At 37.9% G+C, this 72089-nt stretch overlaps 5 protein-coding genes across 7 annotated transcripts; 3 read left to right on the top strand and 2 right to left on the bottom strand.

Annotated features, from left to right (window-relative positions):
* The first annotated feature begins 15151 nt into the window (after nt 1-15151).
* On the top strand, nt 15152-23581 carry LOC128736874 (DNA repair protein XRCC3). 2 transcript variants are annotated; one of them, XM_053831489.1, is made up of 6 exons: nt 15152-15341; nt 15426-15557; nt 15620-15766; nt 21831-22105; nt 22190-22530; nt 22599-23581. In XM_053831489.1, exons 4-6 carry the CDS (start codon nt 22060-22062, stop codon nt 23025-23027), a joined length of 816 nt encoding a protein of 271 aa, XP_053687464.1. In that variant the 5' UTR covers nt 15152-15341; nt 15426-15557; nt 15620-15766; nt 21831-22059; the 3' UTR covers nt 23028-23581. The 2 variants fall into 2 exon arrangements, with proteins under 2 accessions (XP_053687464.1, XP_053687387.1); XM_053831412.1 differs by having other exon boundaries at nt 15426-15766.
* LOC128736713 (regulator of G-protein signaling 7-like) lies at nt 23085-28548 on the bottom strand. Of its 2 annotated transcripts, none has more exons than XM_053831303.1 (6): nt 28451-28548; nt 26916-27912; nt 26744-26857; nt 26554-26679; nt 26201-26492; nt 23085-24501 (listed from the first exon to the last, which is right to left on the bottom strand). In XM_053831303.1, exons 2-6 carry the CDS (start codon nt 27818-27820, stop codon nt 24442-24444), a joined length of 1497 nt encoding a protein of 498 aa, XP_053687278.1. In that variant the 5' UTR covers nt 27821-27912; nt 28451-28548; the 3' UTR covers nt 23085-24441. The 2 variants fall into 2 exon arrangements, with proteins under 2 accessions (XP_053687278.1, XP_053687207.1); XM_053831232.1 differs by lacking the exon at nt 28451-28548 and adding an exon at nt 27983-28153.
* A 515-nt stretch (nt 28549-29063) lies between these two features.
* On the bottom strand, nt 29064-30559 carry LOC128742364 (ferrochelatase, mitochondrial). The gene is made up of 3 exons (XM_053838705.1): nt 30394-30559; nt 30159-30327; nt 29064-30095 (listed from the first exon to the last, which is right to left on the bottom strand). Exons 1-3 carry the CDS (start codon nt 30419-30421, stop codon nt 29135-29137), a joined length of 1158 nt encoding a protein of 385 aa, XP_053694680.1. The 5' UTR covers nt 30422-30559; the 3' UTR covers nt 29064-29134.
* Nucleotides 30560-45009: 14450 nt separating this feature from the next.
* On the top strand, nt 45010-55210 carry LOC128736301 (annexin B10-like). The gene is made up of 3 exons (XM_053830781.1): nt 45010-45193; nt 53910-54800; nt 54863-55210. Exons 1-3 carry the CDS (start codon nt 45176-45178, stop codon nt 54917-54919), a joined length of 966 nt encoding a protein of 321 aa, XP_053686756.1. The 5' UTR covers nt 45010-45175; the 3' UTR covers nt 54920-55210.
* An 11992-nt stretch (nt 55211-67202) lies between these two features.
* LOC128742870 (hydroxylysine kinase) lies at nt 67203-69375 on the top strand. The gene is made up of 3 exons (XM_053839363.1): nt 67203-67697; nt 68092-68416; nt 68468-69375. Exons 1-3 carry the CDS (start codon nt 67441-67443, stop codon nt 69083-69085), a joined length of 1200 nt encoding a protein of 399 aa, XP_053695338.1. The 5' UTR covers nt 67203-67440; the 3' UTR covers nt 69086-69375.
* Nucleotides 69376-72089: the final 2714 nt, after the last annotated feature.

The following is a 72089-nucleotide window of genomic DNA, read 5'->3' on the forward strand; positions in this document are numbered from 1 at the left end:
ATGGCGTGAAATATAACTTTTTCGTTCAGATATGATTTCGTATATCTCAGTTGCAATCGAGATATACAAACCAAATGGTTTACTGGGTAGTATTATAGATGAAATTCCGCTTCACCCCGTGGGATTTCAATCATCGAAATATGTCGCCGGGTCGCTCACCTCTTGCAAACAACTTTACTACGACGTTGCGGTACTCCTTCATCGCGCGCGGTAAACAAACAACAAATGACATCAAGTCGACACCTTGCGCGTCGGTTAGCCTATCCAGCTTTTTACGAACCATACACTCAAAGAAAATTAAACGTCGAAGCTATCCAGCTTTCCACGAGCGATAATGGCGGTGAATGAGCACAAGTGGGCACAATCTTTTGACATTCATTGGAGGAGCGTCGAGTTCACCCTGACGGAGTTACTATGTAAACATCCATGATTGTTTGTTGTTCGACTGTAAAAATGTAAACATCGTTAATTTGCAGATCAGCGGAAGAGGAACATAATTGAACGGAAGCAAACTTTTGTGGTTTGTGGCCATAATTTCCTGAAAGTACCGGCTCAAAAAATCCCCTTTAGTATTGTGCGAATTGAATACTCGCGTGCACTCAGACAAACATTAACTTTATATTGGTCGAGCCGTAGCCAAGTTGGTCAGCGTCTCGGTCTGATAAGAAACTTTCCATTGCGCATTTGGACGTTATTCCCGAAGTATGCGCAAACTACGAAACCACAATCCATAAATCTTCTTAGCTGTTCAATTAGTCATCGTACACGAAAAGGTGGAAAATTAGCAATATGTTTCGCTTCATGTGCGAAAACTAAACAATGTTTATATTTTTACACTTGAACAACAAACAATCATGGATGTTCCCATAGTAACTCCTTCAGGGCGAATCCGATGCTCCTCCAATGAATGTCGAAAGATTGTGCCCACTTGTGCTCAATATGCGCCATTATCGTTCGTGGAAAGCTGGCTAAGGAAACAACTACAGTGGACCCCCGTTCATTTGAACGATTCCTCATGCAAACTAACGGGGTTAGCTTTTAATTTGAACAACTGGTAACCCTAAATATGCTGGAGCTTGTGTGAACTGGCTGCCCTGTTCTTTGTTATTGTTTTGGTGGTTTGATTCAGTTGGCAGTTGCAAGCAGCGAATATTTCATTCTCCGGTCAGATTTCTACCATAATCGTTGGGAAAACGCATTGTGAAACAGATTAAACACGCTAGATCAGTACAAACAAATCGTGTTTATTTGTCATTGTCTGCATAAGTAAATGATGTTATATTGAGAATGACATTTGAACCATTTTTAATTTGCACATCGTGCAAACCAACGGGGTTCAAGTGTTCAGATTAAAAACGGTCAAACGAACGGGGGTCCACGGTATAGCATAGTGCAATAGAAAATGATCCTTATAATCTATTGAACACTATGAATGCGAAATATTATTCATCACCCATTTATTCTATGCGATATGATCTCTTAACATTCATGTGTACCGCACATAACTGGAATGTGTCGTTAGCTTCATTTCTATGTTTCATCAACGTATTTTATATTGCGAAAGGATTTACTTTCTATTAAGAAAACGAATTTTATGTAACGTATTACTGAAAATGAGGTGGATAGTTTTTTGAATGAAATATACGTTATAGTACATTAAATTCAATGTTTGTATAAAGTGGAAAATATGTTTGGAATGTATGAGTTATATGGTTTCATAATTTCTGTTATATATCACTGCTTTATAATAAAAGTGCCATAAATATAATTTAGAATTTATTATATTTATTAAAATATAATAAAGGTTTATTGATAAACTTAGCCTTAATGCAGTTAGTATACCTATTGACTGGCGAGAGTGGCACCCAGATGATGTGGCAACATAACGCACCAGCGATTAGCGATCCAACGGGCAGCGTATGCTGCCGGTTAACTTTTGTGAAATTCTTTCCGGGAAAAAATCACCACCTCGAGGTCCCCAAGCGCCATAGGTGTCCACCTCAGCCCAGATAACACAAAATCGTAATAGAAAGTTCACATTAAATCGTTTTCATGTCAATTTCACATTGGAATTGTATAATGATTAGAGTATGTCAAATCGAAGTGAACAATAAGTTGTTTTGCAGTCGTGCGTGTCTTCAGATACAATTCATGACTGTGAATTATAAAGCAGTATAGACGATTGCAATATTTGATTATATCTTAATCATATATTCAGAAGCATTTAGTTGCGTGTTATAAAAACTACGCAAAATAGAATTACAAAAATTGTCGAAATTTTTGCACGTATATCGCCTCCACTTTGGTACATATATGTTCTTATATGGCGTGAAATATAACTTTTTCGTTCAGATATGATTTCGTATATCTCAGTTGCATTCGAGATATATAAACCAAATGGTTTACTGGGAGGTTGTCAGCAATGACCTTCGACCAGTTAGGTCAGCGTCATCCTGTGGTCCACCAATGCTGGACCCGAACCGATTGATGTATAAGATACGGTCGTGTTCGAATCCAGATACTTTGTTCACGATGTTGCTGCGTAGATCCTCGAGGGTGACCTTCCCAGATAACAGAAAATCGTAATAGAAAGTTCATAATAAATCGTTTTCATGTCAATTTCCCATTGGAATTGCATAATAATTAGAGTATGTCAAATCGAAGTGAACAATAACTTGTTTTGCAGTCGTGCGTGCCTTCATATACAATTCATGACTGTGAATTATAAAGCAGTATAGACGATTGCAATATTTGATTATATCTTAATCATATATTCAGGAGTACAGTGGACCCCCGTTCGTTTGAACGATTCCTCATGCAAACTAACGGGGTTACTTTTTAATTCGAACAACTGGTAACCCGAAATATGCTGAAACCTGTGTGAACTGGCCGCCCTGCTCTTTGTTATTGTTTTGGTGGTTTGTGTTAGTTGGCAGTTGCAAGTGCGAATATTGCAATTTCCGATCGGATTTCTATCTTAATCATTAGGAAAACGAAATGTGAAACCGATTAAACACTCTAGGTCAGTACAAACAAATCGTGTTTATGTGTATTGTCTGCATAAATAAATGATGTCATGTTGAGAATGACATTTGAACCATTTTTAATTTGCACGTCGTGCAAACCAACGGGGTTCAAATTAAAAAGTGTTCAGATTAAAAATGGTCAAACGAACGGGGGTCCACGGTATTTAGTTGCGTGTTATAAAAACTACGCAAAAAAGAATTACAAATAATTGTCAAGGCTTTCGCACGTATATCGCCTCCACTTTGGTACATATATGTTCTTATATGGCGTGAAATATAACTTTTTCGTTCAGATATGATTTCGTATATCTCAGTTGCAATCGAGATATACAAACCAAATGGTTTACTGCCCAGTAAACCATTTGGTTTGTATATCTCGATTGTAACTGAGGTATACGAAATCATATCTGAACGAAAAAGTTATATTTCACGCCATATAAGAACATATATGTACCAAAGTGGAGGCGATATACGTGCGAAAATTTTGACAACTATTTGTAATTTTATTTTGCGCAGTTTTTATAACACGCAACTAAATATTCCTGAATATATGATATAGATATAATCAAATATTGCAATTGTCTATCCTGCTTTATAATTCACAGTCATGAATTGTATATGAAAACACGCACGACTGCAAAACAACTTATTGTTCACTTCGATTTGACATACTCTAATCATTATACAATTCCAATGTGAAATTGACATGAAAACGATTTAATGTGAACTTTCTATTACGATTTTGTGTTATCTGGGTGGGTTGTTCGCTGTGCTGCAATGACATGATGCATTCGCTGTGAGATGCACCCACTTGATTCAAACACGTACTCCGAGGTGACCTGGGTCTTCGAATCCGGTTGGGCCCATCAGAAGTCTCCGCCACGGTCCACTTCGGAAAGTTTTTTATTCATCCGGTGTGTTAGCACCACGGTTACCGGCAAGCATTCCTGAGAATTCCTGATCTGATCACACATCTTGTCCGGATGTTTTTCTCCCACGGATTTGGCTAGTCTATACTAAGCAAAACGGAAAATCCCAAAGCACTATATGAATATGAATATATGGTACTACCACCTGCCTTAGCAGAACATCCGTTCATAGCAATGAGCCTATCATGTCAAAAAGAGTTGAACATATTCAACGATTGGTCATGCTTCCCAACTCTTGTATGAAGGGCCAAAAGGGAATTGGTCGATAAGCAACATCACTTTCACGTACCAGGGACCTAGAGAATCTCCTTCCAAGGGCTAAGTCACCTGAGTCAATCGTTGAATAAACCGTCTTAATGCAGCAGGTGGGGAGAAGAGTCCGCTCATTATCCACGATGTGTTGTTAATCGGGCCAAGATTAACCCTAGAAAGTTGACTGTTTCACTCTCCCTAGGCCCACCGCTTCAAACAAGTGCTCTGATGGTCCCTCCCTCTTCCCGATTCTAGTTTATTTATGAAATGTGGTATATATGGGTAAAAATAGAACAATCTCACCAGCAGTCCTTCGAATGGAATAGAGTTGCGTCCTTTTAGTTTCCATAAATGCTTCTAATAATTAATTTAATTTTTCTTCTGGTTCCAATATCCATGTGCAGTATTAACACTCGCATTGGCCACAGTTTTCACTATAAAGCAGTAAATGCTTCATAAGCTAAAACGAAAAAAATAATTAAAATAACTTATATTATGCTTACCAGATCGTGTGGCTCCACCGTCTGCCCAAAACCTCGATTATGAGATCAGGCAGCCGGGAACCACATAGTATCGCACCTCCTAGCTTGGCTACTCAATAGAGCATTACCGGGTATGGCCACGTGGAGGCGCTAGGTAGGGGCTTGGGATAGCTAGAGCTATATTGGACGCTCCTCATTTGCCTTCCCCATTTTATACCCCGGAAAATCCCAAAGCACTATGAACCTAAAATGAATTTTAAAGAAAATTACTCCAAAAAAATTATTAAAATCAAATTACCAACAGATTAAAAGAACAGAAATGTTTTGTTACGGACTGTTAACAATCCGATTCGACGAGGGCGAGAAGCGTTTTACTTTGCAGCAACATTTTCGGTAACCCCATGAAAATATGTGGCGATAAATTTCAATGGAAGTGGTACTAAATGAATTGGAATAGTGATGATAACACATTCCATAGATGCCACACATAAGATCAATGAGTTTTAAACTATTGCACAGATTTGTAATGATTTGCTAATAACAGTTATAAGTTTCGTCAATTAAACTCTGTGATTTCATGTAAAATGCTGTTTATTACCACCCAGTAAACCATTTGGTTTGTATATCTCGATTGCAACTGAGATATACGAAATCATATCTGAACGAAAAACCCAGTAAACCATTTGGTTTGTATATCTCGATTGTAACTGAGGTATACGAAATCATATCTGAACGAAAAAGTTATATTTCACGCCATATACCCAGTAAACCATTTGGTTTGTATATCTCGATTGTAACTGAGGTATACGAAATCATATCTGAACGAAAAAGTTATATTTCACGCCATATAAGAACATATATGTACCAAAGTGGAGGCGATATACGTGCGAAAATTTTGACAACTATTTGTAATTTTATTTTGCGCAGTTTTTATAACACGCAACTAAATATTCCTGAATATATGATATAGATATAATCAAATATTGCAATTGTCTATCCTGCTTTATAATTCACAATCATGAATTGTATATGAAAACACGCACGACTGCAAAACAACTTATTGTTCACTTCGATTTGACATACTCTAATCATTATACAATTCCAATGTGAAATTGACATGAAAACGATTTAATGTGAACTTTCTATTACGATTTTGTGTTATCTGGGCATAGGCAATTAAAATATATGTTTTATGGCAAATGATTATTATTTGAATAAAAGAAATAACGGTGATTTGTTTACCAAATGCATTCTATCCAGCTTTTTACGAGCCATAATGGCGGACGTGTTCGTAATATTTGAACAGCATTTTTGGCATTTCTCTAATACATCGCACGTTTTCTTTCCGTACATTCCTATAGTTTTACCGTGAACGCGCGGAAAGAAAACGTGCGATGTATTAGGGAAATGTCAAAAATGCTGTTCAAATTTTACGAACACGTCCGCCATTATAGCTCGTAAAAAGCTGGATAAAATGAACCATTAACATGTGTTCTATCCAGCTTTTTACGAGCCATAATGGCGGACGTGTTCGTAATATTTGAACAGCATTTTTGACATTTCCCTAATACATCGCACGTTTTCTTTCCGTGCGTTCACGGTAAAACTAAAGGAATGTGCGGAAAGAAAACGTGCGATGTATTAGGGAAATGTCAAAAATGCTGTTCAAATATTACGAACACGTGCGCCATTATGGCTCGTAAAAAGCTGGATAATGAAAATAAATGGAAGTTATAGCGATGTACATATAAGAAGCATGTTTGTTTTATTTACGTTTAATATTCATTATTACATAAAATGTTAAAACCTATGTAAATAAGTCGTTATGGTTTTGCGGTATGCTTTGAATGTTCCGTGCATTATTGGTTTCAAGAAAAATAATAATAATTGATTTGTTATGGAAGTCATAATTCAAAAGTATAAGCCCAGTAAACCATTTGGTTTGTATATCTCGATTGCAACTGAGATATACAAAATTATATCTGAACGAAAAAGTTATGTTTCACGCCATATAAGAACATATCCAGCTTTTTGCGAGCCATAATGGCGCACGCGTTCGTAATATTTGAACAGCATTTTTGACATTTCTCTAATACATCGCACGTTTTCTTTCCGTACATTTCTTTAGTTTTACCGTGAAAGAAAACGTTAGTTCTACGCGGAAAGAAAACGTACGATGTATTAGAGAAATGTCAAAAATGCTGTTCAAATATAACGAACACGTCCGCCATAAGGTTTTGCACAAGGGTATGTAATCGCCGGCAATTAGTATTTCCCTTGAATAAAGCGTTAGCCGTCATTCGGACCGAAACGTCAGAAAAAACGGTTACACTGCATTGCAGTGACTGCAATCATAATACATCGCACGTTTTCTTTCCGCGCGTTCACGGTAAAATTAAAGGAATGTACGGAAAGAAAATGTGCGATGTATATTAGGAATTGTCAAAAATGCTGTTCAAATATTACGAACATGTACGCCATTATGGCTCGTAAAAAGCTGGATACTGTTGTTTGTGCGTTAATATTTATAACCGTGTAGCAATATGGATGCCAAATAAGGATCCAAAGTAAATTGATATATACCAGGTATATGACAATGCGAGCTGTCATATACACTTTGCACTAACACATCTACACTAGTTCTGAGATTTCGAGCATTTTGTATGGAAAATTAGTTAATTTTTTAAAAAAATCGTTGGATACGCAAGATTTGTCTTTTTTTTCTTACAGCTTTTATGTTTATGCTTAGAACATTATTTCTAGTATGTATTTTCATGAATACAATGAAGTACAACATTCCAAATTGCAAGCGGAAATTTTTTCGTCAAAGCGGTATCAAGATATCTCAAAGAAATGTCCTTATATCGCTTTCCTACAAGTAGTAAAACAAAAAAGAAATTCTTTAAAATGCTCGGACATGATTGTTCAATAAGCAACATGAGCAACATTGTAATCCGCCCGCGATATTTTTCGTCTGATTTCTGGTAAGCTTTTAAAGTGTTAATTATCATCTAAGACTGTTTTGTAGCAATCTAAGATTACTTTTTATGGTTTTCTACGTAGTGTTGAGACAAGAGCATATATATCAAACAACGTGAGCGTGCAAATTTATGATAAAAAGGTATCATCTTGGAATAGTGACTTCAACTTAAGGATTTTCAAGCAGTAGCACAAGCATCTATTCGAATAAAACTATTTTTTTTAAAGAAGACATCAGAGGCAGATATTCAAGAGCATCATGCAAGCAAAATGTTGGACGGAACGTGTTTTAATTTAAGCAACCGTATACCGTATTGATCGTGAAGTATTAGAAACATTAATTCATTTTTCAATTGTACATCGAAATAGTTAGTCACCCATGTTCTCAAATTTTTTACGCATAATTCTGGCTTTAGTTTTCAGAAGGTCGCATAATCAACCCTTTTACATGCATTATGCGACCTTTTGAAAACTAAAGCCAGAATTAAAGAAGGCTACAAGTGCAAATGACTTAAAAATATATTCCTTACATTTCATTGTAAATGTTCAAATATTTCTCTGGAATAATATAGCTGCATTCATTAATTACAATTAATTTAGTTTTAATTTTCATGCAAGTTCCACCATATTTCAGAACTATTTCTTCTTCTTTCTACACACACTAATGCAACCCTCGATGGTCACATACCTGGTATATATCAATTTACTTTGATAAGGATCATCACATCATAACAAAGGGCTTGTAGATGGGGATTTTGGTCGATACCAAAATTGGTTCAAAATTCAGTAACTGATGAGGAAAGTCGTTCACGTTGGAGTATTCCGCAGATTTGCCGGTCTTTAACAATGGGACTAATGGAACCATGGAATCAAACTCAGAATCAGGAGCATCAGCCGACATACTGACCGGTGAGTTTTGTTTATCAAAGTATATATAACCTAGCAGCGTCCGAGAAAGCGGTACATATTGATCTGAGAATGTTGAACTTTCAGCTAAGCAATCGTTGGTAATCGATGAACAACGCTGGCAACGGATTCGTTTCGGAGTGAGCTGTCTCGATCGTCTGACTGGCGGTGGATTAAGCTCACGTGGTATTGTTGAAATAGCAGGCGAAGCCGGATCCGGTAAAACACAGCTTGCACTACATCTATCGTTAGCGGCTCAACTGTTTTCGTTACCTCCAAAGGGTGTTGTATATATTAGTACAGAGCACACATTTCCATCTAGGCGAATAGTTCAGATGGAGCAGGCAATGAGACAGAACTCGGATAAAACCAACTGCAAGGAATCCAATTTGACAGATAATATTTTCGTTGAACACTTGCACAATCCGGTAAGTGCATCTTTTTGGTTCGTAGGTGCATCCTTCATGAAATTATTATAACAATTATTTCGTAACAGGTTTCTCTCGAACTGTGCATTAGTGAAATATAACTTTTTCGTTCAGATATGATTTCGTATATCTCAGTTGCATTCGAGATATATAAACCAAATGGTTTACTGGGAGGTTGTCAGCAATGACCTTCGACCAGTTAGGTCAGCGTCATCCTGTGGTCCACCAATGCTGGACCCGAACCGATTGATGTATAAGATACGGTCGTGTTCGAATCCAGATACTTTGTTCACGATGTTGCTGCGTAGATCCTCGAGGGTGACCTTCCCAGATAACAGAAAATCGTAATAGAAAGTTCATAATAAATCGTTTTCATGTCAATTTCCCATTGGAATTGCATAATAATTAGAGTATGTCAAATCGAAGTGAACAATAACTTGTTTTGCAGTCGTGCGTGCCTTCATATACAATTCATGACTGTGAATTATAAAGCAGTATAGACGATTGCAATATTTGATTATATCTTAATCATATATTCAGGAGTACAGTGGACCCCCGTTCGTTTGAACGATTCCTCATGCAAACTAACGGGGTTACTTTTTAATTCGAACAACTGGTAACCCGAAATATGCTGAAACCTGTGTGAACTGGCCGCCCTGCTCTTTGTTATTGTTTTGGTGGTTTGTGTTAGTTGGCAGTTGCAAGTGCGAATATTGCAATTTCCGATCGGATTTCTATCTTAATCATTAGGAAAACGAAATGTGAAACCGATTAAACACTCTAGGTCAGTACAAACAAATCGTGTTTATGTGTATTGTCTGCATAAATAAATGATGTCATGTTGAGAATGACATTTGAACCATTTTTAATTTGCACGTCGTGCAAACCAACGGGGTTCAAATTAAAAAGTGTTCAGATTAAAAATGGTCAAACGAACGGGGGTCCACGGTATTTAGTTGCGTGTTATAAAAACTACGCAAAAAAGAATTACAAATAATTGTCAAGGCTTTCGCACGTATATCGCCTCCACTTTGGTACATATATGTTCTTATATGGCGTGAAATATAACTTTTTCGTTCAGATATGATTTCGTATATCTCAGTTGCAATCGAGATATACAAACCAAATGGTTTACTGCCCAGTAAACCATTTGGTTTGTATATCTCGATTGTAACTGAGGTATACGAAATCATATCTGAACGAAAAAGTTATATTTCACGCCATATAAGAACATATATGTACCAAAGTGGAGGCGATATACGTGCGAAAATTTTGACAACTATTTGTAATTTTATTTTGCGCAGTTTTTATAACACGCAACTAAATATTCCTGAATATATGATATAGATATAATCAAATATTGCAATTGTCTATCCTGCTTTATAATTCACAGTCATGAATTGTATATGAAAACACGCACGACTGCAAAACAACTTATTGTTCACTTCGATTTGACATACTCTAATCATTATACAATTCCAATGTGAAATTGACATGAAAACGATTTAATGTGAACTTTCTATTACGATTTTGTGTTATCTGGGTGGGTTGTTCGCTGTGCTGCAATGACATGATGCATTCGCTGTGAGATGCACCCACTTGATTCAAACACGTACTCCGAGGTGACCTGGGTCTTCGAATCCGGTTGGGCCCATCAGAAGTCTCCGCCACGGTCCACTTCGGAAAGTTTTTTATTCATCCGGTGTGTTAGCACCACGGTTACCGGCAAGCATTCCTGAGAATTCCTGATCTGATCACACATCTTGTCCGGATGTTTTTCTCCCACGGATTTGGCTAGTCTATACTAAGCAAAACGGAAAATCCCAAAGCACTATATGAATATGAATATATGGTACTACCACCTGCCTTAGCAGAACATCCGTTCATAGCAATGAGCCTATCATGTCAAAAAGAGTTGAACATATTCAACGATTGGTCATGCTTCCCAACTCTTGTATGAAGGGCCAAAAGGGAATTGGTCGATAAGCAACATCACTTTCACGTACCAGGGACCTAGAGAATCTCCTTCCAAGGGCTAAGTCACCTGAGTCAATCGTTGAATAAACCGTCTTAATGCAGCAGGTGGGGAGAAGAGTCCGCTCATTATCCACGATGTGTTGTTAATCGGGCCAAGATTAACCCTAGAAAGTTGACTGTTTCACTCTCCCTAGGCCCACCGCTTCAAACAAGTGCTCTGATGGTCCCTCCCTCTTCCCGATTCTAGTTTATTTATGAAATGTGGTATATATGGGTAAAAATAGAACAATCTCACCAGCAGTCCTTCGAATGGAATAGAGTTGCGTCCTTTTAGTTTCCATAAATGCTTCTAATAATTAATTTAATTTTTCTTCTGGTTCCAATATCCATGTGCAGTATTAACACTCGCATTGGCCACAGTTTTCACTATAAAGCAGTAAATGCTTCATAAGCTAAAACGAAAAAAATAATTAAAATAACTTATATTATGCTTACCAGATCGTGTGGCTCCACCGTCTGCCCAAAACCTCGATTATGAGATCAGGCAGCCGGGAACCACATAGTATCGCACCTCCTAGCTTGGCTACTCAATAGAGCATTACCGGGTATGGCCACGTGGAGGCGCTAGGTAGGGGCTTGGGATAGCTAGAGCTATATTGGACGCTCCTCATTTGCCTTCCCCATTTTATACCCCGGAAAATCCCAAAGCACTATGAACCTAAAATGAATTTTAAAGAAAATTACTCCAAAAAAATTATTAAAATCAAATTACCAACAGATTAAAAGAACAGAAATGTTTTGTTACGGACTGTTAACAATCCGATTCGACGAGGGCGAGAAGCGTTTTACTTTGCAGCAACATTTTCGGTAACCCCATGAAAATATGTGGCGATAAATTTCAATGGAAGTGGTACTAAATGAATTGGAATAGTGATGATAACACATTCCATAGATGCCACACATAAGATCAATGAGTTTTAAACTATTGCACAGATTTGTAATGATTTGCTAATAACAGTTATAAGTTTCGTCAATTAAACTCTGTGATTTCATGTAAAATGCTGTTTATTACCACCCAGTAAACCATTTGGTTTGTATATCTCGATTGCAACTGAGATATACGAAATCATATCTGAACGAAAAACCCAGTAAACCATTTGGTTTGTATATCTCGATTGTAACTGAGGTATACGAAATCATATCTGAACGAAAAAGTTATATTTCACGCCATATACCCAGTAAACCATTTGGTTTGTATATCTCGATTGTAACTGAGGTATACGAAATCATATCTGAACGAAAAAGTTATATTTCACGCCATATAAGAACATATATGTACCAAAGTGGAGGCGATATACGTGCGAAAATTTTGACAACTATTTGTAATTTTATTTTGCGCAGTTTTTATAACACGCAACTAAATATTCCTGAATATATGATATAGATATAATCAAATATTGCAATTGTCTATCCTGCTTTATAATTCACAGTCATGAATTGTATATGAAAACACGCACGACTGCAAAACAACTTATTGTTCACTTCGATTTGACATACTCTAATCATTATACAATTCCAATGTGAAATTGACATGAAAACGATTTAATGTGAACTTTCTATTACGATTTTGTGTTATCTGGGCATAGGCAATTAAAATATATGTTTTATGGCAAATGATTATTATTTGAATAAAAGAAATAACGGTGATTTGTTTACCAAATGCATTCTATCCAGCTTTTTACGAGCCATAATGGCGGACGTGTTCGTAATATTTGAACAGCATTTTTGGCATTTCTCTAATACATCGCACGTTTTCTTTCCGTACATTCCTATAGTTTTACCGTGAACGCGCGGAAAGAAAACGTGCGATGTATTAGGGAAATGTCAAAAATGCTGTTCAAATTTTACGAACACGTCCGCCATTATAGCTCGTAAAAAGCTGGATAAAATGAACCATTAACATGTGTTCTATCCAGCTTTTTACGAGCCATAATGGCGGACGTGTTCGTAATATTTGAACAGCATTTTTGACATTTCCCTAATACATCGCACGTTTTCTTTCCGTGCGTTCACGGTAAAACTAAAGGAATGTGCGGAAAGAAAACGTGCGATGTATTAGGGAAATGTCAAAAATGCTGTTCAAATATTACGAACACGTGCGCCATTATGGCTCGTAAAAAGCTGGATAATGAAAATAAATGGAAGTTATAGCGATGTACATATAAGAAGCATGTTTGTTTTATTTACGTTTAATATTCATTATTACATAAAATGTTAAAACCTATGTAAATAAGTCGTTATGGTTTTGCGGTATGCTTTGAATGTTCCGTGCATTATTGGTTTCAAGAAAAATAATAATAATTGATTTGTTATGGAAGTCATAATTCAAAAGTATAAGCCCAGTAAACCATTTGGTTTGTATATCTCGATTGCAACTGAGATATACAAAATTATATCTGAACGAAAAAGTTATGTTTCACGCCATATAAGAACATATCCAGCTTTTTGCGAGCCATAATGGCGCACGCGTTCGTAATATTTGAACAGCATTTTTGACATTTCTCTAATACATCGCACGTTTTCTTTCCGTACATTTCTTTAGTTTTACCGTGAAAGAAAACGTTAGTTCTACGCGGAAAGAAAACGTACGATGTATTAGAGAAATGTCAAAAATGCTGTTCAAATATAACGAACACGTCCGCCATAAGGTTTTGCACAAGGGTATGTAATCGCCGGCAATTAGTATTTCCCTTGAATAAAGCGTTAGCCGTCATTCGGACCGAAACGTCAGAAAAAACGGTTACACTGCATTGCAGTGACTGCAATCATAATACATCGCACGTTTTCTTTCCGCGCGTTCACGGTAAAATTAAAGGAATGTACGGAAAGAAAATGTGCGATGTATATTAGGAATTGTCAAAAATGCTGTTCAAATATTACGAACATGTACGCCATTATGGCTCGTAAAAAGCTGGATACTGTTGTTTGTGCGTTAATATTTATAACCGTGTAGCAATATGGATGCCAAATAAGGATCCAAAGTAAATTGATATATACCAGGTATATGACAATGCGAGCTGTCATATACACTTTGCACTAACACATCTACACTAGTTCTGAGATTTCGAGCATTTTGTATGGAAAATTAGTTAATTTTTTAAAAAAATCGTTGGATACGCAAGATTTGTCTTTTTTTTCTTACAGCTTTTATGTTTATGCTTAGAACATTATTTCTAGTATGTATTTTCATGAATACAATGAAGTACAACATTCCAAATTGCAAGCGGAAATTTTTTCGTCAAAGCGGTATCAAGATATCTCAAAGAAATGTCCTTATATCGCTTTCCTACAAGTAGTAAAACAAAAAAGAAATTCTTTAAAATGCTCGGACATGATTGTTCAATAAGCAACATGAGCAACATTGTAATCCGCCCGCGATATTTTTCGTCTGATTTCTGGTAAGCTTTTAAAGTGTTAATTATCATCTAAGACTGTTTTGTAGCAATCTAAGATTACTTTTTATGGTTTTCTACGTAGTGTTGAGACAAGAGCATATATATCAAACAACGTGAGCGTGCAAATTTATGATAAAAAGGTATCATCTTGGAATAGTGACTTCAACTTAAGGATTTTCAAGCAGTAGCACAAGCATCTATTCGAATAAAACTATTTTTTTTAAAGAAGACATCAGAGGCAGATATTCAAGAGCATCATGCAAGCAAAATGTTGGACGGAACGTGTTTTAATTTAAGCAACCGTATACCGTATTGATCGTGAAGTATTAGAAACATTAATTCATTTTTCAATTGTACATCGAAATAGTTAGTCACCCATGTTCTCAAATTTTTTACGCATAATTCTGGCTTTAGTTTTCAGAAGGTCGCATAATCAACCCTTTTACATGCATTATGCGACCTTTTGAAAACTAAAGCCAGAATTAAAGAAGGCTACAAGTGCAAATGACTTAAAAATATATTCCTTACATTTCATTGTAAATGTTCAAATATTTCTCTGGAATAATATAGCTGCATTCATTAATTACAATTAATTTAGTTTTAATTTTCATGCAAGTTCCACCATATTTCAGAACTATTTCTTCTTCTTTCTACACACACTAATGCAACCCTCGATGGTCACATACCTGGTATATATCAATTTACTTTGATAAGGATCATCACATCATAACAAAGGGCTTGTAGATGGGGATTTTGGTCGATACCAAAATTGGTTCAAAATTCAGTAACTGATGAGGAAAGTCGTTCACGTTGGAGTATTCCGCAGATTTGCCGGTCTTTAACAATGGGACTAATGGAACCATGGAATCAAACTCAGAGTCAGGAGCATCAGCCGACATACTGACCGGTGAGTTTTGTTTATCAAAGTATATATAACCTAGCAGCGTCCGAGAAAGCGGTACATATTGATCTGAGAATGTTGAACTTTCAGCTAAGCAATCGTTGGTAATCGATGAACAACGCTGGCAACGGATTCGTTTCGGAGTGAGCTGTCTCGATCGTCTGACTGGCGGTGGATTAAGCTCACGTGGTATTGTTGAAATAGCAGGCGAAGCCGGATCCGGTAAAACACAGCTTGCACTACATCTATCGTTAGCGGCTCAACTGTTTTCGTTACCTCCAAAGGGTGTTGTATATATTAGTACAGAGCACACATTTCCATCTAGGCGAATAGTTCAGATGGAGCAGGCAATGAGACAGAACTCGGATAAAACCAACTGCAAGGAATCCAATTTGACAGATAATATTTTCGTTGAACACTTGCACAATCCGGTAAGTGCATCTTTTTGGTTCGTAGGTGCATCCTTCATGAAATTATTATAACAATTATTTCGTAACAGGTTTCTCTCGAACTGTGCATTAGTGAAATATAACTTTTTCGTTCAGATATGATTTCGTATATCTCAGTTGCATTCGAGATATATAAACCAAATGGTTTACTGGGAGGTTGTCAGCAATGACCTTCGACCAGTTAGGTCAGCGTCATCCTGTGGTCCACCAATGCTGGACCCGAACCGATTGATGTATAAGATACGGTCGTGTTCGAATCCAGATACTTTGTTCACGATGTTGCTGCGTAGATCCTCGAGGGTGACCTTCCCAGATAACAGAAAATCGTAATAGAAAGTTCATAATAAATCGTTTTCATGTCAATTTCCCATTGGAATTGCATAATAATTAGAGTATGTCAAATCGAAGTGAACAATAACTTGTTTTGCAGTCGTGCGTGCCTTCATATACAATTCATGACTGTGAATTATAAAGCAGTATAGACGATTGCAATATTTGATTATATCTTAATCATATATTCAGGAGTACAGTGGACCCCCGTTCGTTTGAACGATTCCTCATGCAAACTAACGGGGTTACTTTTTAATTCGAACAACTGGTAACCCGAAATATGCTGAAACCTGTGTGAACTGGCCGCCCTGCTCTTTGTTATTGTTTTGGTGGTTTGTGTTAGTTGGCAGTTGCAAGTGCGAATATTGCAATTTCCGATCGGATTTCTATCTTAATCATTAGGAAAACGAAATGTGAAACCGATTAAACACTCTAGGTCAGTACAAACAAATCGTGTTTATGTGTATTGTCTGCATAAATAAATGATGTCATGTTGAGAATGACATTTGAACCATTTTTAATTTGCACGTCGTGCAAACCAACGGGGTTCAAATTAAAAAGTGTTCAGATTAAAAATGGTCAAACGAACGGGGGTCCACGGTATTTAGTTGCGTGTTATAAAAACTACGCAAAAAAGAATTACAAATAATTGTCAAGGCTTTCGCACGTATATCGCCTCCACTTTGGTACATATATGTTCTTATATGGCGTGAAATATAACTTTTTCGTTCAGATATGATTTCGTATATCTCAGTTGCAATCGAGATATACAAACCAAATGGTTTACTGCCCAGTAAACCATTTGGTTTGTATATCTCGATTGTAACTGAGGTATACGAAATCATATCTGAACGAAAAAGTTATATTTCACGCCATATAAGAACATATATGTACCAAAGTGGAGGCGATATACGTGCGAAAATTTTGACAACTATTTGTAATTTTATTTTGCGCAGTTTTTATAACACGCAACTAAATATTCCTGAATATATGATATAGATATAATCAAATATTGCAATTGTCTATCCTGCTTTATAATTCACAGTCATGAATTGTATATGAAAACACGCACGACTGCAAAACAACTTATTGTTCACTTCGATTTGACATACTCTAATCATTATACAATTCCAATGTGAAATTGACATGAAAACGATTTAATGTGAACTTTCTATTACGATTTTGTGTTATCTGGGTGGGTTGTTCGCTGTGCTGCAATGACATGATGCATTCGCTGTGAGATGCACCCACTTGATTCAAACACGTACTCCGAGGTGACCTGGGTCTTCGAATCCGGTTGGGCCCATCAGAAGTCTCCGCCACGGTCCACTTCGGAAAGTTTTTTATTCATCCGGTGTGTTAGCACCACGGTTACCGGCAAGCATTCCTGAGAATTCCTGATCTGATCACACATCTTGTCCGGATGTTTTTCTCCCACGGATTTGGCTAGTCTATACTAAGCAAAACGGAAAATCCCAAAGCACTATATGAATATGAATATATGGTACTACCACCTGCCTTAGCAGAACATCCGTTCATAGCAATGAGCCTATCATGTCAAAAAGAGTTGAACATATTCAACGATTGGTCATGCTTCCCAACTCTTGTATGAAGGGCCAAAAGGGAATTGGTCGATAAGCAACATCACTTTCACGTACCAGGGACCTAGAGAATCTCCTTCCAAGGGCTAAGTCACCTGAGTCAATCGTTGAATAAACCGTCTTAATGCAGCAGGTGGGGAGAAGAGTCCGCTCATTATCCACGATGTGTTGTTAATCGGGCCAAGATTAACCCTAGAAAGTTGACTGTTTCACTCTCCCTAGGCCCACCGCTTCAAACAAGTGCTCTGATGGTCCCTCCCTCTTCCCGATTCTAGTTTATTTATGAAATGTGGTATATATGGGTAAAAATAGAACAATCTCACCAGCAGTCCTTCGAATGGAATAGAGTTGCGTCCTTTTAGTTTCCATAAATGCTTCTAATAATTAATTTAATTTTTCTTCTGGTTCCAATATCCATGTGCAGTATTAACACTCGCATTGGCCACAGTTTTCACTATAAAGCAGTAAATGCTTCATAAGCTAAAACGAAAAAAATAATTAAAATAACTTATATTATGCTTACCAGATCGTGTGGCTCCACCGTCTGCCCAAAACCTCGATTATGAGATCAGGCAGCCGGGAACCACATAGTATCGCACCTCCTAGCTTGGCTACTCAATAGAGCATTACCGGGTATGGCCACGTGGAGGCGCTAGGTAGGGGCTTGGGATAGCTAGAGCTATATTGGACGCTCCTCATTTGCCTTCCCCATTTTATACCCCGGAAAATCCCAAAGCACTATGAACCTAAAATGAATTTTAAAGAAAATTACTCCAAAAAAATTATTAAAATCAAATTACCAACAGATTAAAAGAACAGAAATGTTTTGTTACGGACTGTTAACAATCCGATTCGACGAGGGCGAGAAGCGTTTTACTTTGCAGCAACATTTTCGGTAACCCCATGAAAATATGTGGCGATAAATTTCAATGGAAGTGGTACTAAATGAATTGGAATAGTGATGATAACACATTCCATAGATGCCACACATAAGATCAATGAGTTTTAAACTATTGCACAGATTTGTAATGATTTGCTAATAACAGTTATAAGTTTCGTCAATTAAACTCTGTGATTTCATGTAAAATGCTGTTTATTACCACCCAGTAAACCATTTGGTTTGTATATCTCGATTGCAACTGAGATATACGAAATCATATCTGAACGAAAAACCCAGTAAACCATTTGGTTTGTATATCTCGATTGTAACTGAGGTATACGAAATCATATCTGAACGAAAAAGTTATATTTCACGCCATATACCCAGTAAACCATTTGGTTTGTATATCTCGATTGTAACTGAGGTATACGAAATCATATCTGAACGAAAAAGTTATATTTCACGCCATATAAGAACATATATGTACCAAAGTGGAGGCGATATACGTGCGAAAATTTTGACAACTATTTGTAATTTTATTTTGCGCAGTTTTTATAACACGCAACTAAATATTCCTGAATATATGATATAGATATAATCAAATATTGCAATTGTCTATCCTGCTTTATAATTCACAGTCATGAATTGTATATGAAAACACGCACGACTGCAAAACAACTTATTGTTCACTTCGATTTGACATACTCTAATCATTATACAATTCCAATGTGAAATTGACATGAAAACGATTTAATGTGAACTTTCTATTACGATTTTGTGTTATCTGGGCATAGGCAATTAAAATATATGTTTTATGGCAAATGATTATTATTTGAATAAAAGAAATAACGGTGATTTGTTTACCAAATGCATTCTATCCAGCTTTTTACGAGCCATAATGGCGGACGTGTTCGTAATATTTGAACAGCATTTTTGGCATTTCTCTAATACATCGCACGTTTTCTTTCCGTACATTCCTATAGTTTTACCGTGAACGCGCGGAAAGAAAACGTGCGATGTATTAGGGAAATGTCAAAAATGCTGTTCAAATTTTACGAACACGTCCGCCATTATAGCTCGTAAAAAGCTGGATAAAATGAACCATTAACATGTGTTCTATCCAGCTTTTTACGAGCCATAATGGCGGACGTGTTCGTAATATTTGAACAGCATTTTTGACATTTCCCTAATACATCGCACGTTTTCTTTCCGTGCGTTCACGGTAAAACTAAAGGAATGTGCGGAAAGAAAACGTGCGATGTATTAGGGAAATGTCAAAAATGCTGTTCAAATATTACGAACACGTGCGCCATTATGGCTCGTAAAAAGCTGGATAATGAAAATAAATGGAAGTTATAGCGATGTACATATAAGAAGCATGTTTGTTTTATTTACGTTTAATATTCATTATTACATAAAATGTTAAAACCTATGTAAATAAGTCGTTATGGTTTTGCGGTATGCTTTGAATGTTCCGTGCATTATTGGTTTCAAGAAAAATAATAATAATTGATTTGTTATGGAAGTCATAATTCAAAAGTATAAGCCCAGTAAACCATTTGGTTTGTATATCTCGATTGCAACTGAGATATACAAAATTATATCTGAACGAAAAAGTTATGTTTCACGCCATATAAGAACATATCCAGCTTTTTGCGAGCCATAATGGCGCACGCGTTCGTAATATTTGAACAGCATTTTTGACATTTCTCTAATACATCGCACGTTTTCTTTCCGTACATTTCTTTAGTTTTACCGTGAAAGAAAACGTTAGTTCTACGCGGAAAGAAAACGTACGATGTATTAGAGAAATGTCAAAAATGCTGTTCAAATATAACGAACACGTCCGCCATAAGGTTTTGCACAAGGGTATGTAATCGCCGGCAATTAGTATTTCCCTTGAATAAAGCGTTAGCCGTCATTCGGACCGAAACGTCAGAAAAAACGGTTACACTGCATTGCAGTGACTGCAATCATAATACATCGCACGTTTTCTTTCCGCGCGTTCACGGTAAAATTAAAGGAATGTACGGAAAGAAAATGTGCGATGTATATTAGGAATTGTCAAAAATGCTGTTCAAATATTACGAACATGTACGCCATTATGGCTCGTAAAAAGCTGGATACTGTTGTTTGTGCGTTAATATTTATAACCGTGTAGCAATATGGATGCCAAATAAGGATCCAAAGTAAATTGATATATACCAGGTATATGACAATGCGAGCTGTCATATACACTTTGCACTAACACATCTACACTAGTTCTGAGATTTCGAGCATTTTGTATGGAAAATTAGTTAATTTTTTAAAAAAATCGTTGGATACGCAAGATTTGTCTTTTTTTTCTTACAGCTTTTATGTTTATGCTTAGAACATTATTTCTAGTATGTATTTTCATGAATACAATGAAGTACAACATTCCAAATTGCAAGCGGAAATTTTTTCGTCAAAGCGGTATCAAGATATCTCAAAGAAATGTCCTTATATCGCTTTCCTACAAGTAGTAAAACAAAAAAGAAATTCTTTAAAATGCTCGGACATGATTGTTCAATAAGCAACATGAGCAACATTGTAATCCGCCCGCGATATTTTTCGTCTGATTTCTGGTAAGCTTTTAAAGTGTTAATTATCATCTAAGACTGTTTTGTAGCAATCTAAGATTACTTTTTATGGTTTTCTACGTAGTGTTGAGACAAGAGCATATATATCAAACAACGTGAGCGTGCAAATTTATGATAAAAAGGTATCATCTTGGAATAGTGACTTCAACTTAAGGATTTTCAAGCAGTAGCACAAGCATCTATTCGAATAAAACTATTTTTTTTAAAGAAGACATCAGAGGCAGATATTCAAGAGCATCATGCAAGCAAAATGTTGGACGGAACGTGTTTTAATTTAAGCAACCGTATACCGTATTGATCGTGAAGTATTAGAAACATTAATTCATTTTTCAATTGTACATCGAAATAGTTAGTCACCCATGTTCTCAAATTTTTTACGCATAATTCTGGCTTTAGTTTTCAGAAGGTCGCATAATCAACCCTTTTACATGCATTATGCGACCTTTTGAAAACTAAAGCCAGAATTAAAGAAGGCTACAAGTGCAAATGACTTAAAAATATATTCCTTACATTTCATTGTAAATGTTCAAATATTTCTCTGGAATAATATAGCTGCATTCATTAATTACAATTAATTTAGTTTTAATTTTCATGCAAGTTCCACCATATTTCAGAACTATTTCTTCTTCTTTCTACACACACTAATGCAACCCTCGATGGTCACATACCTGGTATATATCAATTTACTTTGATAAGGATCATCACATCATAACAAAGGGCTTGTAGATGGGGATTTTGGTCGATACCAAAATTGGTTCAAAATTCAGTAACTGATGAGGAAAGTCGTTCACGTTGGAGTATTCCGCAGATTTGCCGGTCTTTAACAATGGGACTAATGGAACCATGGAATCAAACTCAGAATCAGGAGCATCAGCCGACATACTGACCGGTGAGTTTTGTTTATCAAAGTATATATAACCTAGCAGCGTCCGAGAAAGCGGTACATATTGATCTGAGAATGTTGAACTTTCAGCTAAGCAATCGTTGGTAATCGATGAACAACGCTGGCAACGGATTCGTTTCGGAGTGAGCTGTCTCGATCGTCTGACTGGCGGTGGATTAAGCTCACGTGGTATTGTTGAAATAGCAGGCGAAGCCGGATCCGGTAAAACACAGCTTGCACTACATCTATCGTTAGCGGCTCAACTGTTTTCGTTACCTCCAAAGGGTGTTGTATATATTAGTACAGAGCACACATTTCCATCTAGGCGAATAGTTCAGATGGAGCAGGCAATGAGACAGAACTCGGATAAAACCAACTGCAAGGAATCCAATTTGACAGATAATATTTTCGTTGAACACTTGCACAATCCGGTAAGTGCATCTTTTTGGTTCGTAGGTGCATCCTTCATGAAATTATTATAACAATTATTTCGTAACAGGTTTCTCTCGAACTGTGCATTAGTGAACGACTCTCCGTTCTGTTAGAGAACAATCCTATAAGGTTGCTTGTAATCGACTCTATTACTGCTGTCTATGCCGAAGAGCAAAACTACATTGAACGTGCTCATTCATTCCGCCGTGTCGTGCGTGCATTACACGCACTACAGGAACGGTTTGATTTTGGAGTTGTCTGCACCAATCAAGTGCGCTCGGTAATCGACGATTTCTCATTGGATGACGAAAAAATCGTTCCGGCCCTTGGACTATCCTGGGCTAGTCTGGTTCACACACGGTTGCAAATTAGTCGCATAAACGGAGCAGCAGCCCAGCGAACCTGTCGACTGCTGTTCAGTCCTTCGGTACCACAGGGTGAGTGCTATTTCGCTATCACGGAAAGGGGTATTTCGGAGAAAACGGAAGTCAGGTAAATGCAATTACATCATTTCAAGTTTACATTTAAAATATAGAATTTTACACGTATTCCACCGTATTTGTTACACTACTCTATGACTGATTGTTTATTTTTGTTCCTAATATAGTAAATACATTATGATAATTACCTATGTTATACCCCTATGCAACAAATTTCCATATTCTTCCATTTAGGATGAAATCACAAAATATCACAAATATAAGTTTGCGCGCTTTGTCTGTATAAAACGATAGGAAACAAGCTGTAATAGTTTTCTCGCAAATGTCGGTAGTGACTACTGATAAAGTAATAAATATATTTTCTTCTAGATCGGCATTTGATGTCGCATATGTTACGAAATATGGTATAATTTTTAAATTTCCGAGCCACTTTTCCCCTTTTTATTAAGACGTTGTTAAACTTTCTGACAAATCGGTTTTGATTATTAGTTTTGAATAAAGTAACATTATATAAGAGAAATATTAAGCAATAGGTAATGTTTTTTTTGTTTTACATGCTAGAATGAACAAAAAAAGCGAATCGTGCTTGAAGATGTTGTGCGTTTGATCTAGAAATAATAAATATTAAGGTTGTAGTTAAATATAATGGTGAGCAAAAGAACAATAAATCCGATTTATCATTATTTTGTTGACAACGGTCACAAGTCTTATTAGGTAGATTGTTGGATCGAATCTAACCAAATTTCGGGATCAGCACGGGCGTCGAGTCTTAAGCTCAAAAAGATTTGCACTTAATTTTGAAAAAGTTACCGTAAGATTTTGTCTTGTTGGGGGTTGATTATTTGATTGTGTTCGTTGGAATGTTGGAAACTAGATAGGGCTATACTATTACAGTGGGAACAATATTGTTTTCCTTTGGCGAAACATTTGGATAGGACTCTTTCTTAAGAGGAAATTCGAACTGTTAATATATATGTTTTCTGTCATGGTTTCTGTTTTCAAAAATTGTTCAAACGTTAAAATCTCACTATTGGTTTGAGTAATGGTGGGTTGCCGCTGTTGACTATTCAACATGTTTTCCTTGGCTGTTAGTTTCAAGTTCTACAAAGTTATGTACTTGTAACGTGTCGCATGCTAACTGTGATGATAACTTGATATTTCACTGCTCTATATCTACCAAGCTGCTAAACTGGTACAATGCATCACTATTCTGACAGTCATAGAAACTTGGTTACTGTTAGCTTTCTGTTGCACTTGGATAGGTACGGTATATTTCCCTATGCACATTAACTGCTAAGTTTCAACGCTATCTATATTGGCCTGCTCTAAAACGGTTAATTTTAAACCAGCTGGTAAAGATTTTTTTCGCTTTAATGGATTTCGCCGTGTTCTTTTATGTCAGCAAATCTTTGGTTGATTTCTTGTTTTGATTTTTTGGGGATGGTCTTCGTGCTTTTTTTTGCAATCGATTTAATTTATCACAGGTGTTTCTTTTCTCCCGGAAAATATGCGAAGTCCTCGTACAGATGTCTGCGGTCATTTGGAATGATCAAAACAAGTTCAATTATTAGCACAGAGTTGTACACAATGCTGCTTGAATTGGTTATTCATATTCCTCAAATGCTTTTAGAGGTGTTCTAACAACACTATAATTTACTACTTACTATTCTACCAAAGTTTACTATAGAGCTACGAAAACACAAACGGATAATGGCATTAGTAATACAAATATCATGCAAAATGTCATGAATGGTTGAATGTTGTGTTATATAGATATTCACACAGCGAAATATTGCGAAAAAACAAATAGCAACGCTGAGCTATGGCAAAAAGCAATCTAAAATACCTTAATGATTAATGTGTTTTGACGTGTTTTGAAGCTCGTTGAATGAGAACTTTGAAATGATAATATAATACTTTTTGAAACAAATTCCGATTCCAACTCCAAATAATATATTTTCTGAATCCCTCAAAATACATAAGTATAACGACTTCGAAATGTAATAATAAAAACAGTACAAGTTGTTCCATGTTTTAATTTGTTTTCAGCTATTTTTCAATAGGAAGCGAACCAACAAATTTTTTTTAATGTTTTTCTGAACTTTTAAAAGATTTTTTTCGAATATTATGAAATTGCATCTAAATAAGATTCTGACTTGTCAATAACGGTGGTATTTAGATAGTAGCTGTAAACTATAACAATTAATAAAAATAGGTACCTAATGAGCTTTGACATAAACATATGTCATAAATTAAGTGTTACGATATAAATAACGAATCAATCTACACCGTGTTCAATATATTTGAATACACCGTACAAATTTCTCAAAATGATGTCGTACATTTCATTTTTGGGTCAAATGTTTTCTTTAGTTAACATACCCAGCTTCCGAAGAGCTGATATCGAAATTCAAGAGGTTTTTTCAGATTCCAGAGTTTTTTGCCAATTTACTATCAGTAAAATTTAGCAAAATTGAGCAGAAGAGGCATATGATAGGAGCTTTATGTTTCGGCACTGCATTCAAGCATTGGCTACGTTAGTATGACATTGGATTAGATTAGATTAGTAGATTTATGTTTCGGCACACACATTTTCTAACAAGACTGGGTATTCTGGTCCTTTTTTAAAAAATAGAATTCAAATCGCAGTAAACAAATGGTTCATATAATTCTTCAAAATGTATGGCTGAAGTGATTAATTAAAAAATCTTCCGAACCAGTCGAGAAAGAACGGTATTAGAAAGTGACCGTTTTCATAACGATAATCGCAGTCTACGTTAGTACTGATGTAGTTTTTATTTCTTAGGGGTCAAACTTCCTATGACAGCCGTTTTGAGAAGTATGCTAAAGTTTGACCAGTTGCCATCTAGGTTGGCATAATCACGATAGTTATTACAATTTTGTCTCGGAAAAAGGAGACGAATCACTAAAATATCCCAGTTCTTAAGATTCCCATGAAAATAATGTATGAAATCCTTGCAAACCCCAGAGTTGTAATAACTGAAACCAAACAAATGCAGCTCAGTTTAAGCAGATCGACCACGCAAACGATTCAACCAGAGAGAAACGTTACGATTATGTCAAATACTCGTTCCTCAAACGATACTGATACCTACTCTAGCAACAAATATGAACTGTTAATTCTACCTTTTATAAAAATTGAAAAAAAAATTCATGACAAATTCTAGTAATTGATCTTCACCCCAAATAGGTTCGGTATAGATTTTACCTTCTTTTTGGAGCCATTAAGGTATTCCTTGTACATATCGGAGCGCAGATATCGCGAGTACGAGTCAGATTTCATCAGATAAAACACATGATCGGCAGCCACGTCGAAACACCAGCGACTCTGGCTTCCCGTGCCGCCGCTGATGGCCTCACGAGCGATCTCTAGCGACTTGGAGTCTATGTTGACAGGACAGGCCGCGTCCGGGGCTAGATACTCGTTCCAGATGGCGTTCGCTGCGTCCTTAATTTTCGACTGCGGTTGAGCTTTCATATCCTGAATTGCTTCCCAAAACCTGTTGAAAAAGCAGAAAAAGGTTACAAAGATGTTTTAGGTTTCACTAGATCAATGTATACTTTAAATTTTCACCACTGAACTCTTTATCAAGAAATTTAGTAAATTGTTCACGTCCAACCGGATCATTTAGAAGTTCTCGTAAACTAAATCCCCAGCGTTTAACTCTTTTCATGGGGATGTCTTTGCTATAAGTAAAAAAGATTAAATTTTCCAAATTATGCGCCATAGAACCAGCAGATTTAAACGTACCCTTGCTTTTCGGAGTCCCACAGTTCAGTGCTGTCTGATTGCCATGGATTGGGATACTCAGGCGCAGCCAAAAAATAATCAAACTCGCTGTATTGTTCAAAGTAGGATACATAACTATAAACGACTTATATTAATACCAACAGTATTGTTGAAACATGATAAAGTAACTTACGTTTCGGCCACCTTAGATACCTTAATCGTCCGCCGTTCCAGTCGTTGCTTTAGTAAATTGATTGTCTTGTTCATCGTCTCAGTCGGATTGCTATTGGCTGCAGTACCAGCGGATCCTGATCCCAAACTCGAGGCACCTCGCCGGTAGGCCTTCTTGATGTCCATTTCGGTTGTGTTGACACAGCCGGGCATGGGACGATGTACATCCCAGAAGGCTCGCTCCTGCGAATCAAGTACTTTGCGCTCTAGTTTGTCTCGCTTTTTGTCCACCTTGCTCTGCGCTTCAGCTTGCATGAATATAAATTCCCATTTCCGAGAAAACATTTTTTGCAATTTCGCCAAATTTTCCGCCTCGTAATCTGCCAGCTCAAGCCGAGTTTTATTTTGCATAGTACGTTTACAGAGATAAATGGCATAGTCAGTATTTTCCGGTTCCCAAAAGTTAGAGGGCCAGAAATATGGTGTTTGAAAGCGGTAGAATGTCCCATCATTTTTTACGGTGAGTTGATGGTCGTCGATTGGAAAAAGATAACCATGAGACGCAAGAAGGTGAGCCAGATGCAAAGCTTCCGTCACATCATCCACCGTTAGGTTCTGCATTATCCAAGTAACAAGATCGGCTCCCGTGAACACCGAAGGGACCTTACTCATAAAGGCTTTCACCGTGCGAACCGATACCCCTGTCCCTTCCGCTTGCATTTTCTCAATGATGGATTCCATCTTTTTGTAGACCAGTATGTTAGGGGCGTCCTGGCTGTGTGCCGTGTGGTGAGTGGTTCCAGCACTAAAACTAACCAACGGTCCGGAACCGCCACCTCCAGATCCACTTCCACTCATACCGTTGTTTGAACACATTTTCTTTGTAAGCCGTTCTTTCTCTGTATCCGCAGACTTCGTCGTGACCATCCTTTTGTCTGAGCTGCGGAAAGGTCCACCCAATAGTTACACCGTTTCAACAGTTCGTCGAGCTGCTGGTATTTGATACGATGTTAGAGAAGCTACAAGAATAGTATGCAAAAATCTATTATTTCACTGCGTTTCAATTTTCTTATTCTAAAGACATCTCACATTCTAAAACAAATTACGCCTCAAGTTCAAACGCTTTTCCATGATCTCAATTGAACCGTTAAATTTACAACCGAATCAAGGCAAAAGGAATGCACTTCCAGTAAGAAATTATTTTCACATTCTAAACCGACCTCGAAAAAATGTGTGATCCTGTCCTGAGGCCTGCGTAAAATTGATTTTTCGCAATCTGTCACTATGCTATGCTATAAGGACGAGGGTGAGGTCAGGCGAAGATAGAGATTTTAGACAGCAGCTAGCTACGCTATGTGAACACCGCGAGAGCAGCTGAAGCTGCAATATAACACAAGGGTATAACGGGGTAAGAGCAATTGTCACTTTTTGGTTTACAATTCTCTTAGCTACATGGTACGGCTCTACCAAAAAAATAGAAAATTCAAAGGCAATAGGAATAAAACAACTTTTTTGATACAATTTACAAGATTCAACGAGAATTAACATTCAGCTTACCCTGGATCACTCTCCAACCGACAAGAAGTATTCTCACATTACGATGTGCCTGTAAATAGTTCTCTCCAGTATACCAAAAATGCTTATTTAGCTTGATTTGGAACTGATAAAATCAAATGTGTGCACGTTTAACAACAGTCCTGGCGCAACTTGATGGATAGCAATTAATTTGTGAAAAAGTCGGGCCAGTGTACTTTCCGTTCAAGCAGTATATGATGCTGACGAAATGAGGATGATTCTCTTCACTATCAGTACTCAATAGTACTGCATTTCGCTCTGTTTTCATTCTCATTCACTCGATCGACATCAGCTGCTTCTCAAGAGCGATGGAATAAAATCGAAAAGGGCGTATGAATCCATCAGCATTGCTAGAAACAAGTCTCTTTAGGTTTGCTTTAGGTACTATATCACGAACACTGTATTATATACAGTCTACATCCTGGCTTCCGGTGAATTTCATCAAATACTGTAAAGTGGCCTTAGAGACTTATGTACGAAACTTGGGAAAAAGTTCCATGCTTAATGAGAAATAGGAATGTTTGGGCTAGACGTTTCACTATACATAATTCAGAGCGGACTTTTCGGACAAGCAACAACCATTTCAAATCACTGTTCTATGAAATATATATCACGGAAAATACATAAGGAATCATGCTATCCTTCACCAGATAAAGTACCGTTGTCCTAGTTACACAACTCCCGGAACCACTGCTTACTTGTAGAGCACTTGCCGTTTACACAAGCAGGACAGCGCAGTAAAAACTTAGGATTTACCTTAAGTCCGTTTCGTAAATGAGTGTGAACTACGTCGGCCAGCGCATCGATAAACAACGGATGATCGTTTGGAGCGGCCGCTCGACCAATCTTCTCAGCACCAACCTCGTGGGCTAGTTCTTGGCAGTACTCAATGTCAAGCTCGTGTAGCGTTTCGATGTGTTCGTTTACGAAAGCAATCGGCACTAGAATAAAATTTTTCTTGCCCTGTTTCACATAGCCTTTGATGGCATCCTCCGTAAAGGGTTCTAACCATGGCAGGGGACCAACTTTTGACTGCCACACCAAGCAGTACGGATTGCAGTAATTTAAGGCTTCCATAACATTCTGAACCGTAGATCCTATTTCCGAAGGATATGAATCCCCACGGTTGACCGCCTTCAGCGGTAGTGAATGTGCCGAAAAGAGCAGAATAACGTCTTTTCGCTTTTCTTCGGGAAATTTCGCTAGCTCCTGACGAATGTTATCGGCAAATGTTTGCGCTAATAACGGGTGGGTTCCCCAACGATCTATGATACTCCACTTGGAATTTGAGAGGCCATTCTTATTTGTTTTGTAATGTGTAAAAATAGCATTGAAACTTGATCCTGATGTAGCGCAGCTATATTGAGGGTACTGAGAAAACAGCACTACTCGGTCCGGTTGGTCCTGCTCAACTCGTTGTAAAGCTTCCTCCGTTAGTGGAGTTACGTAGCGAAAGGCGACGTAATGTTTATGCGGGGCGGTTTCCGGTGATAGCTTATCCAGTTGCTTGCACAGTAATTCTCCCTGCAGGTTTGTCCATTTCAGGATAGGTGAACCCCCACCAATTTCGGAGTATTTTTTCTGCACTTCCGGTGTGCGACGCTTAGCGATCCATGGACCGAGCTTACTGAATTGTTAGGAAAAAAAAATATATATATATTTAACAGCAGGGTTATTAGAAGAGCATTACCTTTGTACTGGCAATTGGATCATATCTCTGTCGGTCATAATCCTATGTAAATAGTCGTGAACTTGGTCCGTGTTTTGAGGTCCTCCCATGTTAAGCATAACGATAGCCGTACGTGGCTTTGCATATGTTACAGCCTGTGTACCGAAACATCTTGCCTTAGTAGACGTGGCTAAATGTTATTAAACGCAATGAAACTAAAAACCTTCAAGTTCGTTCCAAAATGAAAAATACTTACCTCTAGAAAGAAAAATGTGTCTAAACATTGTTAAATACTAGTGACCATCCGCTCAGCAAAAGCTAAAAGAAATATTCCAATCGAAGATGACAATGATATACTTGTAATCTAATGGAAAAGCGGCTAATTCGTGTATCAATAAAATTTCAACTATCTTTACAAGTGTTTCTTCTTTGCCTTTAGCACCGACATTCACTTATTTTTCATTATTTTGCGGTCTGTATTCGCAGATCGCAGTGTTAGTGTTTGGGCAACATAGAAACTGTAGAGAGTAATGAGAATGAAAGGCGGTGAGAAAATAGTGAGAATCGTGAGAATATTATGGAGCATAAAAACTCTATGCAAGTTGTGCAAGTTGCATTCAACATTAGGAAGTATTGGGCACCGCAACAAAAAATCGATATTTTTTAATCAGAGATTGCTGAAATTGATCTTACGTCAAACTTCACCGGTAGGGTGACGTCAAGGGTAACGTATATATTTTGGCCACGTAGACGACATGCATTCTTTCTTCTTTTGATGAAATCATTTGAAATTCCGGCAAATTTCATTATAGGTATTGTAGTATAGATACATGGAGTTTTCTATGAAACCATGTAAAAAGCGAAACGAAAAATTTACATGAAAAATTATTTTGAAATGCTTGGATCTTGTTTCATTATGTTATAACGGTATCTAATAGCCAAAAGCTAGTTTTTAGCTTAAAGCACTAGCATCTTAGTTTAAAGGTAGCAGACATAAAAGAGTTTGCTTTTAAAGACAACTATTCCGAGTCACGAAACTTTTTTGTAATGGGTTTATAAACCAACAATTTGTGATAACAGACAATTCTAGTCTTCTGCCAGTCGACCCAATCACTCGTTAGGCCATATTTATGACATCCCAGGTAACCAATAAGCATTACCACAAGCTGTAAATCAATGGCTTATATTAGCATATCTGGCATTTTATACATCACGTTGCTGTACATTAGCTTTTGGCTGCGTAACTGTTGTAAATTGCTATACAAAATTCTATTTTAAATCTTTTTGGCGGTAACCACCTGGTAATTGTCAGCACTATAAGAAGGTTAGCAGTTAAATAGCCGTATATTTCGCCAAAATAGCATTTAAGTAGCAATTAAAGTGATTTAAATGCTTATTGGCTTGCATATGAATAGCATTGGTAATGCTTATTGGTTACCTGGAATGATCCAACTAATAAATTCTGGCTGTATATAACTTTAGGTCTAAGCTCGATCTATATCTGAAAAACTAAACCGTCTGAAAAGCGACCAGTCCAGTGTAGCTGATATCTGAGTCATACTAAATATCATTAAAGTAATGCTTTTTTTTATTATGTTTAAATAATACTTTTACCCGAACTGAATGTGGAGATGGTCTGGTTTCTCGACCCGGATCCGGTTTTATTTTTTTCGTTAGGCCCGAACCCGAATATTATTTTTCGACCAAACCCGAACTCGAGTCGAACCCGACACCTGGTAAATTTGTTAACCCATTTCCTCCCTGCGTTGCGAAAACGCAACGCACTTTCATTCGGTTCTAGAGAAGGCCCGGGTTCAAGGCCCGGTTTAAGATATCAACTTGGACCCTGAGAAACAAAGAAAGATTGGAAAAAAAATCTAATCGACCTGTTTTTGCTCAAAGGTCAGATGTTACATGGAACATAATCACAGCTGTGACAAAACAACAGGTTTTACTATTTTTCAGACAGTTAAGGAAAAATGTTAATAAAGCTCGATTTTACCACCGATTATTGAGTTTGCTGACGTTTGCCGCACGCACACATCGACGCGCGATTTGTTGTTGCTGTTGTTAGACTTTACATTGATTTTACATGTTTGCAGGCTTGGCATATACTTTTCGCTTCGATTATGTTTTTTGATTACTGCATCTCAGCCAAGCAAAATTTGAAAAAGTGATGTATGGGGCGTTTGTAGAATTTGTTATTATCTACAATATTGCTGAAGTAAGCGTTACTGTGCGTTTTGTATTTATGACGCTCTAAGGCTGCTACCCTCTTGGTAGCAAAAAGAGCGCTCTTTTGGCTACCAACGGCATTGCTGCGCTACAGCGCCGTAAATACTAAAGATAAAACTTCACTTTCTTCAGCAATATTATAGATAATTACTAGCTCTACATATGCCCCATACACCACTTTTTCAAATTCTGCTTGGCTGAGGAGCAGTAATCAAAAGAGCAAAATCAAAGCGAAAAGTGTATGCCAAGCCTGCACGTTTGTTTTTGTTTTCCCCCAATTATACCCCGGTAAAAAACACACGTTTGAGTGAAAAACGATAAGTTTTTGTAGCGTTTTGCACTGGGCTAAGCTAACTGGGCGGTAAGTAGCGATTAAATATGGATAACTTTTCTGTATGTATGTCTGTATGTATGGGAACTACCACCTATCTTAGCAGAACAACTGTTCATAGCAATGGTGGGTCTACAGCATAGCAAGGGAAATCGTACAAACATAACGATTGGTCACGTTTACCAGCTCCTGTATGAAGGGCCAAAACGGAATCGGTCGGCAAGCAACTTGCACGTACCAAGGGTATTCAAGAATCTCCTTCCAGAAACTAGATCACATGAGTCAATTATTGAGTAAGCCCCCCCAATGCAGAATGGCCTTAATAGGTGGGGAGAAGGGCCCGCTCATTATCCACAATGTGTTGTTAGCCGGGCCAAGGTTAACCTTAGGAAGTTGACCACTTCATTCTCCTTAAGCACACTGCTTCAAACAAGTACCCTGATGGACCCTCCCATTCATTGATGTTGTTTTTGTGTACTTTAAAGATATGATTTTAAGTGATTTTCTTTAATTACTTCTGTCATTGCACTTATTTAATGTCTTTGGGTTATAGGTCATAGTTGAATCACTGACGAGCTGACATGACACTTAGAAGAAAATCCTTTAAAAACCATCGTCCTGCACATTTTGCTTGCACACTAGCACCCTCTATTATGCATGTTGCGGAGTACCTTGCATTTGCAGGGTTGTATGCTGTAGGGTTTTGTACATTTGAATGGTTTTATACTGAAAACTCAAAGCAACACTCGCGCGCCGCGGTGTGGCCGTGTTGCGAAACATGCTTTTTTGAAAAATGAGTGGTTTTTGATAGGACGATGGAATTATCGCGAGTGTTTTGTCTGTTAGTCTGTGGTTGAATGTTTTCTTAGAATGTGGATATATTTAAAATAACATTTTTAAAATAACATTTCTCTAATACATCGCACGTTTTCTTTTCGCGCGTTCACGGTGAAATTAAAGGAATGTACGGAAAGAAAACGTGCGATGTATTAGGGAATTGTCAAAAATGCTGTTCAAATATTACGAACATGTCCGCCATTATGGCTCGTAAAAGCTGGATACTTGATATACACTACTAATCAGCAATAAAGTTCCACTGAACTGAATTTGAACTAATTGTGAACTTTCGAGTTCGCGTGTCAAGTAATATTTGAACTTCTGGTTGCTTGGGTAACACTGGGTCATCACATTTTATGCTTAAAGAATATCCAGCTTTTTACGAGCCATAATGGCGGACGTGTTCGTAATATTTGAATAGCAATTTTGACATTTCCCTAATACATCGCACGTTTTCTTTCCGCACGTTCATTTAGTTTTACCGTGAACGCGTGGAAAGAAAACTTGCGATGTATTAGGAAAATGTCAAAAATGCTATTCAAATATTACGAACACGTCCGCCATTATGACTCGTAAAAAGCTGGATATATCCAGCTTTTTCTGAGCCATAATGGCGTACGTGTTCTTAATATTTAAACGACATTTTTGATATTTCCCTAATACATCGCACGTTTTCTTTCCGCACGTTTCTTTAGTTTTACCGTAGACGCGCGGAAAGAAAACGTGCGATGTATTAGGGAAATGTCAAAAATGTTGTTCAAATACACTGAAGTCGCGTTTTACGCGGTTTTTTTACGCGACTATTTTTACGCGAATTTCGGAATTAACACGGTTTTTTTACGCGAATTTCGGAATTTACGCGGTTTTTAACGCGATTTTCGGAATTTACGCGGATGTGCCCAAAACGTCTATTTTTTCGCGTAGTGTTGAAATCCACAAAGTTTTTTTTACGCAAAATTTTGTTTTTTTTACGCAAATTTTTGAATTTACGCGGTTTTTTTTACGCGAATTTCGAAATTTACGCGGTTTTTTTACGCGAACTTCGGAATTTACGCGGTTTTTTTACGCGAACTTTGGAATTTACGCGGTTTTTATGCAGTTTTGATTTACGCGGGACGTATCCTTCGCGTAAAAAGCGACTTGAGTGTATTACGAACACGTCCGCCATTATGGCTCGTAAAAAGCTGGATAGAAACATAATCATAACCAGCTGATTACTCGATCTTGCTCGGGGCCCCTTTGCTTCTCAGTCACTTGTGAATCTATCTTCCTCATGGTAACCCTTTAAATCAAGACAAAGCCTTTTTTACGTTTTTGAAACTCTCTTGTTATAGGCCACATGGGGAATAATGTGGCCTTTCAAAAATTCAGCCACTTGTACAATTACTATCGTTCCAAATGCCAAAGGAACGCACCTCTTTTGAACCGTCCTCCCCCTTGTAAGTTTAATAAAAATGTCCATTCGTTCCGGAGTTATGACGGAACAAGCATTCATAGTCACGTTCCGTGCTTCCCACTTGTCGGTTTCGGACTTATGCCACCACCCCTCTCCCTATTAGGGACCCCCACTTTTTGTCAACTCCCCAGTGTTCATTCCCTTAAGTCAAGAAACATGCGTGCCAATTTTGATGAACGTTCAAGGCGTTTTGGAGTTATGGCTTCCCCTCCTATTAGGGACTGGCTTCCCTTTTGTCAATCCCCCAGTGCTGATTCCCTTATGTCAAGGAACATGTGTGTCAAGTTTGATGGAGAACAGTAACTCCAGAATGCCTTAACTGTTAAGGCTTTCTGGAGTTATGGCGGAACATACAAACATACTCATGCTCACTTTTATATACAGTAGATATAGTAGATTTTTTGACAGTAGATATAGTAGATATACAGTCGCTATAGATATTTGTATAACGCGGTTAATTGGGATCGCATTACAATTATACAAGTACGCGTAGTACAGTTGGATTTCGAATTTGGCAACAAATCTCGCGTAACTTTTCAAAAGGACCTAAGTAACATTGAGAGACTCTCTTTGGCCTCACTCTCTTCTGATTATTGTGGCGACATGAATGCATTATAACAAACTGACCGATTCGTGCAAAGCGGATATTTTAAAGTGCATTTGCATTAGCGTGGGAGGTGAAAGAGAAGAGGTACGAAGAGAATCTCTCATTGTTACTTAGGTCCTTTTGAAAAGTTACGCGAGAAATGCGTGTCGCCTATGTTGCCAAAATCGAAACCATGCCAAAATTGAGGCCCTTTTTTGATATGAAAAAATTGAATGTGAATGCGTTAGAAATTGAGTAAATATTATTAATCAACGATAGCAATCATTTTATGCTTGAAAAGTCCGCCAACAGCCGGTGCAAGTAAGTTTTTGGCAACCTGCGGTAAGACGAAGTCCTACGGCAATAAAAATACAAAGTTTCGTTAATTGGTAGTTCGTTAACTGGGCGGTTCGTTAATTGGGTGTTCGCTAATTGGGCTATGTGACAACTTGAATGTCAAAATTGTATGGAAGTTTCAGTCGGCCCAATTAGCGAATTAGCTGGAGTGCAATCGTGGCCCAATTAACGAATTCAGGCTGTATTATTGTTCGAAACATTCTATAACAACAAACTTTTGTTCATGAACACACTGAGGGCATAATTTTTGCGTCATTTAAACCATGTATGTGAAAACTGACTAATATTGCTAATTGCAAGAAAAATTGTCCAATCAATAAGTGCGAAATCGCTCTTAAAAGTGCTATTTTAGCTTAAATCGTTTCGGTCTCTTCGGCGCACTTTAGGTATCAGGTATCAGCATCTTTGGCTCGAGCAGCACGTTCCTCACAATCATGTGGAAGATTTGTGCCTTGCCTCATTTACCTGATGAAGACGGGAAGGAAAACAGGAGGAATAGGAAGAGGTGGATGAGAAATTTGGACAAACACAAACACCTACATACCGAGAGATTTTTGTACCCCCGAGAGGATACTGCAATCCTTGGTAGTTAACTTATCAATACTACACCCCCTGGGGGGTATACTCATGATAAATAAGAGCTTTTTTAGTTTCCTAAAATCCGATTCATTTAAGACGTAGAATCCAAAGATCCTATGACGCAATTGTGCTACTGCAGGACAGTTGCAAATTACGTGATATGCAGTGTTACCAGGTCGATTGCCCATTTTCCCGCTGCCCAGAGGTTGATTTCCCGCTGAAATCCCGCTGTCTAGAGTCTATTTCCCACTAGAAATTCCGCTGAATCAAAAGTCATATTATTCTTTCGATTCTGGTGCAGAATTAAAATTAAAAAATATTCATTTCAGTAAGGCTTGCATTTGAAATCAAGATGATCTGCTGAAATTGAGAGGTTGCAATTAAATGAACATTATGCAAATTTGCTGCATTCATGTTGACGAAGCTTCAGGAAACAGAAAAAGAAATATCTTGTTATCCCTCATATAATAACAGTTTACTACGACATTTCGCAAGAATTATAAGATTAAGGAGTCTAAGAACACATGCGGAAATTTCGAAAGAAGCTTTTAGCACAAATTCTCTTTCTGTGTCTAGCTATGATAAAAATCATGTAAAATTTCAGCAACGCTGGCAAATGGTTATGGTTTTCGGTGACAATAGAAGATATGTTTCAATCTTTATAAGCAACCAAAATTCAAAAATATCTGAAAAGCGCATCGGCTCTTTGTTCTCGCTGATATTTTGTTTTAGCAAAAATGTACCGATTTGTCTTTTAGACTTAGGTTTTATCGGCTCATCAGCCGATTTGTTTTGATTTTGTTATCATACAAATGCTGCGGTATATCCAGCTTTTTACGAGCCATAATGGCGGACGTGTTCGTAATATTTGGACAGCATTTTTGACATTTCCCTAATACATCGCACGTTTGCTTTCCGCGCGTTCACGGTAAAACTAAAGGAATGTAGGGAAAGAAAACGTGCGATGTACTAGGGAAATGTCAAAAATGCTGTTCAAATATTACGAACGCGTGCGCCATTATGGCTCGCAAAAAGCTGGATAGCAAATTATGATGTACAGTGGACCCCCGTTCGTTTGAACGATTCCTCATGCAAACTAACGGGGTTAGCTTTTAATTTGAACAACTGGTAACCGTAAATATATGCTGGAGCTTGTGTGAACTGGCTGCCCTATTCTTTGTTATTGTTTTGGGGGTTTGAATCAGTTGGCAGCAGCGAATATTTCATTCTCTGATCAGATTCCTACCATAATCGTTATGAAAACGCATTGTGAAACAGATTAAACACGCTAGATTAGTACAAACAAATCGTGTTTAGGTGCATTGTCTGCATAAGTAAATGATGTCATATTGAGAATGACATTTGAACCATTTTTAATTTGCACGTCGTGCAAACCAACGGGGTTCAAATTAAAAAGTGTTCAGATTAAAAACGGTCAAACAAACGGGGATCCACGGTATATAGATACATAAGTTGTTTGTGTTGTTTTGTTTGCAATTCATGAATCAGTTGGATTTTGCCATTGGCAACGAATTGGTTTGTGGAAAAATTAGGAATACGCAAAACGGATTGGTTTGGTAGTCTTCTGCTTCTGTAAGTTCTAATGAGTATTTGTCAGAAATGATCCCATTCAAAAAACACGGAGTTTTCTTATCAACAGAATATACTGAACCATCTGCCAATGCATGAGCAGACATTAGACTGTCAATAAACGAAATTTTTTGCTCTCAACCTCTCTGTCAGCACTCTTCTTGCCTACCAAATATCGCAAAATCGAGATCCCGCTAAAATCCCGCTGAGTTATTTAAGAAAACCGCTAGATTCCCGCTAGCCGCTGTTTGGTTATTAAGTACCGCTATCCGGCTTGAAATCCCGCTAAATCTAGCGGGAAAACCGCTGATCTGGCATCGCTGGTGATATGGTGTACCGTAGTCGGATTCACATAAATTACAATGAAACGATTCAGCTCGCTGAATCGTAGCCATATGATAATTTAGTCTGCAGTGACCAGTCAGTGATCTGACAAGAATACTGCAATTTACCTTTGAGTGTTGCAAAAGAAATTTCGCAACCTTCTCACAAGGCTTAACAATGAAACTTTTCGTTTGACGACAAGTTTCAAGACTTTCCCAATAACGTACATGTTCAGATGAAAACCAAGATCGAATCTTTTGTTTTATCCAACATGCCGCAATTGGTAAAGCAGGTTCCGGTCCGAAAACCGACTTTTATGCTCCAGATCTTGCTAGTTCATCAGCCCATTCAATTCCGGTTATACCAGAATGGCCAGGAACCCAAACCAGATGAACAACATTTAGAATGCTTAGTTCTTCTAATTGGGTGTGGCAGGCGATGACTGTTTTAGATTTAGAATTAGCCGCACAAAGGGCTTTTATAGCGGCTTGACTGTCAGAACAGAAATAGATAATCTTGCCTATCAATTCTTTCTGAAGTGCAAACTGAGCTCCGCACATAATTGCAAAGATTTCAGCTTGAAAAACGGAGCCGTAACTACCCAGCGAATAGGATTCCTTCAATTCCAGCTCACGGCAGTAAACACCAGCACCCGCGCGACCTTCGTACAAGGAACCATCGGTATAACAGACCACATAGTCGGAAATTTTCCTTTCCATGTAGCCTGACATCCACTCCTCTCTAGGAGGAAAGTCACTTGAGAAAGTCCTATGCGGGAAAGTACGCATGAGCGTTACATCGCTAGGAGCAAGGACAAACTTGTCCTCGGCAACAATTTGCGACCACAATCGAGTATGACCAGTGGAACCGTCCGCAGACTGCCAAAGGCCAATCGCGTGTAGCCGATAAGCACATATTAGTGCCTCTTGCTTCAGGTGGAAGTGTAAAGGTTTAATATTGAAAATAGCTTCTAGGGCGGCAGTAGGAGTTGTAGTAAATGCACCAGACATTGCCATTAAACACATCCTCTGAAGATGGTTTAGCTTTGTCTGGACAGTCACAACTTCCCCTCTCTGCCACCATACAAGACAACCATACGCCAGTATTGGTCTGACAACGACCGTGTATAACCAGTGTATGTATTTGGGTTTAAGCTCCCAAGAGTTGCCAATTGCTCGTCTACATTGCCCAAAGGCCATGCACGCTTTTTTAATTCGGAAATCAATATTTGTGGACCAGTCAAGCTTGGAGTTGAGAATCAACCCCACGTACTTCACCTCGTTCACAACATCAACATCCGAATCGTAAAAGCGCAGAGCGCGAGCTCCATTGGTATTTCTACGTCTTGAAAATAAGACGATAGATGTTTTGTTCGGATTTACCGAAAGTGCGGTTTCTCGGCACCACGTTTCCACGACGCGTAGTACCTGCTGCATTAAGTCAAATAATGTGCTTATGCACTTTCCAACTACTAGGATGAGATAGTCATCCGCAAAACCATATGACGGATAGCCTAAACCATTGAGTTTCCTCAGTAGGCCATCCGCCACAAGGTTCCATAAAAGAGGCGAGAGAACGCCACCTTGTGGACATCCACAAACACTTTGCTTCCAAATGCTTGCTTGCCGTAACGACGAAAAAAGCAATCGGTTACTAAGCATTTGTTCTATCCACTTTATGATTATTGAAGGCACATTATGATAACGAGCAGCCTCCAAAATGGAAGCGAAAGATACGTTGTCAAACGCGCCTTCAATATCCAAAAAAGTTCCTAAGCAAGATTCCTTTTGTGAAAAAGCAACCTCAATTTTATCCACCACATCATGTAATAAAGTGGTTGTAGACTTGCCACTTTGATAAGCATGTTGTGCTGAATGAATAGGAACTTCTACTAAGCTTGTTTCGCGAATGTGGTGGTGATCAACAACCCGCTTAAGTGATTTAAGCAAGAAAGACGTTAGACTGATTGGTCTAAAACTTTTTGCTTGCTCGTATGTCGCGCGTCCACCTTTAGAAATAAACTTTCACGCCATTGAGTTGGGATGTACCTCGTAGCAATACTACACACAAACATCCTTCTCAGAATGTGCTTGAAGTATTTGAAGCCTTTCTGCAGTAGAATAGGGTATATTCCATCTGTTTCAGGAGATTTGTATGGAGAGAAGCTGTTCACGGCCCACTCAATCGCTTCAGTTGTGACAAGTCTCCGAGCACAAGCCCATGAGTCTAAGCCACCTAAAACGATTTCTGGATCGTTTCGAACTTCAGGTTCCACACAGCCTAGAAAGTGACTATAAAAGAGACATTCCAGGATTTCATTGTCATTCGAACAGTATTCGCCGTTCGAACTTCGAATGTTATTAACCTGATAATCTTTCGATTTTGACAATATTTTGTTAAGTCGACTTGCCTCGCCGAAACTGAAAACGTTGCTGCAGAACCTTTGCCAGCTCGTGCGTGCTGAAGATCGGCTTTCCGGGCCTGCTTGAAAGGCTCCATGCCATCCCTCCGACGTCTATTCCAGGCTCTCCTGCGCCGTTTCTTTAGTTCCACGAGATGAGAGTTCCACCATGGTGTTCCTCTAGTCGTTTTAATAGTTTTTAGCGGGCAGGCTACTTCAAAAGCTTCCGCATAAAAGATGTTGTGACATCTACAGCCACATCCAAGTCGATCGATGACTCAATCGTCGGTTCGAATCCTTGAAATTTCGTCGCCAGTTCCTCCTCAAAGAGTTCCCAGTCGGAAAATCTCAGATTGCGAAATGTTGCAGCGTTCAAGGAGACACCCAAATGACCAAAATACATAAAGCAATGGTCAGATATTGGTTTCTCATTTGAAACATGCCGTTGTGCCAACTCATGACTGATCCTGTTAGAGCAGAGTGTTATATCTAACACTTCCTCTCTACCAGCTCGTATGAAAGTTGGACAATTGCCAATCTTGAGTATTCCAAGGTTGGTATTACTCAAATATTCCATCAAATCAGAGCCTCTCAGATTGATTCCGAGCTGCCCCACATGATGTGATGGGCATTGGCATCACTGCCTACAATGAGGGGAAGCCCATTAGATTGACAGTATCTCACCACATTTCTGAAATCGTCTGGGAGACGGTTCTTCGTGTGGTAAGTATGCAGAACAGTAGACATAGCGCCTATGGACATCATCCACGACGAGTTCTACTGTGACTGCACAAATATCTCGAGTAGTCAACTCAGAGATAAGACATGCACTTATTGACCTATGCAACAATATGCATGTCCTGGGCATCAAACGAGCATTTGTCATACCAGTTTTGCTGAAAACAGCAAAGTTCTGGTTTCCAATATCCGTCGAATGAAAGTACCCCTTGCGAAAATATGGCTCCTGATCCAATGCGATGGTGACAGAGCCATTAAAAAGTTTTTCGCATAAATACAAATTTGCTGCCCGTTTGTGTTGAAGATTTATTTGTGCGACTCTAACTATTTGACTAGCGGAGTATATGCACAAACAATCTCCAACACAGATCAGACAGCAAATTGTAAGTGAAGTCAATTATGTTGGCTAGAACTCACTTGGCGTAAAACCCATAAGGGAAATTAGGCAGGACTACTATGCTGTTCCCACGAAATGCAAGGGACAACAAAGATCGACCGTACCAGAGCCCCGCATGACATAGTAGGGGCAAGATGCCCAAAGCACTCCGTTCGCGACTGACATATTTTCACCCCTCCAGCCATTCAGTCATCGGCACGGAGTTAGACCTTGACTTAGGGCACAGAACGGAAGATCAACTTCAAGTAAAAGCGAATTCAAAAACTGACCACAAAAGGAATGCAAAAATCAACGATTTTTTCTTACTTCGAGTAAGTTTCTCAGACCGTGCACATTTATACCACTTTGACCATGTGGTCCATGGTATAAATGTGGTATAAAGTGGTATAATACTTATCTATGTTTTGAATTGACCGTTAGCTCTACAGTTCTACCTGGTTAATAAGGATTGTTGTTATTAATTACAACTTAAGGAAGATATTATTCAAAAATTACTATCGGAGCTGAAAAGTCTGCATCACTAAAGATAAAGATTTTACTGTTTTGAAATCTAAAATAAAATATCGGCTTGGCACATATCAGTAATTGAAACTGAAATTAAGATTTCAGTTCTTTAGAACGAAGATGATTTGGAACTTGGAAGCCGTTAATAGATAAAATGATTTTAGTGGAAGGACTTTCGAATACAGGTTGTTCCTCTACCTGCTACCTGTCAAAATTGCACAACTTAGACGTTTAGCAAAATGGAACCTGCTTGTTTTTTCCCTAAGTTCAATAGATCAGTTCGTTTCATTTTTGGCACCGATCGTTTTTGGTTTATCACTTCATGTGTCTAGACCAATCAGCATCTATATTAACGCACACGTGTACGAAATTTGACACCAATAGAGCCTCTTTGTTCGAAGTAAAATTCTAGATAGAATTAACAAAAGGGCGAATGTCGCAAATGTAAACAAAACGGGTGAGAGTTATTGTTTGCTGGGCCAGCATAGGAAAATCAACCCTCACTCGGTTTGTTTACGCTTGCGACATTCGCCCTTTTGTTAATTCTATCTTCAATTCTCCGATAAGAACGCTAAGACGGACCGCTTCAACGGCTGGTAACGGCTGTAACGCTCTGCGGCTGGTTCGCCTTAGCCTATTAAATGGACTTAATTTGACCCCCGGTACATAGCCATTTTTCTGTGGTAGAAATCTAGACGTCAAAAGCACTGGGCGGGAAATCATTTCATAGAAATCCTATGAAGCGGCCATTGTTGTTTCGGTGCCAGCATCGATGGGCCCATCAGTATGGGTACATCGTTAATTTATACCAGAATATTTGACAGATCTGTTGAAAGTGGTATAATTTTTTCCGTGTAAAAAGCGTTCCTGTTACCACTAGATGGCAGTCAAAAATGAACTGAGTTGTGTCCAGGGGTGACATTGCGATTCTCGCTTCGAGCGATTCTGGTTCGAGACGCCCATTTGTTTAACGTGGTCGAAACGAACCAAAACCACTCGAAACGAGATGCGCAATGTCACCCCAGTTTTCAAATCGAAGATGATATTCCTTTCTTTGCTTAGGGGCTCCTGATTTGTCGACTCTCACGGCAGGATTAGCTCCCGTGGCTCAATTTTTGCCCAAACGTACAATTCGGCACCAACCGCCAAAGGGCATAACTGCACATTGTGTAAAACAGACCGATTGAGAGTCTCTCTCTCTCTGTGCTAAGCCAGCTGAGAAAATAACTCTCTCTCGATGTGCCCACACCCCGCAGCCACGCCCTCCGAAAACCCGGCACCGAACTGCATGATTAGGTAGCCGGTAACCACACGGCGAGTGTTCCACCTTCTCTGTCTGCGTACGACAACTAAGGTTGCGTACTAACAGGTGCGCAACTTTGGCTGCCGTACCCCAGCCGGCACCTCGTGGAGGTAGAGATAGGAATTAGAAAACAGAGGTGATATATTTGCACATGTTCACTCATTTGCCAGCCAGTCCGGTGCATTAAAGCAAAGCATGTATGCGAAAACTGACTAATATTGCTAATTGCAAGAAAAATTGTCCAATCAATAAGTGCGAAGTCGCTCTTAAAAGTGCTATTTTAGCTTAAATCGTTTCGGTCTCTTCGGCGCACTTATTGCTTGGAATGTAACGAAAAAGTGCGCCGAAGATACCGAAACGATTTAAACTAAAATAGCACTTTTATGAGCGATATCGCACTTTGGATGGTACAATTTTCCTTGCAATCAGCAATATTTAAGCATATTTTGTAAGGGAAATATTTTGTGTTGCCAAAAACGGATATTTTTGTTGCCGAAATCGAGGCATGCCAAAATCGAACCATGCCAATATCGAAATCCTACTGTATATGGAAATCGAGCTAATTAGGCTATACCCGAATTTTACGAAATTTTGAGTCAACATGACTATGATTTCTTTGAGAAAGATGTCAAGTTTTAAAAATTTTAAATAGGTTTTTTGAAATGTATTTACGTTTAAAACGTGTTTACTATTAAATATAAAAAAGACAATTTTTTTTCAACCGGATAATCGAGTCCGACCTGTATATATTTTTCTATCTTATAGATGGATGTTTGTTCGAATCCCGTCTTGGTCTTCCGGAGCTTCCGGAACATCCGCTAAATTTTCATTTCTGTAATGTTTTCTCATAGCTGCATATTTCTTTTTAAAGTACCTAGGTATAAGTTTCCATACTGATCAATTTTAATGATTATTTTTGTTAATGTACAATTTGTGAAGCCAACCATAGTCACGTGACTCGTGAGTCATTACCGCACAAGTAGGGTATGAGTATTTAATGGTTTTCCCGTAGTATGTTTCGTGACGTAGGATTAAAAAAAAAATCAGAAAAATAACAAACTGACCAGACGGTTTGAAGAAGGTTGTGTCTTCGTAGTAGTAAAAATTTCACAATCCGGACTGTGAGAGCATACAGTCAATCTGCTCTCCGTATTTCTTCTGAGTTAAATACCTACCATACAATAACACAACTGCAAACCGGTGGCTGAGCTGGTTAGATCAGTCGTGTTCAGCAGTGCAAAGTGAAAAGTTCGAGAATATCTTTACTGGTTGTGTTGTACCAAATAGCGGCTATTTTGGTGACTCATTGATCAGTAAAATATAAAGGAATCAGTCGGCAAATAATATTTAAGCACTTGAGGGTCAGTTTGTAAATCGGAAGTAAATCTAATCGGAACGTCATGTCGTGGTACTACACGGTAAGAGAATTATCTGCAGTTGATTTTATCAGTGTGATTAGATTTGCACATGAATAGTAATGCAGATGTAGGGGCGTGCATTGGCGACAAACAGACTGTTAATGACCTTCATTATCAACAGTGTGCCTATCGTCTGCAACTGTATAGGAGTCATCGTTAGTATTACAAGACAAATTATATACTAAATATACTGCATATACAGACATGATCTGGTTACCTAATGAGATGGAAACCTGTTTGAGATAATGTTTAAATATACCATGCTGGTGGTACGCATTTGCACAACGATTGCGAAGTTGATCCGAGAACAAGCAAAGGAAAGTTTCAGCAGGGAAAGCTGAAAATTTATGCCAAAACTACTGATTGTTGTTCGAAAATGTTCTCAACATTTATTTTATATTTCTTTGATAGAACAAACTTAATGACTAATTTGCTCTAAGGGGCTTACAGATAGTTTTCTGATAGTTTTACCTGCAATAAGAGCAGTGACGTGTAGTTGCGAAATATCTTGGTGGATAATGGCTCTGTGAATCACCATATGTTTAAGAGTATTCTTGATTCGGCTGGTCATCAAAATTTTTTCCTGAGAAGTCTGGATATTTGTGTAACCACTAGCGCTATATTTCAAAATACAGTTGAATTTCGAATTTGACAGCAAACGCGTGTGGTCTATGTGAAAATAGTAAAATGATCGCATAATCATGAATAGATCGTGAGCCTTGTTGTCATTTGGTAGAACGTGTAATCCAAAATTGATTAACATTTTCTTGTATTTTTCGAAGTAAACTATTTTGTATTGCTAAAAATGAGCGCTTTTGTCCAAGCTAAAATTGAACCTGTGATTGAACCATTCCAAAATCAAAATTCCAGTAGCGTAATCAATCTATTTTGAATTCCAGCTGCAGCTGTACATAATTTTGGTCACTTCAACTTGATTTTGTTGTAAGTATCTAAATTATATACAGCTACAGAAGGGGTCTAAAATAGATTGGTTACCATATATGTATATGATTTATTTATTGTGATGTTATTAAAATTATACACATTTGTTTTGTAATAATATGTAGTGTCTAGTTGCTTATATCAGGTCATGAAATCAGTCATCAAATTTTTTTAGAGAAAGCAAAATTTACTAATGATTTGAAAATATTTATAAGGAATTTCTTCCGTCATTCGAGCGGTCACTAGTAAATAGCTGTGGCGGACGAGAGTCAATATTCTTAGAAGGCAAAATTTACACCATTCATTGTTGTTGGATTTGAATTGTTTCTCGCCTTCTATTGAAATCGGCTTTTGTGAATCATTCGACGTTTTCTACTGCATATTTCTTATCGCAGGCCTTAATTCGTTTAAAAAATGCAAAACAGATTTGGGAAAAAGCATCAAGCTGGCTTTCAAACGATTTTCATTGTGTTTCTTTTTTCTATTTAATGAGGAGGTCATTTATCTAACTCGCACTTTGTAGAATTTCTTGAGAGAAACTTAGTTAATACACACATTTAGAGCAAGCAATAAACAAAGCTACAAATGCCCTTTGGTAATGTAAAAGAATTTTTGATCTACTATTATCTATGCTTTGTTGGTCTCGTGATTAAAAACAAAAGAGAAGTTTGATTAAAAAGGATAATTATAGAAAGCTAGCCACTCGCGTAAAACTTTGATAACTGTATATATATTTATTTATTTAGCAACAGACATATTGTCCTAATGATAATTAGTCCAACGAAGAATGCTTAAAAAGTTTAGACAAATAGTCCTACTATTAAGGTGAAAGCTGAAAGCGACGATGGCCCCGTTTGCTGCATAATTTGTCCTTCGAAACGGGTTTTGGAGGAACATTCTGCTACGAAGAGGGTGTGGTTGAGCTCGTAGACTAATTTGGTTTAGAAGCCATGGACAATCGGCCCTCACCATCAGGATATCAGCTATAAGGATTGCTCGGCACAGATTTCTCCTGGTTGCTAGGGTGTCCAGTCCAATTAGCATCAGGCGCGCTTTGTATCTTGGTAGCGGGAACGGGTTGTTCCAAGGCAGGCGACGGCATGCGAATCGAATGAATTTGCGATGTATTTTTTCTATCCGATCGACGCCGTTGAGATAATGGGGATTCCAGATCGCCGAGCAATATTCCAGCGTCGAACGGACAAGCGCGCAGTATAAGTTCTTCAAGCTTTTCGCAGTTCTCATGATTAGGCCAAGACTGTGGGATGTTTTAGCAACGATGTAGCTGATGTGCTGTTTCTAGGTCAGCTGTGAGTCAAGGAGGACTTCCAGGTTCTTGACGCAGGACTCTCTTTTAACCAGTTCACCTCCTAGATGATAGTTGAAAAGGATTGACCGTTTTTTTCCTGGAGAACGTTACCACTGAACACTTGCTAATGTTGAGCACCGTTCTTTGCACCATCTAGAAAAGCTCTCCAGTTGATGTTGTAAAAACATGGCGTCTTCAGCTTTTTTGACCTCGAGATAGATCTTAAGATCATCGGCAAAGGAAAACCTGGGTCCTGGGTAGCGAAAAGTTTACATCGTTGAAATATAGCACGAAGATGAACGGGCCTAGATGACTGCCTTGTGGAATACCGGACGTAGCAACAAACTCGCTGGATAGTGATTCTCCCATTTTAACAGCCAGATGCCGATCAACCAGAGTAGCAGGGTGTCATCCTTTCGAGTTTGGCAATCGCAATTTCATGATTCAACTTATCATAAGCAGGAGAGAGGTCGGTGTAAATGGCGTCCGTTTGGAAACGTCTCGACATGGTATCCGTAGCATAAATAGTAAATGAGAGGAGATTTGTCGTGATTGATCGACGTGGCATGAATCCATGTTGAGAATTGTCGATGAATTGCTTACAATGGTGGAACACTGGTTCCAAAATTACTTTTTCGAATAGCTTGTATGCCGCACACAAAGCGGCGATACCTCGATAATTATCGATGTTCTTTTTATCGCCTTTCTTATAAACCAGAAACATAAACGCCGTTTTCAATAGCATCGGAAAAATGCCGGTAGTTTGAGACGAATTGTAAAAATGACGAAGAGGATCCAATAAACCTGCGTTGCATTTCTTGAGAAGAATAGCGGGTATCCCGTCAGGTTCAACAGAGGTGAGCAGCTTCATTTCAGAGATGGCGTTTTGGATCATACCATCGCTCACATTAATATCCCAAGTAACAACGGTAGCTGAATTGCAAGAGCAATTGCTGTTTACGGGTTGATTTAAGGCGATCAAAACTGCTTAAAGTAAGTACTTGAATGGTGTTTGAACAAGCGATGTTTAAACTACTTTAAGTTCTTCAAACCACCTCTTCCTCAAAAGCTGATAAACAGGCTTAATAGAAATTTTTTCTGCTAAACAGTCCGCTTCTAAACAGCCATAAACATCAAGCGGTTTTACAGCTGCTTAAAGGTGTTAAAGTGTAGAGTAGAAGCTTTCATTAGGCTCAGGGTGTTAAAGTGGCTTTACAAACTACTACCAAGTTTTCATTTGGCTCACAGCACACATACTGTTAGATCATAGAATTTCGCAATTTGGCTGGCAGCAAACATATAATTCAGTTATCTACACTATCGACTGCTTCAGGTATCAGGTGTAAAGATACTCGCACTGTCTGGTCTGCAGATGCAGATGGGGCGGATCATACGGTGAGTGCTTATGGACCAGAAGATGGCAGGTTCAATTCCCGAAAAAATACATGCATTTTTAATTAGCTTACCCAGGTAACCAATAAGCATTTCCAATGCAATTTAAATGCAAGCCAGTAAGCATTTAAGTTGCCTTAAATGCCATTTTGGTAAAATATGCGGCTACTTTACTGCTAGCGCTGTTATAGTGCTGACAATGCTTATTTGCAGCTAGTTACCGACAAGAAGAATTTAAATAGAATTGTGGATGCCAGTTTACCACAATTATGCAGTCAAAAGGCTGATAAACAGCAACCTGCAATATAATACGCCAGGGATGCTAATAAACGATTGATTTACTGCTTATACTAATGCTTATTGGTTACCTGGGTACTTATACGAATTAAAGTTATTCGAAACTAAACAAGTTCGACAAGTTCCCGACAAAAAAATGACGCGTTCCATTTTTATTAATTTAAAAATAATTTTTTTTGTTGCATAAAGGTTGATAAGACGTTGATTAAGCGACTGGAAAGCATATTGCAAAACTATTTCTCGTTCTAAAAATAGAATTGACAGCATTGCGCAAATTGGGTATTTAAAAGCGCGCAAAAGCCTCTATTAACCTTCATCGCAGCTTCGAAAGCGGCTATTAACAAGCCTGAAGCTTGATAAAATCACCAGATTTAGATGTTTAAGAGCTGAATAAAGATTTTTATTTCTAAACCTAAACCATAGTTCAGCCACAGGTTGAATAAAATCAACTATAAAAGCGTTTAAACAGCCTGAAATTGTTATTTGGGTAACATTCAATGAAAGCCCAGAAAGCGGAACATTATTTGCAGCCAAGGAAATTTGGTCAGCTGACAATGTGTCACATTAAAATACACTGGAGAACTTCTCGAAGAAAAGCTTACAATTTTTATCTGCATTCGTTTCCGTTTTGTTTCTGTACTTCATTATTGAGGATTTTTTTCCTTTGCTCGTTGAAGTATCTTCAAAACGAGTGAGGCGTTGTTTTCAGCTTGCTTTGTATATTACGCAAGTAATTTTCATAACAGCGTTGGCTCGTACGCTTGTATGTATTGTTTATCTGCCTGTAATGATCGCGCAGCAATAGACCACCATATTTCGATAGCATTCTTAGAGCTGCTCTTTTGGAGGCCTTTAAGCATCGCAACTCTGCGGTCTGCCAAGGTGCATATGTTTGACAAATGGAGATGTGCGTTTAAGAACTTATTGATCAATAGCATAATTGAGGATATTCGAGAAAGCCTGAACAGCAACATTGACATCGTTATTGCCTAAAATCTCGTTCCAATTGATATCTAGTGGTATATCTAGAATATCAGAGAAGTCAGTTCGTCTAAAATCGTAGCTAACGGCATCCGTTATGCTACAGAAATTCTTCGAAATATCCATTTCAAGCGTCAGGTGTAAGGCGGATGATGATAGACAATCTGCACGAGAGGATATGAGGCTGCTATTAGCCGAGGTGCGTAATCTGGATTGCCGACGAAACACAGATCTCATTAGTCACAGAGTTGATTTGTCGCAGAAGGTTGAAGTTGTAGCAGTGTGTGCATAGCATCATGGAAGGTGGATTGTAATGGATCTGCATACAAGAATCCATCAGTAGAGGACTGCCACAGGTAGGAAAATTGGAAGTCGCCGAGAACCACCACTTCGTCAACAGGCAATGCTTGCGTACAGATAACACGCAGCAAATCGGTATGAGCTTTAATAAGCACGAGATCACGCGTTCGGTCAGGTGACAGATAGAGTACATACAGATAAAGTGACACTGGATGAGTTTATACGCGATTTTTACATTTATAGAATGTGTTAAGCCCAGCCCATCGGCAGGCAACCATGTTTTCGCTGCCAACATCTCGTGTGTGCGAAAATGGGATAGCATGTCAGCACTGTGTTTCACTCAACTGCCAGCAGTCTGATTTGGGCCCGCTGTCAAATTTTGAGCCCAGGACATGCTGTCGCTGACGTTCACTGCAGCTCGATATAGAGATGTCGATGGGGTGGTTAAGCCTTAATTACATTAGGCAAGTTTGCTGGCTGCTATCAAGCAGGAGCACGAATTGATTGTAAACTTGCCCAATGCTTTCTAATGGACAGTTACAGCCCAGACAAACAGACATAACACTCGTTTTCCATTCATCGTACCGATTAAACCGTCATTTCAAATTTGGGCTTAGTTGGGAATGTCTCAGTTTTGGTCAAAGTGACGCTTTTTGATGAAAGAAGGGGAATTCCCCATATAAAATACTTGCTACTTCAAGCGATACACATGTTGCTATTTGATATTTGCGACTGTCGATCATGATGGTGCCAGCAGAGACAAACAGACGAGACACTCGCGTTAATTCCATCGTCCATTCAAAAACAACTTATTTTTCAAAAAAGCATGTTTCGCAACATGTCCACACCGCGGCGCTTGAATGTTGCTTCGAGTTTCCAGTATAAAACCATACAAATGTAAAAAACCTATACAAATAAAACCCTGAAAATGTAAAAAACCTACAGTATAAAACCCTGCAAATGCAAGCTACTCCGCAACATGCATAACAGAGGGCGCTAGTGTGCAAGCAAAATGTGTAGGACGATGGTTTTTGAAGAATTTTCTTCTATGTGTCATGTCAGTTCGTCAGTGGTGCTAGTGTTCAGGCTAAATGTGAGGTATGATAATTTTTGTTGATTTTTCTTCCAAGAGTTATGTCTGTTTGTCTGCCCAAGCAACAATGTAAGTTTTATTGCACTCTTATGGTGGTCTTCAAGACCAATTTTGGTCTTAAATGCTATCATAAGAGTATAATAAAACTCAAATTGTTACTTGGGTGTGGTTACAGGTAGCAAAGTAGGGCACGGGAGGATATTTCCAGCCCATTAAGCCATGGCATTTATTTTTTCGGCATATACTCTAGTTCTAGTGGAAGAAGAGGTGGTTTTGACGTTCTTTGAATAAAAAATAGTAGATTACTTATAGTCTTGAGAAAATAGTTATAACATATGAAAATTGTTTGTCGCCAAAGTATTTTTATTGGCGAAAGAAAAGGCAATTGACAGACAGTTGGCCGATGATTGACAGTTTTGAGTGCACATATACTGCTAGTAGGTGATGGTCACAGTCAATATCTAAGGGTAAGTTGCTTAGAACATTGTTGCAGGCTCAATTTAAGGAACAGCTTACCTCATTGATTACAATTGCGGTACATTAATTTCACAGTTCATGGCACACTGTGGCCCACCTTTTTGACATTTAAATTTTGAAATGTTAGAAATGTTATTGTCAAAACGATCAAAACAGTCGGACCTCAGCGGTATAGTAAGGCACAGACTGAACAAAATTTTTATGAATGAGGTGAACGGAATGTTCTCAGCGACTTACCCTTGTCAATATCTCAATACCCCCTTAAAAAGGAATATTAAATTCCACTGGGCGCTCATTAAATAGTTTTTAAATAATTGTATGTATCCTCTTTATGTTTTCTTCTGCATAAATTAATTTCTTTATCTAGTATGTTGTCCAGTTCTCTTCTAAGATGAGGTTTCTGTAAGTGTCCGATACCATGGGGCTCTCTGTGTGAGCTTTTTGGTAACGGGGGTAAGCGAAGGGTTAATTAGAATATCTGCACCCCGTTGGGAACGTCCCAACAAACATTTTTGTAGAATAACAGCTTATTAAGCGTTTGTTACCCGGTAATTAGCTGTACAGTGGACCCCGGTCGTTTGAACGATTCCTCATGCAAACTAACTGGGTTAGCTTTTAATTTGAACAACCGGTAACCCTAAATATGCTGGAACTTGTGTGAACTGGCTGCCCCGTTCTTTGTTATTGTTTTGGTGGTTTGATTCAGTTGGCAGTTGCAAGCAGCGAATATTTCATTCTCCGATCAGATTTCTACCATAAGCGTTGGGAAAACGCATTGTGAAACAGATTGAACACGCTAGATCAGTACAAAAAATCGTGTTTATGTGTATTGTCTGCATAAGCAAATGATGTCATATTGAGAATGACATTTGAACCATTTTTAATTTGCACGTCGTGCAAACCAACGGGGTTCAAATTAAAAAGTGTTCAGATTAAAAACAGTCAAACGAACGGGGGTCCTTACAATGCTTGAACAAGGTACTAGAGTAACTATATATCCTATATATAGAGTGGCGACAATGTCAAAATTGGAATGATAATTATTTGTCAGTGTTATTCCAATCGAGCAGACGACCAATCCAACGCGTATGCAGGAAAGAGAAAGAAAATACGCATTGCATACTTTTGGGATGATATGTCGCCACTCTGTATATAGTCACTCTAGTTGGGGTATGTTTATGATGTTAGGGAAGAATTATAGTTACTATATATATAGTTCGGCGGATAGAAAATCGGGAGCCAAATAAACGTCAAAAGCGGAGCCAAAAGCTTTTCAAAATCCAAAATGCAGGAGTAATGTTAAAAAAACACACTTTATTTTCATAGAACTAGTCATTTTCAACACCCGCCAGTGATTATTTTTCGTAAAAACCTGCACACTTCACCATAATTTCAAATTTAATTTCATAAATCAGGGATGCCAATTCGCCTGGTTTTCTATCCGCCGAACTATCACCCCTATTCTGTATTTCGAACGGGTTTATGTTTCGTTCGAAACTGACATTTCGTTCGAAAAAACAGCGGCTCGAACGAAAGATCTTCATATGAAAAAACAACTCGAACGAAATATTTGCCAAGTCGATCGAAATATTTCAACTCGTTCGAAATACAGAATATGGGTGTATATATATAGTAACTATAGTTTACATTAGTCTTTAATCTAATGATCTGATATAGTCCTACGTCACCCTTTTGTACAACCCTTAGGGCTGTATACCTTGTAGTTTTTAGTAATAAGATTTAATCACAGACTAACAGATGCTGCACTTAAAACAAAATACTATAGTTTAGATCTCGACTTAAGTAAAATTATAAATGATTTTTTCCTGCCATGGAATTAGGTTTTGATGTAAGGTCTGTTAGTGGTCTACTGTAGATTAATTAATCTAAGATTGAAAAAATAACATTTGTAATATATATTCCAGCCAAAGCCAACTGTGTACCCTGCCCCGGACTTTAATCCATCGGCTGATGCAGCTGCCTTGCGCAAAGCCATGAAAGGGTTCGGAACCGATGAGCAGGCGATTATCGACATTTTATGTGCCCGTTCCAATTGGCAACGACAGGCGATTTCGGAGGCTTTCACTAGGGAGCTGGGTCGCGATCTGATCAAGGATCTGAAGTCGGAACTAGGCGGCAAGTTTGAGGATGTCATAATTGGTCTCATGCTACCGCCGGTAAACTACCTTTGCAAGCAACTTTATAAAGCCATGGACGGTATCGGTACCAACGAGCGAGCGCTAATTGAAATTCTTTGCTCGCAAAACAACGAACAAATGCATCACATATCGCGAGTGTACGAAGAAATGTACGACAGGCCACTGGCGGAACATGTGTGCACTGAAACGTCTGGTGACTTTAGACGACTGCTGACTTTGATCATTACCGGAACGCGTGACCCACCTGGTACTGTCGACCCGGACTATGCTGTGGCTCAGGCCAAACAGTTGTATGACGCCGGCGAAGGCAAATGGGGTACGGATGAATCTGTTTTCTCCAAGATTCTAGCGCACTCCAGCTTCGATCAGTTGGAGTATGTATTTGAAGAGTACAAAAAATTGTCCGGTCGCACAATAGAACAGGCTCTGAAGGCTGAGTTGAGTGGCGATTTTTACGAGGCACTCAGTGCGATTGTCGAATGTGTTCAAATGGCACCTCATTTCTTTGCAAAACGTTTATTCGAAGCTATGGATGGACTCGGCACAGACGATACCACTCTGATAAGAATTATCGTGTCTCGTTCCGAAATTGACCTGCAGAATATTAAAGACGAATATGAACAAATGTACAACAAAACGCTGATGAGTGCAGTAAAGGTAAATTCAAATTTTTGTTAAGTTATGATATTCGATTGTAACCGGGTTTATTACCGTTTTAGAGTGAAACATCTGGAGACTATAAGAGAGCGCTATGCGCCTTGATTGGTAGTGCCTAAGGACAGTAACAATTTCCAGGGTATGAATCTCTACAATTACTAAACTCAATGTGGTCGTATAACATTGTGCATGGTTTCATTCAGACATTTGCAAATGTCGAATCTTTTATATCTATTTTGTGTACCGAAAGTGCCAACGTTATGTGTAAGCGAACAAATTCGTAATCTCTTAAACCAAAAAGTGAATGTTACTTAGTTTGTCTGTAATTTCCATTTTTGTAATCTCATATATACACGACAATTTTACACAATAGTATTATCAAAGAATCAAAGAATCAAATAAACATGTTTGAACACAAATTTGAGTATTTTTGAGGAATAATAATATCGAAATACCATAGATTTACAGTTATAATTAGATAATGTAGTAGGGGAGAATTGACAACAGTGAGATAGCAGGGACAGTGAGACGACGGGAAGAACTTTGCCATAAAGCATTCAAGATCCATGATATTTTCCAGGAAAGTAGTTTGTAAATCTATATCCCAGAAAGTAGTTTGAGAAAAATTTGTTAATTTTTCATATATTCAGTAAAAGTCATTTTTGGGGGAGTGAAAGTAAATTTTATTGCAATCATTTTCAGGTGATTTTTAGCAAACCGCATATTTATTCAAAATTAAATTTACTACATAACATAATTAGATAGAGATAAAAAATTAGTAATTAGATAGACTTAAAAAACATGACAATCGAACCACGAATGTTAGTAAACACCACTATTTCACTTTTTTTACCCAGTAAACCATTTGGTTTGTATATCTCGATTGCAACTGAGAAATACGACATCATATCTGAACGAAAAAGTTATATTTCACGCCAGATAAGAACATATAAGTATCAAAGTGAAGGCAATATACATGCGAAAATTTTGACAACTATTTGTAATTCTATCTTGCATTTTATAGAGCGGTTTTTATAACACGCAACTTAATACTCCTGAATATTGTGCCATGCAGCAATTATACAAGTCCAACGCAAATTCATATTTGACGCAGTGCTGGAAAAAATCACTTTATCGAAACTCAAAATGATTGATTTTGAGTCAATGCAATATCAAAACTCTTTTTTCCAGAAGGAATATGAATATCATTGGAATAAAAATTCATTGATAAGCCAACCCGCTGAGTTTAGATGTTGCTGTATATTCGTTTCGCAAAATTCATATCGCGTTACAAAAAAGTCAGAGCTGAATATCATTTTCAGTTCCATGGCAGTGATTATGAAGATCAGTTTCAGCGCCTTGCACTGAATATTTATATTCGGGTATGAAATGGGGAAGACAAATGAGGAGCGTCCAATATAGCTCTAGCCATCCCAAGCCCCTACCTAGCGCCTCCACGTGGCCATACCTGGTAATGCTCTTTTGAGTAGCCAAGCTAGGAGGAGCGATACTGGGTGGTTCCCGGCCGCCTGATCTCAAAACCGGGGTTTTGGGCAGACGGCGGAGCCACACGGCCTTGCTAATAGGTAAGCCTAATTTAGTTATTTTATTTATTTTTTTTCGTTTTAGCTTATGAAGCATCTCTTGCTATATAGTAAAAACTTTGGCCAAAACGAGTTTTAATACTGCACATGGATACCAGAATGAAAAAATTAAATTAAGTATTAGAAGCACTTATGGAACTTCAAAGGACGCCATTCTATTTCATACGAAGGACTGCTGGTGAGATTGTTCTATTATATACCACACTTCATACCCATATATACCACATTTCCTCTTAATATCATATTATTAATAGTATTATTATTGATATCATAAATGTGGAAGGCTGGATGATGGAGTGGATTGCCAACCTGAATCCTTAAGGTCTGAAGCAAATATGGAACTTCTCAACTCAAAACAAACAAATCATCACGTGGGTTAAAGTTGGTACAGCGAAATTGATTATTACTTGGGGGATCCTAATGCTGCAAGGCGACTCTTATAACCCCGGAATGCGCACAAGTGCCTCTGCTTGTGGGTCCGCCCAATCCCGTTTGGCCCTTCTGTAACAACATTAGTGTGAAATTCATTTGATAATCAAATTCGGATCTACTGTAATTCTACCTACATACATTGGCAAGTCCTTGAAATGATGGTGGCACTACTACTACTACTACTACTACTACTACTACTACTACTACTACTACTACTACTACTACTACTACTACTACTACTACTACTACTACTACTACTACTACTACTACTACTACTACTACTACTACTACTACTACTACTACTACTACTACTACTACTACTACTACTACTACTACTACTACTACTACTACTACTACTACTACTACTACTACTACTACTACTACTACTACTACTACTACTACTACTACTACTACTACTACTACTACTACTACTACTACTACTACTACTACTACTACTACTACTACTACTACTACTACTACTACTACTACTACTACTACTACTACTACTACTACTACTACTACTACTACTACTACTACTACTACTACTACTACTACTACTACTACTACTACTACTACTACTACTACTACTACTACTACTACTACTACTACTACTACTACTACTACTACTACTACTACTACTACTACTACTACTACTACTACTACTACTACTACTACTACTACTACTACTACTACTACTACTACTACTACTACTACTACTACTACTACTACTACTACTACTACTACTACTACTACTACTACTACTACTACTACTACTACTACTACTACTACTACTACTACTACTACTACTACTACTACTACTACTACTACTACTACTACTACTACTACTACTACTACTACTACTACTACTACTACTACTACTACTACTACTACTACTACTACTACTACTACTACTACTACTACTACTACTACTACTACTACTACTACTACTACTACTACTACTACTACTACTACTACTACTACTACTACTACTACTACTACTACTACTACTACTACTACTACTACTACTACTACTACTACTACTACTACTACTACTACTACTACTACTACTACTACTACTACTACTACTACTACTACTACTACTACTACTACTACTACTACTACTACTACTACTACTACTACTACTACTACTACTACTACTACTACTACTACTACTACTACTACTACTACTACTACTACTACTACTACTACTACTACTACTACTACTACTACTACTACTACTACTACTACTACTACTACTACTACTACTACTACTACTACTACTACTACTACTACTACTACTACTACTACTACTACTACTACTACTACTACTACTACTACTACTACTACTACTACTACTACTACTACTACTACTACTACTACTACTACTACTACTACTACTACTACTACTACTACTACTACTACTACTACTACTACTACTACTACTACTACTACTACTACTACTTGCACTGAATATTTATATTCTAGTGGATTGGGACGCAACAGATTGCAGTAGGCTTTGTGATGACAATTTACTTTAAAGTTGAGATAACTGTTTGTGCGATTTGCGTTGAAATCAAACGTTTATGGTGAAAACAACGCTTAGTGAAAATATCAACACCTCGAGATGTAACTGACATTTTTGATACTGAGTATCATTTTTCTTTTCGAATTCGTTGATACTGATATTTGATATTCAGTTTTAGAGATGGAATAATGAGTATCTGTTCCAATAATATCGTGACTGGATATTGAAATTGATTTTCATGCTGATAAATATCAGCTACATAGGGAGCGAGTTGATATTCAATTTTATGAGTATCAACTGATAATTTTAAGCACTGTATTTGAGTAATAATAATCCTGTACCTACTAATAAATTGAAAATAAGCTTGTGAAACAAAGAAGAATACAGAGATGAGGCAATGACGAAAAACTAATGGTTCAAATTACTAAATTACAACCGTGTGTGGAAGACGAAGAAAAACAACACGCTAATAATTTTCGCGTGGGAGTCTAAATAGGTGGAATCTCCGCAATATATGATTAGGATATAATCAAATATTGCAATCATCTATGAAGTAATTTGCGGTTTCGTCACTAACCAGAATGACATTAGCTGAGGATCGGTTATGTAGGAGTGAGAGGGGAGCGAAGAGTGGAGGAGAGGATCCGGGAGTTTGATATTTGATGTTTTTGATATTATTCCTACTGCAAACAGCCTCAGCGAGGGCCTCAGCTAATGTCAAAAAATCCTTATATGTGTGCGTGGTGGAATACTTCATAGGGGAGACCAGGTAGACTTGATCCCTTGGGACACTTGATCCATTCATTGTTTCTCAGTAAATACAATGTTTTTTTTGCAGAAAAAAGTAAAGTTGTACATTTCATTCAACTAACAAAATTGCAAAACAAAAATGTAATAAATTTTTACATTGCAATGAAAATATAATGTAATAAGATCTGCAACGGAATAATTCTCTATACTTCTTTTTTTAGTCAACTTTTACTTTTTGGCTACGGAGAAGTGTCTTGAAATTTTTGAATTGCTTTTCCAAACAAAAAATTAGCTAAACATGTTTATGCATTGATGATGTATACATTTTGCAATAAAACTTGTATATATTTTACAAAAATAATTTTCAGTAAAACTTACTACGACAGGTACACTTGATCCACATAATTTCAGGGACACTTGATCCTTTTGTTAGGAAAGAAAGAGCTTGGAGGCCGTTATGTCGTAAATAATAAAATGAATAATTCTCAAAATCGTAAACATTCGTTATCTAAAAATCACGAATAGTCCAGAGATCCGGTCAGAACGACCGCAAAAATGTTCAATTTGAAAGTAATGACACTTAAGCGATATATGAGAAAACGAAAAAATGCTTCTGAAAAGATCATTTACCAACCGGACTACGGAGGAGCAATCCGTGGATTTTTCAAGGAAGAAGAAAGACTGCTCGGACAAAGAATTCATCTGAACAAAACAACTCATCTTCTTTGAAGAATTCTATTAATCAGGTACCAAAATCAATGATTCCGAACAATATAATTATCAAAACACCTGTAGATATAAAACCATTTCCAAAGGCATCACCACGTAAAAATATGCGAAGAGTAAAAAAACGAGGAGATACACATCTTTACAGATGCACCAACGAAATTGAAGCTAGAGGCTGCTCTGATTATTAAACAGGAAAAAAATAATGCTTCAAAAATTAAAACCCAATGAAAAAGTTCTCGTCGCAAATTATAAATGATGTCCAAAGTTATACTTTTACAGATCGATGCAGTTAACGATTTCTAAATACTTTTTATATTTTTGAATTAAACTGTTGTACACTAAATAATGATTTTACATGAACTAGGTCAGTGGTGCCCAGACATAGGCGTGGTGCGGGCGAAATCAGATCGCCCCATGAGTCCGCGGGCCGCAATAACCTCTGGTCATTTTTGCGCATAACAAAATGCAAAATAGGCGGCAGCAAAAGCCAATTTTTAGGTATCACCCAAGGATTTAAACTTGAAAGCAATCACATCTACAATATGCACGAGGTATTACGACTGAACTGAGTTACTCCTGTGCCATCAAAAAACCTATTCATAAGTCCGCCATCCTTCAAATTACTCCGCGGGCCGCACGAATCAGCAAGAAGGGCCGCATCCGACCCGCGGGCCGCAGTTTGGCCATCACTGAACTAGGTCTATTTTGATAAAACTTCCAAATGAAAGTTGAGCTTTAAAAATATATATTTGCAAATGGATCAATTGTGCCTCAGCTGGGGATCAAGTCTCCCGCATATTTTGAATATCTATAATTTTCTGTACTTTCCAAAATATCCCATATCTTTTGTTTAGCGCTACGTATCACTAACTGATAAATTGAAGGTAGTAAGCTGTATTGTAAACTGCCGAAAAATTGAAAACCCAGGTTTTTTTCTAGTGGACTTTTGACAAATATACAGAAAACAAAATGGGGATCAAGTCTCCCTTGTTTCCCCTACTGCTTTATAATTCAGTCATGAATTGCATATGAGGACACACACGAGGCACGACTGTAAAACAACTTATTGTTCACTTTGTTTTGACATACTCTAATCATCATACAAATCCAATGTAAAATTGACATGCATACGATTTAACTGTCTATTACGATTTTATGTTAACTGGGTATACAATATTCCTGTTGGGAACAGTGAGACAAACAGACGTGAGTAACACCGAGACTATGCTCTTGCCATGCAATTTTTTTTGTGCTTAATTGGGAAGCAATTCAAATGAACTCCGAAGTGTAAGTTGAATGTCAGATGACCAGGATTAGTCCTTTATATGAATTTATATTAAATAGGTATCTACCAAGGTATCTACAATAGAAGTTATCGGAATGTCCAATGGGTCCGTTAGTTGAACACCTACTTTAAGAGGATGCGCAAAAGCTCACGCAATCTTTACAGGTATTCTTGTATCCAGTAATATATAGGGTTGCCAAGTCCCAAACTTTCAAAAACCGGCCGGTCGGTCCTGCCTTCAAAAACTGCGGGGAGGGTGGCAGAATATTACTAGAGGATTTGCCTGGAATGTGTACTGTGCGTTAATTATTATTTAGGTAGTCGTCGGAATCGAAACCCCAACGAACATTGCATGGATTATGAAGACAACCAGTTGCTTCTAGAAATACTCAGAGGTGAGAGATACGCGGAAGCAGCCATCTTGGGAGCCAATCAAGCAGCGAGAATTGTCAAAAGGGAGCCAATCGAACCAGCGGGGTGGTGTGGCTGTCAAACTACATACATTGACCATGTCCCACTCATTGGTTTTGGTACTTTTGGTTCTGGTGCCTACTTAAAGGTTTATTCATTTTAAGACTACTGGAACTAATTAGAAAGCAGTTAAACACAGTCTTTTAACTATAACAGGGTGGCAACTACCTGGAAAAACCTGGAAAACCTGGAATTGTCAGGGAATTTGAAATTATCTGCAAAAACCTGGAATAATCAGGGAATTTTTAACAAAATCAGGGATTTTTTCAAACAACCTTAATGATCGATGCATTGAGTAGTCAAGAACACTTAGAAATAGATAAAGAAGTACGGCACACAAGCAATAGATTGGGTTACCGACAATTAGCTCAGTGTTTTGCAACGGGACTTATTCTGCGAGGCAAGTGAAGTGATATAACAAATTTAGTTTGCATTCACTTTGCGCGTTTCGTTTGGCGTTAGTCAAGTCGAATCGAATGACATTGAAGTTTCAGGACGGAAATTTTGCGGCATGTGACACAATTCGCAGAACTTCGAAGTAAATCCTAGTGGCACCGCAGCGAAATTTGGTTTTCGAGAAAAATGTTGGAGAAATTCTACTGACTCACGGCAGTGCATAAACTTGCCATACTGTTGAATGTTACAAGTTGTAACCGAAATACGGGTGTAGCGACCCTACTTTACACGTTACGAATTTTTGGCTCTAGCTTGGACCCGGAAGAGTAAATCCCGATCAATCCATGCAAAGTGAAATAAGCCGCGTTGGTCAGAAAGTAGAACAGCCACCAGCGGTAAAGCGAAATTAAAAATTAGCTCAATTAAACTGCTTTTTTGCATGGCCCTTGGCTGGGAGAACGAAAATTAAACGCGTGGCTGGCAGGAAAAGCGCCACGGCGGGTTCAAGAGCTAACCGCAATGGGCTCTAAAACTCCGCTTGCGCCTGAGTTTGCGAATAAACTTGCGCGGGCAAAAGAACAGATAAGGAACTCACGGGAGGAGTGTAATTTGCAGGTCGGAAGAATAAGAGAGTGATTGAAGAATTCCCCTAGGGAAATAGAGTAGGTGGGGAAATTTTTCTCAATACCTCGTAGATTGATAAACACATTTTCAGTTAAAATTATATCGCAATATGAAACCTAGAATTTTTGTAAACACCGGGAAAAACCTGGAAACATCAGGGAATTTGGTTTTTCGTATCCAGTTGCCACCCTGATATTGATTCTACTTATTCAATGCACGTTGTCTCACTCTTCCCACCTATTGGTAAACAGTGAGACAAAAAGACACCTTCACATATGCAGTTGTAATTAATTTAGCTTATAACCAAAACAGCTGAAACTTTTTTTTATACTACTAGAAGGATATACCGTGGACCCCCGTTCGTTTGACCGTTTTTAATCTGAACACTTTTTAATTTGAAACCCGTTGGTTTGCACGACGTGCAAATTAAAAATGGTTCAAATGTCATTCTCAACATGGTCAAGCAAAACATCATTTGCTTATGCAGACAATGCACATAAACACGATTTGTTTGTACTGGTCTAGCATGTTCAATCAGTTTCACAATCTGTTTCCCAACGTTTTAGATAGAAATTCGATCGGAGAATGAAATATTCGCTGCTAGCAACTGCTAACTAAATCAAACCATCAAAACAATAACAAAGAGCAGGGCGGCCAGTTCGTACGAGTTTCAGCATATTTAGGGTTGCCAGTTGTTCAAATTAAAAAGTAACCCCGTTAATTTGCATGAGGAATCGTTCAAACGAACGGGGGTCCACTGTACCTTTCAAATGGATTGAACAGCTCTTTGGTAGCTATAACCAAAAAAACCAATTTTCTGTAAAAATGTATTTCACTGTAGACGTCTCCCCTCTATTCTATTTATTATATGTTGTGTGATAAATGTTATCATGCTATCTAAACATCATATGCATAACCGAATTTCGAGTGTTTCTGTTGATTCAATTTGCAGTACACAAAATAATTGAAGATCACTTGGTTTCAAACAACATACATATTCACGTTTTTGAATCATTTTATTGATAGAATTTTTTTTGATTACTGTAATCAAATTTTTGTATAATTATTTGATGACCTAATCTATAGCTATAAAAATGAATTCCTCTCTGTCTGTCTGTATTTTTTCTATGATAGTTTGAGACCCCTCTCTTCTCTAAGAGGTGGGGCTCCGATACAAATGAAACAAAATTGCTGCATAACTCGAGCACTAATGAAGCAAATGGAACCAAATTTGGCATGTGAGGATTTTTTGACAGCCGTTCGATTGGAACTAGAGCGAACACAGCTTGGACCTAAGCAAAATCAAAAACGGTAATTAGAAAATGCTTGACCTTTGAGTAGAATCAATATATATAGAATGCCAGTGTCACTGTTTTTCTATACAGTACTCATTGTGGTAAACATGATGCTAACAATCTGTATCAAGTCTGTGAATCGGGAACTTCATTGTCAAGGCTGCTCATTGTTATGTGAAATGAATAAACGTTCTTTTTCTTTTCGTCCGGATGAATTGAATCCCACAACTGTGCCCTTTTGCACCGATTTTTTCAGAAATTTGAAGCAAGCGAAGTTTGAAACTGGTTGTCAAAGTTTGACAATGAGATTCCCCTTTGGATGAATCTGATGAATCTGAGGCACACACACACATAATATTTTGTTAAATACAGCCTGAATTCGTTAATTGGGCCACGACTGCACTCCAGCTGATTCGCTAATTGGGCCGACTGACAGTTGTTAGAAAATTCTAAACTCGAAAATTCCATACAATTTTGACATTCAAGTTGTCACATAGCCCAATTAGCGAACGCCCAATTAACGAACCGCCCAATTAACGAACCACCAATTAACGAAACTTTGCTGTATTGTTAAACACATTGGACTAAACGAAAAGTTACGCGAGAAATATTAAAAAAAATCTGGCATCTCTGTATGACTGTACCTAGAAATACTTATAGTTACTATATATATAGTTCGGCGGATAGAAAATCGGGAGCCAAATAAACGTCAAAAGCGGAGCCAAAAGCTTTTCAAAATCCAAAATGCAGGAGTAATGTTAAAAAAACACACTTTATTTTCATAGAACTAGTCATTTTCAACACCCGCCAGTGACTATTTTTCGTAAAAACCTGCACATTTCACCATAATTTCAAATTTCATTTCATAAATCAGGGATGCCAATTCGCCTGGTTTTCTATCCGCCGAACTATATATATAGTAACTATAGAAATACTCAGAGGTGAGCGTGAGAGATACGCAGAAGCAGCCATCTTGGGAGCCAATCGAACAGCGAGAGTTGTCAAAAGGGAGCCAACCAAACACTTATACTGTTTGCTTAAATGTTTGAATAACAAGTATTGAAATAGTTATGAAATCTACTTAAGTTATTGTCACGCACCTTGAATATTATACTCGGACACAGTGTGTATAAAGCTTTGCAATGCATTTTACACTGATTAAGTTGAAAGATATATCGCTCTATTGTGCAAAACTGATGTAAACAAAACAGAAGCGGATCATGTTGAAAACAATCAAGTCACACTGTTACATCATTTTCTCCGCAGCAAGTGCTGGCAGTTCTTGTACACTGAAGCCAAATCGTTGGCTTTAGTTTCCGCCGTTTCCGCGTATCTCTTAAGCCCCAAACACAATGCATACGGATTTCACTACGTTGCGGCAATTTGGCAGTTTTTACATGGGTTTTCTGTCAAATTTCCGCAACGTAGTAAAATCCGTATGCATTGTGTTTGGGGCTTTACTGTGAGTATTTCTAATCCACCCCATCCATCAAATTTGACATTACCATGACATCCCCATGTATTAATAAAATAAGACGCAACCAGAGATGCCAGAAGTGAAGACATGTCTTCATTTTGAAGACATTTTTGTTACAAAAAAGTGAAATGTCTTCACTTGAAGACATGTGAAGACATGTCTTCACCATGCAATTTAAATGGGCGGAAAGCCGAAAGCAGACAAATGAAGACATTTTTCCTTGATTCGTGAAGACTTTTCAAAAAATCACCTGGCATCTCTGGACGCAACACGCAACTTCCAACAGTATAGTCCAACAGGCTCGCAATTCAATCGCAATCGCAACAAAGGAATAACAAAACATTCCGGACGGTGAGATTTTCAACCAGGATTCGTGGTTAATTGAGTACGTCTGTTGCCATATTTTTTCAATCGTGATTTTATATTCCAGTGCAATAGTTCGAAAACACCAATAATGCCCTCGGTAGAACCTCAACTTAAAGGTGGGGACCAGCAGCAATCCTCAGGAAGTCAGAACCAGCATTTACATCAGAGCGGCCAAAATACGAACGGTACATTATCATCTCCAATGGAAACAGTTGGAGACCAAGTTACGTTAGACCCTGATCGCCAGCTGATACCGGCTGACCGTATTCAGCATGTCGAGGATTGTGTTGATCCAGTGGACTTGCCGACCGTTCGTGAGTTTACGCAAAACGACAAGATTAACAAATTTCTGCTGAATTCGTTCCTGCAGAGAATGAATGAAAGCAATCTAGGTCAGTTTCGGGCAAACGGTGGAGTCGACGATGGTGACCAGGAGCAGGACTTTGAAGCTTGAGAAAACTGTTTTGGTTGATAAAGTTTCTTCCACGAGGCAAGTCTGTACTTAGTGTGTGCGTGACGCGAAGCAGTTGTATATCTGAAATGTGTGGCTCAGTAATAAACGTCTGCCTGCAGTGGAAAAGTTATCGTATATTGATGATTGGGTGCATGTTTACTAGGTATACATGCAAAACTCGGCAATGCAAATATGTATGACTTGTCTCAGTTTTACGTAACGATAGGAGGAGAGCGAGGCGTGATTTATTAATCATATTTGTATCTCACTTTCTGCAGCACAAATTAGTTCTGCCTTGCAGAACCCGTCGTAGTATTCGCAAACGACCATGTGCGTTCATTTGAAGTGATATGATAAGGCCATAGGTTATATTGTTTCCTAATAATATTTTTATAATCGATGCAGTTTTTGGAATTTTTACTGAAAAAACAAATTTGAAATGGATTTGTTCGAACGAAACAAAATAATAATGTAAATAAAATTAGTATTAGTCAACAGAAAATGTGAAAATTTCTATAATGTTCTAGATGACAGATGGTGATTGCCCGTTTAATGTTTCTATACAATTACAATTAGGGGTTATTACACTTTTAGTTTAAAGCTCATTTAAGCCGAATTTGTCTTGTTCACTTTAAATGCAATCTCAACCCGTTATGACCTGGGCTCCATTGAAATCACATATTAAACAAGACAAACTAGAATGTAGGTATTTAAGTTAAAGTGTGGCAACACGTAAACTTTCAAGTTCAAGTTCGGATATACGAAACGTAATTTTCGTGCATTCATTTCACATGTTGGACAGTCATATCTACATGATATTTTTTTCCATGCTTACCGCCACTTACCGCATACTTTTGTTTGTGGATTTGTAGCAACAGTAGTTAAATTGCTGGCGCGTGTAGGTATGTGTAAAGTACTGTTGCACTATCATTTTACATTCCATAATAATTCATGCCATCTCTTCTCTTGTATCTTTTATTACACCTTTTCTTTTAATTGGAAGAGCAGAAACAGTGTGCAGTAGAAATAGAAATTAAATTTTATTATCGTATTATTTGTCCTGTTATTTGCGTCTGTAGTTGTCGTGTTATCAGTAACTGTTGCAAGTCCCGTAATCTTCAAACGCGATTTCGCGACTCCAATGCTGTATTATTGTATGTCATTCAGACAACTGCCTAGCTCAGTCGTGCTGTGGTGTTTCCCAAAGCAGGTCTACGAGTTGATTGTCCAAAATGATGGAAATGAAAACGATCCATAAAAAGCGTTCCTCACCTGTTGCGACCGCTTCGGAGGAAGAAGGTGAAGATACAAATGGTAACACCACTGGAGAAAGTTTTCCTGTAACACTGAAACCTGGTTCAAAGATTCGACCCATCGTAACCGATGAAGACGTCCGGAAACTAGCGGAGCGATTGTATGGTATTATCATTCTGGAGATGTGCGAGCTGAATTCTTACGACGATAAGAACTATTTGATTCAAGCGGACAGGTGAGTCAGAGGGGGCGTGGCGATTTTCAAGGCCACCAAGGAGGTATGTTTGGATTTATGATTTGCAGGCACCAGTCTTGTGAAAAAAAGTTTTACATAAAAAGCACCTGTGTGATATAAAATGACATCGATAAAAAACCACGTGACACTGTTTACGGACCGACGTCGGTATGGAAGGTCGGTTGAACAAGTAACGCAAATTGGCATTCATATGTGCAGTGCGCTTACATTTTTAAGGTTGAGGAGGATGATTCAATTTATGAAATTAGTGTCATTTAGTTATGCTTTAAATTGAATTACTTTTAGGTGCTGAGGCTGAAAGTTGATGTGCTCATAACTACGCATTTTTTCATTTACGTCTCGGTGATTTCAAACAAATTATATTCTCTTCCAGGTTAATTAAGAATCCGATCCTCAAAACGGTCAGCACCAACGGGTATGTGCTAAAGATAGCTAATTCCTTGGATTCACGTGAAGAGCTGTTTTTCGATGGTCAAACGCAGGTAATGCAGCGATTGCGTGACCGCGGTATTAGTTGTCCGACGCCTGTCCCGAACATATTTGGCAAATACCATTCCGTAGAAACATTGGGTGAAAGCAAGCACGTAGTTCGTCTTCTAGAGTACCTTCCGGGAAAGGTTTTCCACGGAGTGCCACATCCCGATCGGTTGTTTTATCAGGCCGGTATGTTCATTGCACGTATCGATTCGGCTTTAAAGGTATGCTTTTGTTAACGAAAATGAATTTGTACTATTTATTCTGCGTTGTAGGGTATTACACATGAAGGAATTCTTGAACGACAGTCTGTCTGGATGCTGGACAATTTTCTCCAGCTAGAAAAATTTTTGTATGTGATCAAAGACGAACAGCACAAAGACATAATTGAGCAAGTACTCGTGGCGTATCAGAAACAGTTTGTAGTAAATCAAGATCAGTTCGAGCGAGCTGTAATATATGGAGACTTCAATGAACACAACATTATTGTCAGCCGCAAAGATGGCAATGCAAAGGATTACGACATCGCAGGAATAATAGATTTTGGCGATGTTTGCCATTCTTACTATGTCTTTGAGCTGGCCATTGCGATGACCTATATGATGCTGGAGTCAAACGATTTGGACACCGGTGGTTTGGTTATGGCCGGATACAGTATGTTGAGAATGATTCCTCCGCATGAGAAAGCCGTTCTGAAAATGGCTATCGCCGCTCGGCTCTGTCAAAGTTTAGTTTTAGGCCTGTACACATCGACGGTGGATGAGCAGAATAAGTACATCCTGTCCTCACAGGCTCGGGGTTGGAGTCTGCTAGAAGCATTATGGGCCGAAAAGGATAAAGATATTCTCGAACGGTGGGAAAAGGTGTCTGAGCAGTTTTTGACTCAAAGTTAAAGCTAAGTTTAAAACTTAGTTATGTTATTGGATCGGCTAAGACAGAAAACTAGGAGGTGCAGAGATTTCAATTATTGAATTATGGAGCAATTAAAAGCATGCCTTAGAACGTTATGGAACAGCAGCTAGCATAGAAAGTTTTATTTTTAGAAAATACGACTACGTTTAATAATATACGTTAGTAAATTGATGAATAAACTAAGTTGAGTTAAAATGTAAGCATTTCAGAGTTAAATTAATATAAAATATACAGAAAAACATTTTTTTTGCAAAAATATTGCAGGTTCAAATTTTAGATGCGGGTACTAACTTTCCCTTACCAAATTTTCTGCTCTTTCCCTTTCACATCTTATCATATTTTTGATTTCATCACTTTCTTTTAACTTCCCTTCCGTCTATTTGAAAGACTTCCGGTAATAAATTAGATTTGCGTATAAAACGATTCTTAGGAGTTGCAGTTGTTGAAACACAAATCTCAGGCGAAAAGTTCGGTGGATGCAATATTAGCAAATTTAGCAAGGTAAGACAAACAAACAGTTATCTTAGTGAAGCTTATTGCAATTGTATTTAAGAATTACAATTAAAGAGTTGCGAAAACAAACAAATTCAAAGCAATCATCGTAGGTAATCATGAATACGAATTAGGGCTATTTCTCGCTAAATGTTTTGAGAACCAATGACATGTTAGCCACGTTAGCCATTGCATGTAGCTGCTGAGATGCGTTAGCTGCAGCGTTTATCCTAATCATGGTTTGAGTCTTTGCTCACATAACGCTTTTGCATAAAATTGCACTATAGTGGTGTCCGAAAATTTCAATTATTCGACTACCGATTAATCGTCGAACATTACTCTCCCTAAACGATTAAGGTGAAATTAGTCGTCATCGATTCTGATGATTTCAAAAGCAATTTTTTTTTGTTTAAAACAAAAATTCTTTTGATAAAAATATATCCGCTGTGTTCAGATTGGCAAGAAGAATGCAGTGATCTATAAACAGAACCCCGCTTTTGGGCTTAAAAACTGTTTCCGAAATTGGTCTCTCCAACGAAAAGTTAATGGCTGCTAATTTCCCGTTAATAGCTATTCGATCAAACAATATTCTAATATTTCTTTTGTTATTCGATTAGTTGAATTGATTGATCGAATGACAGGGACTTTTTCTATGGGGAGGGTGTGCACCGGCTGACGAGCAGTGTCAGCAGTAGGTTTCGTTATAGTTACTATATTTATACTTACTTTACTTTACTTTAGTGGCAACGGTCCGTTACCGATCCTGCGCCGAACGAATTATGGTCCTCCAGTACCGTCGGTCCTGGGCTGCCGTTCTCCAATCCCCACGAACACCAGCTGAACGTGTATCGTCTTCGACAGCACACACCCACCGGGTGCGGGGTCTGCCTCGGTGTCTACGGCCTCTTCCTGGTTCTCTGCTGAAAATAGTTTTGGCTACTCTTTCGTCGGGCATTCTGGCCATGTGTCCAGCCCACCGCAGCCTGCCACATTGCACTACCTTCACTCTATCAGCATATTTGTATCCCAAGTAGCACACGTTGTCACAATTGAGTCGCAGCGGCTGATATGCGACAAATTTAAATGTAAAACTTCGGTTACAGTAACCTAAAATATAACAGTTGTGTAACCGAAATAGCGTAACTTATGTAACTAAATATGGTTACATTAACAGTTACTCAATAACCAATATGTAACATGTATAGTTAAAAAATGGTTACAATTGAAGTTACACATAAACTGTAAATTGACTTTCAATTGGTGGCAAATTAGTTATCTTGAAACTTTTATTGCGTAGCGAAAACAATGCAGCAGGTTTATTATTTCAATCTATGGCTGTCAACGTCAAGCAGTAAATTTAACTGTTGAATATAGAAGAGTGTATAAATTTCGCTGGTTATTTCAACACAAATTTTAATGCAGTTTCAAATTTATGGTGAAATGCATGATTCTAGCTTTGGAAAATTCACGCGCTCTTATTTAATCTAGCTTTTCGTTACTTACTTCTTTGAAAAATTGATTTTTTGTAAAACAAATATGTACAAATATAAAAATTTTAATTTTAATTTTCTGATTTTTTAATTTTATTCTTAGCAATAATGAATTAGTGAAGCATTCACCTAGAAATCATTAAAAAACAAATTGTTTTCGCTATCACTTAGTAAAATTCATAGCCATTTTGCCTTTGGTTTTAACTACTACACCATCGTCCTTGAAGTTTTGTATCGTTTTCGGCATATTGCATGAAATGATATGAAGCAGACATTGCTCATAGATATCGGGAAAATGTGTTTTTAGTGATTGTTGTGAAAAGAAAGTGTTAATTTAATATCAGAGAATAGTTTCAGTTTGAATAATACAGTTTACCAGCAGTGTTAATCATAGAAGGTTACATTTCAGTTACATTCTAGTTACACGTAACCTTAGCCTTCGACCTGGTTACGCTATCGGTTACGGTAACCAATATTGAATCTGTTGTGGTCACTTATTTCTTATATCATCATTTCTAAGTTACATTGTAACCTATTTTCATTGCCGGTTTCGTTTCGATGTAACTTGATCGTTTTGACGTTTGAGAATAATCAAAATTTGTTTACTTAATACCAATGTCTGTGCGGAGAAGATTCCAAGTACCATCAATTAAGTAAATAAACGCATTTACAAGAGCATTTTACAATCCAATAGTTTATCTTTATCATTAGTAAAATTCTCTAAATGAGATTTAGTTTTTGCTTAATCCGTTGTGTTTACAAGGAACAGTGAACAAGTTGTTGCGAAAATGTTACTAGCCGATTTTTTTTGACTTCGTAACTGCTCGTAACGGAAAATTAACTGTTTTGCGACGACCAAGTTGTTGACAGTTCGAAATTAATGTTTCAATTTGGTCATTTGGTAACTACCTGGTAACTTTTTGAGATTTTTGTCACTAGAAAACTAAAAAGTAACTATTTTTAATTTTATGTAACCTAACTCGTTACAGGTATCCTAAATGTA

The sequence above is a fragment of the Sabethes cyaneus genome, chromosome 1, assembly GCF_943734655.1.
Source record: "Sabethes cyaneus chromosome 1, idSabCyanKW18_F2, whole genome shotgun sequence".
NCBI classification, from domain to species: domain Eukaryota; kingdom Metazoa; phylum Arthropoda; class Insecta; order Diptera; family Culicidae; genus Sabethes; species Sabethes cyaneus.

Excerpts from the sequence above, each read along its gene's own strand:
- LOC128736874 (XM_053831412.1), top strand. The coding sequence starts at position 22,060 with ATGGAATCAAACTCAGAATCAGGAGCATCAGCCGACATACTGACCG. Across the intron at positions 22,106-22,189 it reads ATCAGCCGACATACTGACCG|CTAAGCAATCGTTGGTAATC; the intron begins GTGAGTTTTGTT and ends TTGAACTTTCAG. Across the intron at positions 22,531-22,598 it reads TTGAACACTTGCACAATCCG|GTTTCTCTCGAACTGTGCAT; the intron begins GTAAGTGCATCT and ends ATTTCGTAACAG.
- LOC128736713 (XM_053831303.1), bottom strand. The coding sequence starts at position 27,820 with ATGGTCACGACGAAGTCTGCGGATACAGAGAAAGAACGGCTTACAAAG. Across the intron at positions 26,858-26,915 it reads GTATCTAAGGTGGCCGAAAC|TTATGTATCCTACTTTGAAC; the intron begins GTAAGTTACTTT and ends AGTCGTTTATAG. Across the intron at positions 24,502-26,200 it reads TTAATGGCTCCAAAAAGAAG|ACATCTGTACGAGGACTTCG; the intron begins GTAAAATCTATA and ends AAATGACCGCAG.
- LOC128742364 (XM_053838705.1), bottom strand. The coding sequence starts at position 30,421 with ATGTTTAGACACATTTTTCTTTCTAGAG. Across the intron at positions 30,328-30,393 it reads ACACATTTTTCTTTCTAGAG|CCACGTCTACTAAGGCAAGA; the intron begins GTAAGTATTTTT and ends AATAACATTTAG. Across the intron at positions 30,096-30,158 it reads ATCCAATTGCCAGTACAAAG|TAAGCTCGGTCCATGGATCG; the intron begins GTAATGCTCTTC and ends CTAACAATTCAG.
- LOC128736301 (XM_053830781.1), top strand. Across the intron at positions 54,801-54,862 it reads CGCTGATGAGTGCAGTAAAG|AGTGAAACATCTGGAGACTA; the intron begins GTAAATTCAAAT and ends TTACCGTTTTAG.
- LOC128742870 (XM_053839363.1), top strand. The coding sequence starts at position 67,441 with ATGATGGAAATGAAAACGATCCATAAAAAGCGTTCCTCACCTGTTGCG. Across the intron at positions 67,698-68,091 it reads TATTTGATTCAAGCGGACAG|GTTAATTAAGAATCCGATCC; the intron begins GTGAGTCAGAGG and ends ATTCTCTTCCAG. Across the intron at positions 68,417-68,467 it reads GTATCGATTCGGCTTTAAAG|GGTATTACACATGAAGGAAT; the intron begins GTATGCTTTTGT and ends TCTGCGTTGTAG.